General features: G+C 42.1%; 1 protein-coding gene across 1 annotated transcript; it reads right to left on the reverse strand.

Annotated features, from left to right (window-relative positions):
- Positions 1-3,000: 3,000 nt before the first annotated feature.
- On the reverse strand, positions 3,001-17,789 carry LOC147464392 (zinc finger protein BRUTUS-like). The gene is made up of 13 exons (XM_086514602.1): positions 16,802-17,789; positions 16,336-16,560; positions 8,408-8,602; positions 7,972-8,315; positions 7,317-7,548; positions 7,068-7,236; positions 5,519-6,962; positions 5,218-5,427; positions 5,003-5,143; positions 4,682-4,916; positions 4,524-4,583; positions 4,369-4,440; positions 3,001-3,701 (listed from the first exon to the last, which is right to left on the reverse strand). The coding sequence occupies exons 1-13, from the start codon at positions 17,039-17,041 to the stop codon at positions 3,600-3,602; spliced, it is 3,669 nt and encodes a 1,222-aa protein (XP_086370728.1). The 5' UTR covers positions 17,042-17,789; the 3' UTR covers positions 3,001-3,599.
- Between the last annotated feature and the right edge of the window lie 54,300 nt (positions 17,790-72,089).

Below are 72,089 nucleotides of genomic sequence, written 5' to 3' on the forward strand. Positions count from 1 at the left end.
TTTGATATGCGTGTCTCTATGAGTTACAATTCCATGGATGATTGTGTAAAAAATTTATTTCATGTTTCTTACTATGCAAAAAGTTATCTTGCTTCCACAAAATTTGTTCCTACCATTAATGAAATTATGTGCAATGTGCAAGACATTAATGAAACTATGCAATAATGAAAAAGTGTGTGCCTTATTTGTGCATTAAATAGCAACAAGTCTTGAGATTAAGTCGTAAATTATTCAAATTGTTATAAGAGGGGTTTGTTTTGCCTCTCTTAAAGACGAGGGCTATCCATGCAAGTCATTGGTTGAGTCGACATAAGGCTTTACTTCAGTAATTCAAGCTCGAATTTTTATCTGATCTTGCCAAAGTTTTATCATGTTATATTATTTTTTTCTTCGACTAGTATGTCCCTACGATTTTTAGAAAGTCATTAAAGCTTAGAATCTGAACAGATGCCGCTTTGGCATGCCGAGGCAAAAAGAAGATGAAGGAGGCAGTAGGTAGCAACGCAAGGTTGACAAGGGAGGACAGGGCAAAGAACAAGCAGCACAACAGGTCGACGGGTAGGGGCGTTCTTTCTTTTTTCAGCTTGAGGAATTGTGGAAGTTGCAGCTCGACGCGATGGCTTAGCTGGTTAGGCTCCACGTTTGAAGACCAACAATCCTCATGGGCTAGAGTTCGATCCCTATAGCTGTCCTTTTACAAGGTGTGGTCTTCACAAGGGTGACCCATGAGATCCGCATGGAAATAGCGAAGCTACCAGTATGTGGTATGTAATAGCAAGTCATTCCAAAATAATTATGATGTTACAACAATCCCAAAAATATTTGATGTCAAGATTAGTAGCCATGGAACGAGTTCATGGAGACCTAGTTTAGCTCACAATGCCCTTAATGGAGATGGTGTCGGATATCCCGATATCCGGATATCCCATTGTTCCCGAAGATGGCTCATCCAAAGGACCTTTACGAATTGAGACTATACTAGAGATCCACCATTTAGAAGCATTGAGCTTACATATGATAGAAGTGAAGCTGAACTTGAAGACGTGATATTAACTTTTCAGAGTCAATTCATTATCCATGAAATAGAAAATTGAAAGGTTTAATGCTGACTCTACCGTCAAGGTCCAAGGTCACCGGGCAAGCCATCTACGCCGTCAACCTAGTAGCAATTCCCAACAATAATTTTTGTTGATGCCCGTCAAATGTCAGACACATCAGCCCGCGTAATCTGCATGGCAATGATTGCCAATCATTGTAAGACTCGTCAGCATGCAAAATAGCGGGGTGTAGCTGCGCTGCACGAGTGTACGACACCTCAGCATGCAGAATAACGCACAAGCTGTATCTTACTGCACGATTGTACATGCCTTGAGTCAGAGACCAGTACTTGGCCCGGCTCCCCTGGACCTTGACAACCGGGAATGATCATTTACTGACCATTCCCATAATATTGACTCCCAAAAAAATTGGAGGCGTGGAGTTGGAAAAGCTATATAGCAAACCTAAAAAGATGAAGTGGGAAAGAGTGTCAAACGTATGGTTGATCCAAGCTTCTTAAGAAAGGAGTTTCAAAATCTTTATATTTCCCATTTAGTGAGTGTAAGGGGTGGAACTTAAAGGGCACGCAAAACGACATTCATAGATGCGATACCTTAAGGAAAAGTGCTCATCATTGTCCCCAAAGGGTTGGTCTAACAATAAGGCTTTGGCTTCTCAACTTACAAGTTGTAGGTTTAAATCCCTAGTTGGATCTCCTGTAGAGGGACACCTTGTACTCACTTGGCATTCACGTTGCTAAGGCTCTTGCCCTTGGACACTCGAGTGCATCCTCTTCCCAGGGTGGGTCATCCGAGGAGGTTCGTAGCTTGTTGCTACGAGTTCTCTCCGATGTTCCTAGTACATGTGGTGCATCAATTAGGTGGCCATGGGGATGTCCCCACGTGGCTCTTGCCCAATGTTGCACGGCTCTTGCCCAACCATGTTTCATGGCTAATAGTTGGAAGGGATAAGCACCTTTCCTTTCAGGCAAAAAAAGTGTCGGGAAAAAAAAAGTGTGCATCATTGTTTATGCTTTAAGTCGAAACTTCAATGGGAATTTCTCTTAAAGTCCATTTGAATTCGTGTACGCCCCATAATTATTGACATGGACCTGAAGCCCAGTGCTCGAAAAAAAACTTTTTTCCAAAAACTTGGCAAACCTACATTTGTGAAACAACAGAGGTAAATCGAAAAAATTTGAAGGTTTTTACATCGAATTACACTAATTTTTTCAAAATTTTGTAGGTTTTCTCACCTTCAAATATGAAATTTAGAGGTATATTTCAAAATTTGTAGGTGGGATTACACTTAACCTGGGAGCACTGCTGAAGCCACGTATGTAGCTCCAAGGATGATTGGATTGTAAGTCTTTTAGAAAGTGACTCGCTCACTTGATGTCACGTACGCAAAGTCATAGCTCTGTGTATGTGTGGATGGAAGCTCTGGCAGCCAATACAAAGAAATGTAGGTGGCTTAGGGCCAAAGCTTCTAACCTCCAGCTCTGTGAGTATTTAAGACTAGGCGCTCTACGCCTATAAGTCATCTGAAGGTTATGCGTTGATCAACCCTGAACCTGGTACACATGCCTCTGATGCTATGCCAGTCGTCTGAACTTCATGAGTGGATCAACCTCTGGGCCTTCCAATAGCCAATGACAGCTTGGTCAGCTCATCAGCTGCTTCAATCCGGGGACCGGCACATTCTGTGCTGCAGCATGAACGGACCTCTTGTCCACGGGGGAAAGCCACCCACCACTGCTTTATGGACATTGGCATGAATGCCAGACATATGGCAACAGATTATATTCCATTTCTAGCATACAACAAGTCAGCAAAGTGCTGCTGAGTGGCCTTCACTAGTCCACATGAGCACATAATCAAGTAGACAAGCATGGAGCCAACTTCTCCTCGCGTTATACCTTACACAATTTGGTGAGTAGACTGAGAGAATAAAATATTCAGCTGTACATGAGAAACACTTCACTGAAAAAGGATACATTCGATTCCCCAGGTGATACCCTTCGACCGCATACTTATACCGAAAAGTTCACTACACAAAATCAGAAAGAGCTGCTGCCACCACAACATATGACAACAGGCAAGGATAGTACTTGAAATAGATGGCTTGGAAAACATGGCCTTAACCATTGGAGTATATGACCGTGTTCCATTTATAGTCGTTACAGTATAGTCTCTTGAAATACAATTGGAGAATCCTTTGGAAAATCCTGAAAAGACAATCGCATTGGTTTTAGCTAGTGCACAAACACCACCTCCTACCTGGGATTTTGAAGCTAAGCAGACTACAAAGAATTGCTCTTACATTGCACACAAAATGAGTAAAGTGGCAGCCACCCTTGTACTATACACTGCCGCACTCCTTTGAGAAGTACAGCAACAGTCAAAAAAATGGGCAGAGCCTCGTGGATGACATTTGTTACTACTCTCTAGTATACATATTATTTCACAGCCAAGACCTTGTACAGAAAAAGGCTTTCTGTAGCTTGCACTCATCTACAAGCAGGAACTTAATGTATAAGTACATCACAGATACTGGCTCTGCTATAGCACCCGAGTGTTGTAAGAGCCGCACTTGGCGCACTTGTGATAAAGCCAGTGGAAAGGTGCAATGCCCCTTTGTTCACAATCATTGCATAAGATTTCCTGTATAACCAACATTATGTAAGAGATCCCTCGTCATACCATAATATCAAGAAAAACTTTCTTCAACTATCCCAGGCAATTATATCACCTTACCATTCAAAGAGCACTTGCATTCAAACTACATCCATCAAATATATAATATTCTATCACATTATGACGAGTTCAAGTCACAGAAAAACCTAAAAGAACCACAGAATAACTTTCTTATTGTATGAAATACAATTAAACAAATATCTAAGTACTCTAGAATTTCTAGCCGCGTCCAAAACAAAAAACTACAGTTATCTTTCAGTTACCAAGATCATGATTGGGTATTTCAACACTTTCATAATTCTTCCTTTTTTTCTCATTACACCACCAAAAACTAAAAATTAATCACAGATCTTAACCAGTGAGAAGAAGTCGAAGTAGACATGATCAACTTTCTGCATCTAATCCTCTGAAAGGCAAAGAGATTATTGACCAGAAAACCACTGTTTTTATCTTTAAGACATAATTAGAAGCCAGCAAGTGTTTCAAGGCAAGCAGGTTACATTCATCCTATTTTGAGTTTTGAATGCTTCCTTTTGGCTAAGACTTAATAGCACAGAACACAGGCAAAAGCTGTGCAAGGAGCACAACACAAATGCTGCCATGAAGAAAATGACTTGAGCACCAGGAAAATTACCTGTTTTCTGTCTTTATACTCCTCTGGAAGCTCTTCCCCAGCTAACAGACCATCAAGCATGCCAAAATAAACCTGCTCAAGAAGTTGTATCAACTTTTCTGGCAAAGGTTAATGTGCCCATTCGATGTACAGGCATTGTAACATGTTTTACTTACAGACATATCTCCAACCGACTTGCAGCATATTGGGCATGTATAATGATGATTAGTGAAAGCCTGCATTCATTCAATACACTAAGAATGTAACCTGGATTTTATCACTAGCAAAGATGAAAGCCATCAAGTGCACTGAGTGTCATGTAAATAGCAAAAACCTGGAAACACGCCGAATGCATAAAATGTCCACATGATAAAGCCTTCACTGGAGCTTTTGATGTGAACATGAAATCGTGGCAAATGGGGCAGTTGCTTTCCAGCCCCTTCTCCCGGCATTTATGCGTCTTGAGAGAGACATTCATGCAAGCATTGCAAATCATGCAATGGAAGTAGTCTATCCCCAGCCCTTTGCCAACTCGGCATATGTTACAATATGGGCAATGGTATATGTCCCTGCAATGTACATCACAACATTAGCCTCAACTTTCCTGAAGATAGAAGGCACGAGCAGACCTCTTCCTTAAATCAAAACCTCGTACTTATTGTCATCATCAAAAAATTTGCAAACGCTGCAATAATATCTCGCCATCTGGAAGTTGTTGCAGGACGGAGTGCTACAATGCTGGGCCACTGGTTGGATTTTCAGGCACTTCATACACATTATCTCCTTCGTCGCTTGCCTGACCAAACAAGTAATCCATTAGAACACCGAAGGGTCATTGCAAGGCAAGAGTATAACCTTCAAGAGACTCACCTGTCCATGGTATGATCACTCACGTTGTCGTGGCAAAAACGGCAAGTGAACAGAAGCCCGCAGCAAGCAGCGAGAAGCTTGCAGTTCCTCTTATAATGCTCACAACCAAAAATTTCCGCATCTCGATCGTGGAAGGATGGGTCACACCCAGGAATTTCCTTACCATCCTCATCTACAGTAGGCTGCCTTTGTTGGGCAACAATCCAACGACTGCCACAAAATAGGCCAATAAATTATAAGATCCATTTAACATTTAACATGAAAGTAAAACAGAAATGACCCTCTTGACAGTATAGGTCACCTCGTCATCAAATGTTGCATGAGATACGCCTTTTTTCGAGGATCAAGGGAATCATCGTTTGAAACCTTCCTTACAGCTGCCTCCAGTTCCTTCTGATTCATTCTAAATATGTCTTGCCAGCCAGCTTTGAAAACGGCTGATCCTTTTTCATCTTGGCTTTGAGAAGCTCTTTTATCTGGTGAACAACTGTAGTGCTGATCCATGTAATCAGTTTGCTGGCAAGCCGACGATTCAGATAAATAATCTGTTTCAGTTGTCTGTAGCTTTTTCCCCTCTTGGAAATGGGCGTCGCAAGAGGCACCCTCTGTTCCTACCATGCACTCGACACTTTCATCAACCTTTTCAACAGGTACACCACTGCAACTGTCCTTGGCAAGATACTCTGCAAGCATGCGGAGACATTCCGTATTTCCACTCTGGGGCATCTCGTCCTTCTGTGAAGGGGAGGACTGACTTTCCTCCATAACAGGGGTCAGAATGCGCGGTGACCGTATTGGAGAACTTGGAAAGCGAGAATGCAACCACCGGTCAAACATGGTATTTCTTGTAGCAAACAGCCAAGTTTCAAACATGCTACTTTGCTCCTCCAAGGAAAGAGCCGCCGTCACCCTACGGATCATAGATTGTAGGACTTCAGCACCTGTTGTGCCGATTATCCGCCCAATAATTTTCTCCTGCTCCTGTACAGAAAAATGTTCATTGAAGAGTGGCCACAGCTCACGCTCTTCCCTAGAAATGTGCTGGTTCAGGCTGACCTGTATGGACTTGCACATACCCTGCAGCTTCAATGAAAGATCCAGCTTCTGCTTGCACCAAGAGCTGTATGAATGGCAAATTTCTGAATTTTGTGATGAACCCTGTGCAGCAATCTTTGTGTGTAGAGCTGAGAGCTGTGTGAGAACATTGGAGATGTCTTTGAAAAGTTGCTCCTCTTTCTCATGGTCAATGACATATGAGTGGCTAACATTATGAAGAGCCTCTCTTGTTTCCAATGCAGGAAAGACTATCTCATCCTCTGCTTTGCTATGAGCACGATACAAACCCCACAACAGTGTAAAACGTTCTGTAAATTGTTCCAAAAACTGATCGGTACAGTCAGGGATCCTTTCTGACTCTTGATCCAAGAACTCAAGGTCTTTCTGGATCGCCTTGTGAAATTGAAAAATGCAGTCAATTGGTTTGGAGATGTTGGAGCTTGCCATGCAATCCACGCCAAACAGGCAGGAGCCAGGGCATGATGAGGAGCATGACAATAAAGAGCAGCAAGACTGCAAGGACAAATTTTCAGCAGCTGTGTCGATGCTGAACCTCCTCCTAACAGACCTCTCACCCAAATTGCCAGAACTTGGATGGTCAGGCATTTCATTCTGCCTTGAACACTCATGTTTTCCTCCGGTTGCCCATCCTATCAGTAAGCTGACAAATGCTTCATCATCAGCTAGCCCTGTAAAATTTCTATGTAGCCTTAGGCACAGATTATTTCAGCCCTTTGAGCAAATGTTTCACTTCAAACAGGCAATTCTAACTACAGAAATGAGCCACTTCTGACCTCCATGTTTTATGTTTTGAAGCATATCCTTAAGGTCCTTATCACTAAGAATAGAGGCAAACCATGGCAACACTTTCTCCAGCACTTTCAGAGGCAGCATGCGAAGGGACTCGAAAAATAATGTCTGTTGCTCCTGAATACTGAAGAATTTTTGAACAAGGGGAAAGACCTGTTTACAAAATGTGTATCTTGACTCAGAAAACTAAAAGCATAAACAGCCAAACCTTCACGCAATACAAATATACATACTGCTGCTTCAATTTTAAGATGATTTTGGACATTATAGGCAATACGTGCTGCTTGGTCGCACACTGCATCAACAACCCCTTCTACCACGCCAATACCAGCATCACGCATACTCTCCAAGACAGACTGAAACTTCCTGACTTGCAGCTCCTCTTGTGTGTGCTCAGTAACAAAAGAGGGAGAGTGATTTGCCCTTTCCAATAGGGCCGGAAATAAGATATTGTCTTCTGCAGCACTGTCATGATTTAACAACTGTTACCCAGTTGAGCCTTATTTGTATGTAAAAAACACATAATTAATATAGAACTTGCAAAATAGGATCCTCAATCATGCCAGTTCTTTCCTTTAGATACCTAGAAGTTACAAAAGGCACGTGCCTGGTTGCCAAAAATATCTTAATTTTTGTCAGGCTTATCGCTTTAGCAGATGTAAGGTCCCCCACCTTTGTGCATTAACTGGGCCAACTTTGACTGCAGGCAGGCTTACACAGGTGATCTAAAAGTTTACACAGCTTTCTGAATACTACCCTTTGCTCGTGGCAAGTACATAACCTCAATCCTATGTGAAGAATTTAATTCTATGAACAAGAATCTTCAAAAACTATTAAATGAAGGAAAGAGAGTGGCATTACGAATATTGTAGACGTGCAAGGAAATACCTGTAAAATGCACGGATTTCCATCAGTGACTTTAATTTATTGCAGAGGAAAGACAATTTCTCAGTATGGTCCATCTTTGAACCTTGAATCCTTTTTGTGTCCTCAGCAAAATCCATAAACTCCTTTCCAAGAGAGGTATGCCAGAACATTAAATCACTGACAGGAAGTTTGCTGCATCCTTCAAAACTAGCGCCTTCAAAGTCAATGTTATGTGCAGACCTTTTGCTTCCTTTTCTGGATGTGCTAGCATCTCTCTTGCTCAACTGAGAATTGTAAGCAATTTCCACAATATCTACATTGTCCGTTTGTGATGTGGATGCCATTTCTAACCATGTGAGCACCACCTTCAAAATATTTTACATTGAAAACATTTTAGGTGGAGTTCAAACAAGACAAAGCGATCATAAAGTTCAGAAAAAATCAGAATACAGCTTACATTTTGTAGCAAGTCATCTTTGGGAATAATCGCCTTCATGCATGTTACCATGGATTCATGCTCCACCTCTGAAAGGGAGGCTGCAATCCAGGGAAGAAGCTTCTGCAGAAGACTTACTGGAATGCGGCACAGAAACTGCCATACTAATGTTGCTTGCTCCTCAACATTGAAATGCTTCAACAGAAGAGGGAAGACCTGTGTGACATGCTCTCTCTCTCTCTCTCTCTCTCTCTCTCTCTCTCTCTCTCTCTCTCTCTCTCTCTCTCTCTCTCTCTCTCTCTCAAAACAGGTCTTGAGTTCAACTCTTCGTCGGCTAGATCTTTAAGGTCTCTTGGGATAGTTTCCTACGACGTTAAAACTTCTTCTTCTCTCTCTCTCTCTCTCTGCCTTTGTACTGTTGTTAGGTTATTTTGTTACTCTGACTTTGTATCAGATCCACCACTTTGTAACTTTCAGGTCTCATAGGTCATTGTGGCCTTTTGAAGACGTTAATATAACATTTCATTTCATTTCATTTCTCTCTCTCTCTCTCTCTCTCTCTCTCTCTCTCTCTCTCTCTCTCTCTCTCTCTCTCTCTCTCTCTCTCTCTCTCTCTCTCTCTCTCTCTCTCTCTCTGCCTTTGAGGATAGCTTTACTGGAAGAGACATCATCTTTTACTCTGAGACACACCAGGCCCCAGGGCAATCCATGCCTCACATCAGTGGATACAGGTGGGAGACAGCCTACAAACACGAGACACGCTCAGAGCACAGAGGGCGGGGCTCGGGGGGAGTGGCAGTGTTATTTAAAGAGGATCTGCAGCCACTGATACATATAGCCCGCAGGGACGAGCAGGCTAGGTACATGTGGGTGAGACTGAAAGCAGAGACAGGCAGATACCTCTATCTAGCTATTTGCTACTTTCCCCCAAGTACATCAGTTTATGCATCACCCAGAGGACAATCCCCTTTCTCTATTTTGGATGATGACATATGGGAGTTCTCTAGGGACGGTGACATTATCATCCTAGGGGACTTCAATGCCAGGACTGCCCATCACCAGGCAGTGTTTTATGATACTTCAGAGGAGATGCTAAGAGAGCTAGATGTTGTAGAGACGGGCCTTTCCAGACTATCACACGATGTGGAATGTACTGAGTATGGGCGACACCTGATAGACATGGGCACTGCACATGGATTGGCCATCTTGAACGGCCTACAGAGATTTCCTGCTTCGGGAGGTTTTACATGCTTCCCACACAGACATGGAGCCAGCACAGTAGACTATGTCATGGCACAGCCGAACCTCATCTCTAAAGGGAACAAGCGAAGTAAAAAGCAAAGCTTCGGAAAGGGCAAGAAAAAGGCAAAGAAGCCTAAGTTTCGCCTAGTTTCTAACAGTTCTACAGAGGACTCGTCTTCAGATAGTTCGGACTCCGATGATCACAAATTTTATGCAAAGAAGAAGAATTTCTATAAAGCCAACCAGTATGACTTTCTGGAGGATAAAAGCAAGAAAGTTCGAGAATTTAAAGAAGGTAGGTAGTCAATTAAATTTGAGTCTTGACACTTTTTCTGGATTCTGAGACACTTCGAGGGCTTTGGCCTTCATACAACAGTTTGATATAGCTTTCTCTGGAGGACATTACTCAGAGCACTCCAAGATTCAAAGGGCTACCTCTTACTTCAAGGGAAATGCTCGAACATGGTGGTCCACTCTTCTATTGAACAAGAAAGCGCCAGTTAAATGGCTGAAATTTAAAAGGCTTTTTATTTCTTCTTGGTTGACTCGGGAGTACGAACGCAACATACGAACTGCTTGGAACCATCTCCGGATGACCAAGAAAGATACCTTGGACGCATATTGCGAGAGATTTTGGATCTCTTTTCTACCCGCTTCTTCATTTAAGAAGATCTCGTTCAAAGAACAGATTGAGCGGTTTACCTTGGGACTTCCTACGAAGATTCGAGATCATTGCTTGCAAAAGTCAGATTCTATTCAAGAACTGATGAGTCATGCGAAACGGGGCTTTGCCATACACTCAGGCAGTTTTGACCTACCCCACAGATGAGATCATGACGCAGAAAACAGAACAGACTTCTAAAAATGAAAGTAGAAAGAAGAAGAGCCCCCAAGATAAGAAAGATAAGGATGCACGACCCCGGCTCACTCCGTGGACGGAAAGGCAAGATGAAAGCACGACTGGTTTTAGATTGCATGGGTACTGACCCAAGCACGATTGATGAGAGTACAAAACTTTGCTGAGCTTGGGGCAAAGTGAGAGATCAAGAAGCCTGACTTTCTTTGATGGAGGAGCCAAGGCCAACTTCATTTCACCTTGAATTGGCAGCGCGGCTCGAGATTACACCCGATCGAATGGGACCAATAGCAGAGGCAGTTCTAGCGGCACCCGGCAGGGACGTAGCCTTTACACCTATCATTGGCAAACTTCTACATAATGCCCTTGGAAGATTGTCATGTCCTCTTGGGAATTCCCTGGTACCATAAGAACAACGCCGCGGTCGACTATCGGGCAAAGAAAGCGACTTTGACTACAGAAAAGGGCCAAACCATTGTACTTGATGTGAAACTTAAGGGCGAGTCTATCCCTATCGTATCGGCTTCGACCGTTTCAAAATTAATGAAATCCAGTCTATTTGTTTACTTGATCTTTGTGAAAGAGATGAATGATGATCATAGGACAAATATGTCTGATCTAGAAAAAGAACGCCAAGATTTTCTCGACACTCATGCCGATTGCTTTTCTAAGGGCCTGCCAGGCGAGTTGCCACCAGCTCGTCCGAAAGATCCCTACCATTGATTGGTTACCTGGAAGCACACCACCGAACCGGCCACCTCACCGTGTGAGCCGAGCCCAGCATGAAGAGATTATGAACAAGTGAAAGACCTCTTGAAAAAGGGTCTTATCCAGCTGAGTACCTCACCTTACTGCTCTCTGGTGTTGTTGGTTTAGAAAAAAGACGAATCTTGGAGAATGTGCATTGACTACAGAGCTCTCAACAAAATCACCATCAAGAACAGATTTCCGATTCCTAAGATCGATGATATTCTCGACCGACTACAGGGATCCTCTTGTTTCAGCAGGATCGATTTGAAAAGCGGATATCATCAGATCCGAATCGCGCCGGGAGATGTCTACAAGACAGCTTTTCGGACGACCTTCGGTTTATTCGTGTTTTTGGTGATGCCTTTTGGGCTTACCAATGCTCCAGCGACCTTTAACCGAATGATGGACAAGATTTTCAGAGAGTACAGATCTTTTGTGGGCACTTTCTTTGATGACATTATTGTCTTCTCCAAGGATGAGGCAAAACATAGAGAACATCTGCTACAGGTCTTTCAGGCATTACGAGATCACAAGTTGGTGATTAATGCAAAGAAAAGTGAATTTTTCATACCCGAGATACACTTTTTGGGACACATTGGCTCAGCAGCAGGAGTGCAAATGGACCCGGCCAAGATAGAGACTATCCATGATTGGCCCGATTTGAAGAATGTCCATGAAGTTAGAGGCTTCTTGGGCTTATGTTCTTACTACCGGCGGTTCATTAGAAAGTTTGCAGAGGTTGCTTCCCCTTTGCATATTTTGACGCAGAAAGGAGTCCCTTTCTCGGAGTCCCTTTCTCGTGGGGACCCACAGAGGTGACTGCCTTTCAGACATTGAAAGAGAAATTGACTACAGGACCAGTTTTGACTTTGCCGGATTCGCAGAAGTCATTTGAAGTATATTGTGATGCTTGAGGTCGTAGTCAGGGTGCGGTCTTAATGCAAGAAGGCCATGTCATTGCCTACGAGAGCCGATTGTTCTCAAGGCCGGAATTGACAGCACAGATATATGAGAAGAGCTTTTGGCAGTTATCCATGCTCTTACTCAGTGGCGACATTACCTACTCGGAGCCGATTTTACGGTCTTCACAGATCAACAGAGTTTACGCTACTTCTTGTCACAGAAGCAGCTATCAGAAAAGCAAATGCGGTGGGGACATCTTGTCACAGTTTCACTTCCAGATTGTCCATGTGCAGGGACAGAAGAATTTGGTGGCAGATGCTTTGTCTCGGAAGCCGTTGGTTCTGGCTATTTCCACGATACATCATAGGAGCTTCGAATGCCACAGATACATATTTTGCAGATATTTTCACACGGATACGGAACGGGGAGGTAGTATTGGGATATTTCATTCGGGATGGCTACTTGATGAAGAAAACGATGGTGTGCGTTACACAGCCATTGAGGGAAAAGGTTTTAACTCTTAACTAATGTCAACTGTCCACCATTTACGGGTCACCGCGGCATTGCTACCACCTTGAAAGGTGTGGGGAAATACTTCTTTTGGCCGAGACTCAAGAAGGACGTGGACGATTTTGAACACAGTTGCTTGGTATGCCAGAAGGTCAAGTTTGACAGGCATAAAGCACAGCGATTGTTACAACCTTTACCCATACCACCCGCCCTTGGGAAAGTATTGCAATGGATTTCATTTTTTATCTCCCAAGAGACAGTCAAGCCAGATCACTTAGCGAGACTGTTTGTGGCCCAGATCTTCAGATTACATGGCATGCCTGAAACAATTGTCTCCGACAGAGACCCCAAATTCACGAGTTTGTTTTGGAAGGCTATTTGGGAGGACATTGGCACGCGGTTGCAGTTCTCGTCATCTTTCCACCCGCAGACAGATGGGCAATTGGAAATTGCAAATTCAATCGTACTGGATTTATTGAAGTCTTACATCTCGGATCAAAAGACTCAATGGGAAAAGTATTTGCCCTTGGTGAAATTTGCCTACAATAACACGATACACTCTTTGACGGGGAAGGCGCCATTTGAGATTATTGAAGGTGCTACAAAGGTTCCACCCTTCCTAAGCACAAAAAATAAGATTTTTGAAGCCGACAAGTACACACGGGACTTGTGGACACGGCTTTTGCCAAGGTCCGGGAGGCTTTGCAGAAATCTCAAGAAAGACGCAAAAAGGCAGCAGATCGACATCGTCGCGACTTGAAATTAAAGAAGAATGATCGGGTGCTCTTACGTTAAGGTGCTACGAAGGTTCCACCCTTCCTAAGCACAAAAGATAAGATTTTTGAAGCCGACAAGTACACACGGGACTTGGACACGGCTTCTGCCAAGGTCCGGGAGGCTTTGCAGAAATCTCAAGAAAGACGCAAAAAGGCAGCAGATCATCGTCACGACTTGAAATTAAAGGAGAATGATTGGGTGCTCTTACGTTTTGAGAAGGCACGCCTAAGAAAGAAAAAGGGAAAGGAGAGGCTTTTTCCAAAGCTTAGCATGAGATACGATGGACCTTTCCAGATTTCCGAAAAGATAAATGATGTCTCCTTTCAACTGAAGCTGCCCAATACTTGGAGGATTCACAATGCTTTTCGTGTGAGTCTCCTGAAGCCTTTTAAAGGCGATGTGCCTGATAATGGGGAGCCTGATGAGTAACCAGAAGTGGAGGAAAACGAGGAGATACTCATTCCAGAACAGATTTTGGCACATAAAGAAAGAAAGGTAAAAGGTAAAACGATAAGGCGATTCTTGGTTAAATTCAAGAACTATCCCGCATTGGATGCGAAGTGGATGGAGCAGGAGGATCTGGCAGATACTCCTCAGATTGTGAACCTTTACCTTGAAGCATTGGTTTAGCATAGTCTATTCCAAATTGAACTCCGAACTCAGCTGGGCGGAATTTGGTGCAGTTGTCACAAGGCGGGCACCACGTGCCAATAGAAAAGAACAGACTGAACAGACTTTTAGCATTTCAATAACAACTGAACTGAGAGAGAGAGAAACGCCATGAGACACGGAGTGGCAGAATTCCACCCCAGTGAGTATTGGCCCCAAACCTTGGCGCCCCTTTCGGTATTTCTTTATATTACTACTGATTCGCAAAGTACAATAGCCGGGGAGCACCTTCTCTGCAATCTGCGCGCTAAAGAGTGCCAGAGAGGGCCCCCAAGGCTCATATTTAAAGGCCCAAAGCCTAAAAGCATCAAATATGAAAAGCTGACCCCAAAAAATCACTTTCCTAAAATTTCGGGATTTCCTTAAACATCCGTCGCGAATTCCGGAACATCCGTACAAGTGCCACATCAGCATATTTTAATGTGCAAAGTCTTTTGAGCGTGTTCTGCTTTATTTTTAATGCCTTTATGTCACTTGGGCCACATCGGACGGGGTCCCATAAGTTGGTGGGAACTCTTCTTTAAAAATAGGCCCCTCGTCAAGACTTTGTAAGTCTGTAAACCTTCTTCTTCTTCTTCTGCTGCTTCTTCGTAGGGTTTCTCATTTTAGGGGTTAGGGTTTCGGGCAGAATTAGTGTTACTGATTTTAGGGTTAGGGTTTCAACAGAATTAGGGTTTCGGGCAAAAATTAGGGTTAGGGTTTCTGCTCTCGGGCAACCACGTCATCACTTTGTGACACTTCTTCTTTTACTTGTTCTTCTTAGGGTTTCTGCTCTCGGGCAACCACGTCATCACTTTGTGACACTTCTTCTGTTACTTGTTCTTCTTAGGGTTTAGACCCCTCGGCCGGTAGCTCCGTTCTTCAGTAGGTCGACACGTCAGCAGTTTGTTACAGCAGTGGGTATGCACAAGAGGGGAGTCACTCCACTCCTTTGTCAATAAATTGCCCCAATTTTTGAAACTAAAGTCACTGATGTCTCTTTTGAGTTTCAAGGATATTGTGGGCTGACAGTATTCTACTGTATGACTTTATGAACTGGAATTCCCGATAATATGATACTGATTTGTTCTTGACTTGTGTAAGTGCAGGATTGATAGACGAAATGACTGCAGCATTTCGGTCTGAAAGATCTCGATAGACGTGATTACAATATGGATTAGTTAATCGAGCATCTATGAGGTCCTGAGCAGATCTAGATGCGATTGCTAAATACGTTGCTGATTAATCATGGTCTAAGATCCGAATGAATTTTAAATGTGATTTATCATGTGATGTCCTGTGGTTCAACAAAGTCTTCTCCAAAGCAAGGATCCAACCAAGGGTAACCGCTTCATACAGGTTGCGAAGGTAATCCCAAACCTTATGTGCTGATCGAAAAGATGTAAGAAGTAAAATCACAGTTGATGCAAAGGTAGGAAAACACCTTGAGGTTGGCCTATGCGGCAAGCTAATCTCGAAGCTGCTACATGCAGGAAATTAGAGCTTTAAGGGAAGAGAGCTGTAAGAATTTACGGTTCAGCAGAGTCTTCTCGAAAGGGAGGATCCGACCGTGTGTAACCACCTTGTACAGGTTGTGAAAATAATCCCACACTTTTTACGTGCTGATTGAAAATGATATATGAAGTAAAATCACAAAATCCGCACAATTGATGCAAAGGTTTGCCATTGGTCTCTTTCCAAGTATCAACCATGGCTTGTGTAACAATCCACAACCCAAGGGCCTGAGTGTATGTGAGAAGAAAGTATTAAAGTTCTAGCAGGCCAGTGGAGCACAGAGGTATGACCATAGAAGAATTGGGAGCGAGGAAGGAGGGGAGAAGAGAGGGACTTGCTGATGGTCAGAACTTCGGAACTTCAAACACGGAACCTATCATTTAGTTATCTAAGGAGGTTACTTGGCAAGTAGATGCATCCAAAAACCACTGAAAATGCTATTGACGGCAATCATGTTTCCACTCATCCCAACCCCTCCAAGTTCGAACTGATGACTTGCCGACTATCTCCAAATGGGCAGTCTTGTTACGCTGAGTGCCATGAAAAAACACTTCTTTATCCCCAACCTAATTCCTTTTTTCAGCAGCCAAGAAAAAGGAAAAACGTGCCATAATCTTGGACATCTAAATTGTAGCATTCACAAGCATAATTACAAAAACAGCGCAGAATGAGCCGCCCTTTACAGGTAGTAAACATTCTTGTTAAAAACTTCTCTCTGAATTTGTTGTGCGAGTGTGTGAAAGCTAACCTGCTTCTCTTCCTTGGACATATGTTTAGAAAGAGATGTCTTTATGGCTTCCGTGCACCAAAGGAGTTCACGTTTCAGCTTTTTGGAAAGGCTTGCATTGCTTTCCCTCTGTGCAGAGCTCAATAACTCTGACATGAGGTCAAACAAATGATCTTCATCCTTATGCTCCAGCAAGTATGTCGGAGCAATATTCTTAACTCGGCTATCCAAAGCAGGAAAAATGACCTGCCAATCAGATGCGGTATAAGCATTACAAAAAAACTTACCATTCTTTTGGATGTGTTTATATAATGTGTGCCCAACAATGTGTTGATGTCTTCCTCAAGATGCATAGTGACACTAAAGTAAATTTGCAGCAAGTGTGTGCGGCATCTTAGCACATGTACTTTGCAAATTGACTATGTCATCTGCACCACTGACACAAAAAAATGTGTTGCTCTATGTCCAGCTTAAGAAAACAACTAACCTCATCTTCGGCATTGCTGTGCTGCGCATAAATAAGCCGAAGGAGCTCGAACCGGTTTCGGAGTAGCTGTAACTCATGTCTTCCCCCTTCCCCTGCAACACGGGCATCTAAGCATAGGCGCTCAAGATCAGCTCTTATGGCCTTGTGGAAGAAGAAGAATTGCTGAATTGGGAACGCTAATGATGCAGACAAATCCTGTTCAAGGAAAGAGCCTTCATGGACAAGAGCATTGCTTCCCATTATAAAAATGCCCTCGATGAAGGATCAACATGATTCCATTACCGTGTCAGATAATTTCCCTATTTCTAGCCAGTAAGAAGATGATTCTCAACAATGTCGATCCTCAGAAGTGAACGTTACAAACTTGCTTCCCGATGAAGGATCAACATGAATCCATTACCGTGTCAGGTATCTCCTCCTGTCTCTATTCCTAGCGAGTGAGAAGACAATTCTCAACAATGTCGTGCCTCAGAATTGAACGTTACAAACGATGTGATCTTGGGGTTTCTACTTCTAGACACCAGTATTGACCAGCTTATGCGACCTGGATGTTTATCTCTGCCATAAAAAATGGCGTGCTTATCTGACAAACCCGGCTATATGCGCCAATTTGCCATTTTCAAACACAGAAAAGCGCCCACATGCTTCTGGCAACCAAAAGACCTATCGACGGCCAGTGCTGCTCTGCGAGGTTATAGACGTGACGATGCACAGTAACGTTCGGTTAACCCCTGTCAAACTGGGCTTCTGAGAGTGAAGTAAGAACGCGAGAGAGACCGCGTCCCTGAGTCGCTGCAGGATGTGCAATGCTTGGAAAGGGAGGAAGAATGCGCAGCAGGTAGCGATGGCGAGGAAAGCCAAAGAGAAGGAGACGCCGAAGCTGAGGGGAAATGGAGAAGAGGCTATAGAGAGAGGGGAGGCGCCATGTCCCATTTGGAGCGACCACGGCTGCAGCCCAATTTGAGGGACGATGGGGCGATGCCAGAAAGAGACACTCACATAGGCTACACACAAACAACGAGGATACGCCTCCGCCTACGTATTCGTACAAACTGCGTGTGCTGGCCGCGTGGACTGCCTCGGCCAACAGTTGAGAGGTTTCGAACTCGAAACTTGTCTTAACGTCCTCCCAACGGACCTCTCTAGAGCTCTCTAAATATTAGGCAAAAAGCTCCCTCCCCCATTTGTTGGCTGATGATGCAGATCAGCTCTCCATAAGTGTGCGAAAAACACAACTTAGCTGTCACGTTGCCCAACTAGAGAGACAAGAGTTTATTGAGAAGACATTCACATTTACTTAATCACCAAAACAGACAAGTCCAACATCATTCAAAACTTGACTGACAATATCCCCATTGTTTCCATAAGTGTCAAAGAATCCTATGTCCTGATTAAACAAAACTCAGACGTAGTTGGAACGTATTTGTGCTCGTAGAGAGAGAGAGAGAGAGAGAGAGAGAGTAGATAATCATGGCCTCTTGGGGAAGCGAAACCTCACATAGTCGAGAGGTTTTGAACTCAAAACTTGTCTTATCGTCCTCCCAAGAGACCTCTCTCTCTACATAGAGAGAGAGAGAGAGAGAGAGAGAGAGAGAGAGTAGATAATCCTAGCCTCTTGACGAAGCGAAGCCTCACGTAGTTCAGTGACAGAAGCGTTTGCCCTAGGAGCTTGGGTGCAATTGAAGTCTATGTCATCTCTTTCCTTTTCGTTTAATTTGTAAGCACATACTTCTTCTGCTTTGTTTGGGGGGGACGAGAAAGGGTACCCATCCTCGACTCCTAAAAAAAATAAAAAAAGAAAGAGAGAGAGAGAGGGAGAAACTTTGGCTGCTTAATCACATTGGGCCAATCGAATAGCTCACACAAATGAAAATGGAAGTCATTATTCAAAACATTTGCACATATATATATATATATATATATATATATATATATATATATATATATATATATATATATATATGAGAGAGAGAGAGAGAGAGAGAGAGAGAGAGAAACACTCCTTAATCACATTGGACCAATTGAATGACTATGAAGCCGTTGTTCTCTGAATTCAAAATATTGTATGAGAGAGAGAGAGAGAGAGAGAGAGAGAGAGAGAGAGAGACAACCTTCAACAAAGAGAGGCACTGGGCAAGAGGGTCTCGAGTTATGATAGACTATGTGACCAAAGCACTTAAACCATCAAGAGATGACATAGAAAAACCAAGAGTAGATTTTGAGCAAGTGCTTCTTAAGATTTGAATGACATCCAACTTTCCCTACCAATTTTTGCGATCGTTTGAATTGATCTTATATCCCCTTCTTTATTCCTCTTTTTCATGTTGGGGACACATGAAATTGAGGAAGAGAGAGAGAATACAAAGTGGAAAACTCTCTCTCTCTCTCTCTCTCTCTCTCTCTCTCTCTCTCTCTCTCTCTCTCTCTCTCTCTCTCTCTCTCTATAGAATCTTCTATTTTCTGTGACAAAGCCAGCCCTTCTTCATATACTCCATGTGCCCATCCTCCTATCTCCCGTAGTTGATTGTCAGAGAGGCCTAGTGATCTAGTTTTGATTGCTTGAAAGAGCACACTCGAGCTCAAATCCAAGAGGGTACCAAGTCTTGATTTGCTACAAACGAAAGCGTGGAGAGCCCTGCAAAACACTAAAAACAATATACTGCAAACCATAAACCCGACAAATCTGAATACCTGGTGAATTTCGTAGCACATAACTGAATCATACGCGAACAGAGAGAGATAGAGAGCGAGATACAGCATAAGAGCACGTGCGGATGCACCTCCGAGAGAGGAGTGCTACACCGGCACCACGAGAGAGAAGAGAGGATAAGAGAGAAGAAATACACAGGCACTGGGTACAATCTCCCCCCGTGCAAGAGTGACCATTTCCCTCTTGCACGTATTTGATTTATAGATTTCTTGAATGGTCAAATTGAGTACAAACTGGCCGGCCGGTCATAAATGGCCAAAACTCATAAAAGAGCACTTGAATAATAAAATATACATAAAATATAATATCCTTTTGCAATAGCCTAGCTCGATCAAGCCTTTTCCACCTGTCAGCTGCAATAAATAATAAATATCAATTCTATAACATACCTCTCCGTTGGAAAGCAACTGTCCTCAATTGCAAAGATAAGAAATCTGCAAACGATACTTGTCAAAAACAATGATTAGAAATCTGTGTCAAAAAATAGCATATAGTAAAAATAATTAAACTAAACAACATTGCTTATGCCTACCGTCATCCACATACTACCTATTCTAGTGTCCCATACCACTAGAATAAGCAATATATGTCATACCCTGATGAATCAGGAAATCATTTGTCACACTCATCATCCAATAATCCATTCTCATCATTCTCAAGTTCAATACTATCGCAATAGAAAATCAACATATATCCATTCCAAATCCAAATCCAAACATCTGGCAATATGAACATCTGTCAACATGTACCCATGTCAAATTCAAATCCAAATATCCTTCATTTTGTATACCCGGGTAACAAAATCATACCAGTTACAGTGGTGGCCAGCCACTGTAGCATGATTTTGTGATCGGGGTTGCCTAAATCGGCAAATCTGCACTAATGCTGTCTAAATCAGTGAATCTGCATTGGATATTGTTTAGAAATCATGAATCTGCAATTAATCAATGTGTTGCCTAAATCGGCGGATCTGCACCAAGATGAGGATCGACACACTGCCTAAATCGACGAATTTGTGCGCATGTGACCAATGGACTAGACAAGACATAAAAAGGTAACATTGAGCACATATGTGAGACCAATTTGGAGCATGTTTGAGTAAGAGGGTACTTACAAACTGTTGTCCACTCTTCCAGAGCACCTTAACTCACATGAGTAGCTGCATAGCTTAATGAAAAATCCTTTAAATCAATGAGAAACCAGGGCCATAGCAGTGTGTGAGTAGTCAGCTTAGAAGACAATTAGACAAACCAAATATGAAAAGAACAGTAATGTATTTGTTGTACATACCAACAGGATATTGAATGGGTATCTATGTATGCGTGTCGAGAGAGCTGAGTTGTCTCTTTGAATGGTATAAGCAAACACATCCAGGATTTTGGCACAAGCTTGTTTGACAGTGTTAGTATAGTCAACCAGGAAGTAGTAAGATATGCATTAAGTAATATATTTAATTAGCTAGGAAGGTAGGGATTGAAAAATCTAAGAGAACATGGTTAGTATATTATCACTGAAGTTTTGAAAATAAGCTTGAGAAATAAAGTAAGGAGATGACTTATCTGACCGCGTTACATGATGGTCTGCATCGATTTTTGGGAATATTAGACAATAAACAAGTTAGAAAAATAAAATAAAATTGAAGAGCATTATCAAGATCATTTTGTGAAGTGCAATCAAGATGGAGACTGGAATTGCCTTAAACTTGTGGTAAACCTAAGAAAGGTGATGGTATTGACTAGTGCTACTGGAATTAACAGCAAAAATATAACAAGGAGCTGTTTGAAGAGGAAAAAATCAAGAAAATCTTCACAATGTTATAAGTGCAACAAATTTTAAGCCCTACAGATGAGGCCATGACTTTTTATACATCAAGTGATGAAATAAATCACAGAAAGAGCATGTATTGTCATCAGCATACAAGTTGCAAAAAGTGGTCACATCACAAGTTTACAGTAGGGGTGTTGTAGAGCAGGAATGCTTGGGTATTTGGTCAAAATAGAATGTGAAAACTTAGCATGATGTAAAGGAGTTACCAACTTTTATTGATATGAATGATGAGGTTGCTAAATTAAGGAACATATTCTCTCATCAATCATGTTTTGATAGAGGTACTAACAATATTCAAGCCAGTAAGATTGAAGGACTTATTGACGAAGTATGGAGCTGTTCCCAAACGATCGCTATGCATATCTAAAAGTGTGTTTAAATTGTGACTAATATTTCTTTAACTACCACCATATCTATGAGCTTCTTGGAAACGAGAACATGAGGAATTTCTATAGCTGACGTCAAACGGAGGTACACTGCATATTTCAGACAAACTGCCAAGGATATCACAAGCGCCTAAGAAGAAACGATTCCTAGCTCACAAAAATACAGCAAAGAAACAACAACAAGAATCCACTAGATATTGTCTCTTGCGTCTGACTCGGAGTCTGACTCAGTGGAAGAAGTGTTGCAGTGAGAAATAGTCACACAAGATTGTGGTAGCCTAGACTTCACCGTAGCCCACTGATAGCCGCATGGTGAGTGGGAGGGTGTTCTATTGCAAAGTTGAGGGGGGGAAAGAGAGAGAGAAATGAAATGAAATGTTATATTAACCGTCTTCAAAAGGCCATGAGACCAAACTAATACAATCGTTGCGGATCTAAACCAATGCTTGGGTACAAAAATAAAATTAAGTAAAGCGAAAGATTGAAACTAAAAGTCTAAAATTGTCGGAGTAAACCATTATCATCATCCTCACTGCCTGCCACTGTAAGCAGTCGTACTGGGGAAGACAAAAAGAGACAGAAAGTGGGATGCGATATTGTTGATGGTAGTGAGATGACTGGCTCTCTTTGACCACAATGCAGAAACCCTTTCTAAAGCGGTTCATATTCTTTCCACTGAGGACGATCCACCTAAGCGCATGGCAGTTCATCCAACAGGGCATGGTATTGTGTGCTCTTTCACACGAAGCTGCCGGCTTTTTGAAATGGTGAAGACCAGTGGGTCTGAGCCTGAGAATATGAAGCTTGAACCAATCCACATAATTGCAAACCAATGTTGCAAGAACCAAAGATGCCAGATTTTCAGCCAAATTGTGACAAAGAGGTTGGTTTGGTAAAAAAAAATTAAAAAAAATAATCATATGAGGGACATTAATCACCAAAAGGTAGGCCCATCACGGCATCCTTCCATTGGCAAATCAGTGCCAGTAACGCATACATGGCACTCAGACATGTCTACTGATATAAACTTCCACCTAGAAGTCAATAAAAGTAGACAATCGATATCAGACGCAATACAACTCTCAATATTGGACTATCCAATTCTTTGTATAACTGATAGAGACGTCAGTTGTGGCACAACGCTCATCAGATTTTCCAGTTCTACTACACACATATATATCATGGCGTCGACAATGTACATATTGGCCATGGTAAGCAATAGTGCAGCTTCTCTGTGTCTGAGGAAAAGTAGGGAAAATTACTTCAGTAACTCAAGCTTTCACTAGGCCAATCAAACATGGTTCCTGACCGTGCACCTGGAGGAATGATTTCACGAACAGAGTTTCTCTTTGAAGATCGTGTCCATGTATGCTTGGACTTCAATACATAAATAGATTGACTAGTATCAGCAGACTTGGGGCCCGATGTGCCTGCAACCTTTGTCAAACTGTTGTGAAAATCTATATGCAGCTTCGAAGCTCTCAGCAGACTGCCAGAAATAACTACTCATCGTGCTTCATAAATTTTTGGGTCCTCCTTAGAAATGGATTCCAAGCTCTGAATGTTGGCGGTGGTGAGAGAAATGAGAGAGAGAGAGAGAGAGAGAGAGAGAGAGAGAAGAGGGAGATATGGAGCGTGCCAGAATGGGGCAATCAGGCAGTGCGTAAGTGTGTCTGTCGGGTGTGTGTGTGTGGTGCCATGTAGGAGTGTGCATGCAACTGAACGTGAGAAGAGCGATAGTTGATGGCGGCGTGTTTGTGGGCGTCAATGGACCAGTGAGAGAGGGTAATGTGATGACGGCCGTGGAGAGAGGGGGAAAAAAGTATCACTGCTTGTGTGGGCGCCAGCGAAGAGAGAAGTTGGCGAGGCTGTGGAACACTGAAAAATGGCGGCTGCAGGTGATGGGGTGGTTGGTAAAGGGGTGTCGCAGACAGCACCCGCCCACAATATGGTTGGCAAGCGAGGGGGAGATAGAGAGTTCAGAGGTGGTTGTCCCAATAGAGAACTGTGGTTGTAAGTCACTTGTTTCTGGCCGGTAGAAAATTGGCACCCCATGCATGGCATGACAGGGAAGTCCTTATCGAGGTTTACATGTGTGCATGGTGGCTACTGGTGCTAGTGCACCTCAACATCCTGTCGTTGTGTGATTAGCATTTGTCACCCACTGTCAGTAGCCAGACATAGCAATTGAGATTGTCAAAATAAAACATGTTGCGTGTGCCCTCGATCTACAGAAGGGTTATCGGGTAGTCTAGCAGTAGAAGGTGCAGTTACTGTGCATGTGTGTGGGGACTGTAGAGAGAGAGAGAGGATCTACGGTCGTTGTGGGGGGGGGGGAGAGAGATAAACAAAGAAGAAGATCTCTTGCCATCGATCATCGCCGTTGCCGTCGATGTTACTGCTGGCCGTGATGGCGAGGATGGGAGCAACGGAGTCCCCAGGCCTGTCACATGGGAGGGTTGGTAGTGAGCCGGGCCTCTACTATCTCGGGGGGTTCACTATGTGTAAAACTACCATATCACGTGCGTTCAAGACATGTTTGTAAAACCCCTTATCTGTGAATTTTGTTAAGAATATAATGTACCCTTTTCTTTTAAAATCTGTAAGTTTTTTTCAAATTTGAAAAAATAATGCTCTTCTGTATATATTTATGTACATTTCAAGAACTTTAAATACCCTTCTGTTGAACTCACGTGATAGGTTACATTTTTATTAGGTGACCCCGGGTCTACTATACTGCACGGGACAGCTAGCGCCATAGTTTTTTGTTCTTTCTCTTTTAATAAATAGGGTGGTTGATTTGGGGTGAGTTCCCACCGTCTGAAAGTTCCCTCTTAGGTATTCGACCCTGGGCGAGTTGGTTAGTGCAAAATAAGTTTTATATATCTTGCGGTTTGTGTTAGATATTCAATTCCTGCTCAAAGTCAAGCTAGCCTTGTCGAGCAACTACTTGAGGGCTCTTGATGTTGTTTTCTAGCTCAAAATAAAAGAAAAGCTTCGTTTACACTTCTAGATCTCCTTCTTCCAAAGACTCAAGCTTCACGGAGTTAAAACTTATCATCCTTCTTCCTAAAGCCTTTCGAGCAGCATTCGCCTTGCCTACTTCTTCTACTGCAATTCATCTAGTGTTTCTTCCGACACACACTTGCATATATCTACATATGAGATCCAATCAAGTAATTTCCATAATCGGATGTACATTGTGATCCCAAATTTTTGCAAAGTTATACATCATTAAGAAGAGATTAAACAAGATATAAAACAAAATAGAAGTATAAAATTGTATGTATCTGTGTTACATAAGCATGAAGAGCTTTGTTACTGAAAAATGAATCTTGCACCATGTGTTTTTGCTTGTTACCAAGAGTGCAACCTTAGCTATGATACCACTGCTACAAACGGAAGTGCGGAGAGCCCTGCAAAACACTAAAAACAATATATTGCAAGCCATAAACCCAATAAATCTGAATACCTGGTGAATTCTGTAGCACATAACCAAATCATACGCGAACAGAGAGAGACAAAGAGCGAGATACAACATAAGAGCGTGTGCGGATGCACCTCCGAGAGAGGAGTGCTACACCGACACTGCGAGAGAGAAGAGAGGAGAAGATAGAAGAAATACGGAGGCACTGGGTACAATCTCCCCCCGTGCAAGAGTGACCATTTTCCTCTTGCACGTATTTGATTTATAGATTTCTTGAATGGTCAAATTGAGTACAAATTGGCCGGCCGGTCATAAATGGCCAAAGCTCATAAAAGAGCACTTGAATAATGAAATATAATATCCTTTTGCAATAGCCTAGCTCGGTCAAGCCTTTTCCACCTGTCAACTGCAATAAATAATAAAATATCAATTCCATAACATGATTGCATATTCAAGAGCTTGTTGAAGTTTTCATCTCTAACTTGTAGGTAAAAATCAACCAAACGCATTTTGAGGTTAGCAACCCGGTGAGCTCCCTCATAGTACCAATAATTTATGTGTCTCCACATAACCTAGGGACATTCTACTTTCGCAAACTCAGTGGGCAGTCCTATTTGGTCACCTAGCAGCATTTGCAAACTTAGTGGGCAGTCCTATTTGGTCACCTAGCAGCATTTGCAAACTTAGTGAGCAGTCCTATTTGGTCACCTAGCAGCATTTGCAAACTTAGTGGGGCAGTCCTATTTGGTCACCTAGCAGCATTTGCAAACTTAGTGAGCAGTCCTATTTGGTCACCTAGTAGCATTTGCTTTGAGTTTAAAGGTTTTCTCAAAAGTTATTCTAAGCCTTAGTGGGTAGTCCTATTTAGTCACCTAGCAGCATTTGCTTTGAGTTTAAAGGTTTCCTCAAAACCTGTTGTAGGGGGCAAGGATGGTCATGGTAAGCACGCGGTTCATGAATAAATGGGGGAGGGTCTCTACTTCTCTATTGCATCTGTAGAAGGTCCCTGAGGAAAGATGGCCTTTGGCTGATCTATCCCTTGTCCACATTGCCTTATTCATGATTATCCACAATAAAATAGACTTCTTAGGTGGGATCATGGGACTCCAAAGTTTCTCAAACGCTTTCTTGAGTAGTTCACTTGCCATTTTGTTTTTGGCTTTACTTGTAAACGGGGGGGGTTGAAGCTTAAAGCCTCCTTCACAAATGAAGGCAGTGTACCATAAGACCCCTTCACAAATGAAGACAGAGTACCCTATATATCCAGTGAAATGGATTGCCCATTGCAAGTCCATTCGGAAGGCACTAAGCCTTTCTATATAGGGTCAAATGCCCATGGAGCTAGCTCATATTTGATACCGAGTTCTCCAAGCGATAAGAATCTCTCTTCATACATGTTCTAGTCGCCAGCCAAGCAATGTAAGCCTTTCTAACTAATTTTCTAGATTGTAGGGTATTGTCCTTCTAGGGGGGGAGTAGTAGCCTAGGGGCCACCACACACAAACTCCTCTATTCTACAGTAATAACAGTCTTTGCCAATAGTGTTGAGGCGAATCTTTTGCTTACCATCATGAAAGGCTTGAACAAATTTGAGCCCATAATTTTCATGTCCATTTTACTAAACCAAAATATGGACAAGGGGACAGGTGCCTTCACCCCTCTACCTTGACATTCATGGGTATTCTTGGGGAGCAGGGAGGTCCATTCTTCTCTAGGCCATGAAATAGCTATGACCACCAATTTTCTAGCCATTATGCATGCTTTTTGCATGATTTTCATTACTCCTAGGCTAGCCATCTAAATATAGCAACCCTTGATGGCCCTTGGCCTGATATTACTCCCCCCTTGGAGAAGCGTTTTTATCCTCAAAAACAGAAGTGGTGATATCTTCGTAAGAACACTAATGTTTTCCACAGGGGCATCCTTGATGGATCCAAATGTCCATTTGATTGAAACAAGGTTCAATAGGAGGTTCAATGAAATAAAAAAGAGCATCTCGATTTTACACATTAGTGTCCCTTTGCAACCGCCTTGTGTAACCGGTCTATATTATCATAAAATATAATATCTAACCAACCCAAATGATTTTCTCATATTAAAATGATCATTTTAATGTGGGAGAATAGATGGGAACAAGGGTTAGAATTTAGACATGTGCTTACGGGTATATCTCAACACGGGGCCAATGGTAAAGGGGTCCAAATGAGGGATGGTTTGTCAAAGAGCAAGGCTAGCCAATGGAGCTTAAAGACCTTAGGGTTAGCTTCATTAAAGACCTCAAATGGTTAGTGTTAAAAGTCCTTTGACCTTAGGTAAGCTAGGGATGTGCTTGATGTGGGAACCCGGCCCAAGCTTGAGGTGCTTGTTGTGCCTAATGACTGAGATGCTTGAGATGCTTAAGGTGCTTGATGACTAAGATGCTTGAGCTGCTTGTCGTGGGTGCTGACTAAGATGCTTGTCATGCTTGCCGACTAGGGAGCTTGAGGTGCTTGTGGGAACACTACCCAAGCTTGAGGTGCTTTGTTGTGCTTACTGGCTAAGGTGCTTGTGTTCCAAAAGTCAACAACATCCCTACCAAGGAGGGGGCGAGCCTAAAGCTAGTGGGATGAGAGAGAACACACACACACACACAAGGTAAGCCAAGCCTCAAGAGGCAGCAAGGACACATGTCAAGCCCCTACCCATGTTGCCCTCAACATGTGCATGAATCCTATTGGATAACCTCCCAAGGGGTCCAATGATTATTTAGTTGATTTAATTAATCGATTTTGCATTTATCAAGTCCTCTCGGGAAAGGGGGACACTTGTCCCATGACTACCCTTTTTGCTTGCTATGCCCCTTGCATGTGATTGGCTAGGCCTGAAGGGGTCCAATGAGCTTCAAGCATGAGCTACAAGGGGGGTCGACCAAAGCAAGAAGGGGGGCTGCTTGGGGGCTATACTCTCCCACACACACTCTCATTGTGTGAAGTGCAAAGTGCAAGAGCGCCATCTCCTTCTCCAAGGTAGTAGAGAAGTTGAGAGCCTACACCAACACTCTTGGCTATGGAATGCAAATCCAACCAAGAGCCATGCTTCAATGCTTAAGCTTGCCATCTTCTCCATCTTCATTACTATGATATTATGTATGCTAGCAAGAAGAGTAATGATGAGTAAGGAACTACTTCTTTCTCCTATGGAATGTTTCTTCTCTCTTCCCTACCCTCATTCCCCGCTAGCTCTCTCCACCTTCGAAGGTGTTTGAGGCCTTGGGATAGTTAATGCTTTTTGCAAAGTTTATGTTATGCTCGTGATGCATGAAGCTTTCCATCTTCATTGCATCACTTAGGTCACAAGGAACACAAAGATTTTATTGTACCAAGTCTCTCTTGATGGGAGAATCTATAATACAAATGCCTATTGGAGGGGGGACTGGCTCCACATAAATCCGGTCCTCAACTGTTGTCAAGTTCTCTAAACTCTCTCTCTTACAAAAGTATTGTTCATGTCAAGTTAACTAAGTAATATGATTATGTTGCTACCATCAATTAAGTTCACCCTCTATGCTCTCAAAGTAGTCTCACAAAAATGTCTTCTCTAATTCTATTAATTCCGCTACTCTCAAAGTCCATAGGCCATTTCCATTACATTGGTATCAAAGCATTTGGTTTCTCTTTTCTTACTTAAGAAGAGAGGTCCTTAAGTAGCCTATTAATGGTTGATTTTGTTAATTATATCAGGGTAAGTGGGATATATTGTACACCTTGAGAGCCCACTGTGTGGGATATGGTGCACACCTCAAGAGCTTTGGTCTTAATAATGGGGTCTTTTTGGACTTTCCTATGGCTTTACCATTATTGAGCCATAAGAAGTCCAAAAGGAGCTATCCCTCGACAATTCTGCAATATTAGACCCACTCCACTACTCTCTATAATTAACCAATTCGAGCCGTGGGTGTAGATACTTAAGTGCTTATTTTCAAAGGCTAAGATGAGTAGCAATTAAGGTTTTGAATTGCCAAAGAATACACTAAGTAAACACAAAAATTCTATTAACATGGCGGCTGACAATAACCAAGAGAGTAGAATGAACATTGATAACTTTGATTTTGCACATGAAGATGCTAATAATGATGCCTCCATGTTTCTCAATTATCTTGTTACTAGGTTGTAGCAAGCTATGGGCAACCCTGCTTTGCAAACTGAATTTACTCAAAAACTTTGTGCTTACGGGATTTCCCTTCCTCTCCAAGAGGAGAAAGAGCTTAGGAGGCCTCTTGATGAGACCCCCAAAAGAAGACTCTCTCCCATACGAAAGGAGGAGTCCAGAGAATGGGAAAGTAATGAATCCCTAAGTTCCTCTGAAGATGTGGCTCCATGAAGACGGCGGTCTGGATGATCGCCAACTCGTCCCAAGAGGAAACGGTCAACCTACAATAATTCTCCTTGTCACTCCGAAAGGGAAGAGATGAAACAAAGGAAGAAAAGGGCAAGAAAGAGGTCACCCTTTTTTCCTTCTTCTTCACCTTCCTCCTCTTCCAACGAAAGCTATGGCTATTCTCCTAGAGAATACAAGAGGGTAGGACATCACAAATCATACCCTACATGGCGAAGGTCACAAAAGCTCGAGAAGTTCAAAGAGGGAGGAAAGAGTATCTCTTTTCTCACCTATGATGGCACCTTTGGTGCTATCGACAAAGTATTGGCCTTCATCCAACAATTTGATGCGGCCTTTTTCACGGAGTCCTCCAAGCTACTCCATGTATTTATGCACTTCTAGAAATCGGCTCGTCAATGGTGGGCTAGCCTTCATGGCAACGGCAAAGCCCCAAAGACATGGAAAAGTCTATGAGTTTCCATCATGAAGCAATTCCTTGCAAGTGATACAAAGGACAAAGTGCTTATTGAATGGCGCAGTTTTGAGCTTCTCTCCCATGAGTCTATTCACAAATATGTGGGCAATTTTTGGGATTTACATCTCAAGGCTACTGTCTTCCAAAAGATAGACTTCTTCGAGAAAAAGAAACAATTTTGTGTGAGATTACCTGAAGAGATGGCCGAGTACGTCAACTCTCAACGGCCTGGTTCTATCACCGAAGTAATCCACCACACCATGGTTGCTTTGCACATCAATTTTCAACAAGGGGCTAGACGAAATGTCAAGCCCATGGAAAACAAAGACAAAAGTGATGCAATGGGGAGAACCAATGGCCAAAATTCTCCCAAGGCAATTCCAACAACGACAACAACAATCAGTCCAAGGAGAAGGAAGTTTACAAAGGTAAAAACAAACTCTCTCATGAAGAGCTTGAAGCTTTTTGCAAGGACCATAAATGTTTTAAGTGTGGGGAGCAAGGACATGGCTATCGTTCTTGCCCCAAGAGAAATGCCCGCAATGAGACTCCTAGAGCTTCCACCATTGAAGCTCCAAAAGAGGATGCTCATTGCTAAGGATCACCTCGCTTCTATGCTTAGGGAAAGGTAAGGGAGCATGATGCCTTCATCTTGGTTGACTCTGGCTCTACTCAAACCTTCACATCAACGAAGTTGGCCACTAAGTTGGGCATTCAAGCTTTTGACATGGGAGATAATGTAATGGCCGACACCGCTTTCAAGGGACAACAAGCCTTCGTTACTCCCTTGATTGGGAAGTTGAGGCTTCATGTCCAAAGCTATGTCGAGAAAGAAGACTTCTTCATCTCTTCTCTCCAACATGAGGATGCTATCCTAGGGGCACCATGGTTTAACCGCATGGCTGTCAACATGAAGTTCCCTGAAAGGAGAATCTACTTCACCTACAGGGAAAAGAACATGTATATAGATGCTAATGAGTCTGGTCTACTATACCACTTGTAAATCCTTCTGCTTTTGATAAATCAATGAAGAGCTCAGTTTCTGTGTACATGGTTTTTGTCAAAGAGTCCCTAAAAGGTCCTAATGTTTCATCAGATGTAAATGGTAGGAATCAAGAAGAGTTAGACTTGTCTAATTTTCTAAAAGGATTCCAAGATGTGTTCATCGATGATATCCCCCAACCAAGAGCCATGCTTCAATCGTCTAATGGAGAAATATTTAGACCATACCACAAATTCATTGGAGTGTTCTTTGATGATATCATCATCTACTCCAAGTCCTTGGAGGAACACAAGCAACGTCTCCAAGTGATTTTTCAATCATTGAGGGAGAACAAACTTTTTCTCAATTAAAAGAAAAGCAAAATTTTCTTTCAAGAGATTCAATACTTAGGTCATATTATCTCTCAAGATGGTATCCGTATGGATCCATTGAAGTTAGAGGTAATAAAAGCATGGCCTAATCCAAGGAATCTACATTAGCTAAGAAGCTTTATTGGTATGTGTGCATATTATAGACGCTTCATAGCAAAATTTTCTCAAATAGTAGGACCATTACATAACAAAGAAGAACGTTAAGTATTCATGGACTACTCAGGAGCAAAATGCTTTTGACAAGCTCAAAGATAAGATCACTTCCCAACCAGTCCTCATGCTTTCGGATCTCTCAAAGCCATCTGAGGTCCAATGTGATGCTTGTGGTGATTGCCTTGGAGCAGTCTTGCTTCAAGAAGGGCATGCCATAGCATATGAGATTCGAAGGCTCAATACGAATGAATGGGTCTTAGGCATTTAACAAAAAGAACTCTTAGTTGTTCTACATACCCTCGACACATGGAAGCACTATTTATTGGGGACTCCATTTATTCAACGAACCGATCACCAAAGTCTCAAGTACTTCATGACGCAAACCAAGCTTTTCGAGACAAACAAATGAGGTGGAAAATTTTTCTTTCGCAATTTATCATCCATCGTGTTAAATAGAGATCCTAGAATGACCAGTAATTTGTGGAAAGGTCTCTTTGAAAATCTAGGCACAAGATTGAATTTCTCTTTGGCCTATCACCCACAAACAGATGACCAAAGTGAGATAGCCAATCTTACAGGACTCAATCTACTAAAGACTTATGTTATCAAAGTAGATCAACGCTCACAATGGGAAAAGTATTAACCTCTCGTGGAGTATGCGTACAATAATATTGTACATACTTCTACGAGAAAAGCACCTTTTTAAATCATTGAGGGAAGACCTAAAAGTACCTTGCTACTTAAAATACATGGGAAGATCTTCGATGTCGATGAGTTTAGCCGTGACCTACAAGAATCTTTTCAAAAGATTAAGGAGGCTATATCCATCTCTAAACAAAGGCAAAAAGCTGATGCTGACAAGCACATAAGGGCCTTAACGTTCAAAGAAAATGATTGGGTCTTACTTAAGTTTCCCAAGGCTCGATTAAGGCAAACGACGAGCAAAAATCCTATGAGCCATCAAAAGTATTATGCTAAACTAGCAAAAAGATACTATGGTCCTTTTCAAATTTTAAAGACAATCAATGAAATGGCTTATCAATGCAAGTTGCCCAACCATTGGATCATACACAATGCTTTTCATGGGAGCCTACTTAAGCCCTACAAAGGAGAGCCGCCAAGTGAACCAATTATTGAAGACCCTCCTGAAATTGAAGACCAAGAAGAGGTGCTACAACCCGAAGCTATCCTTCGGCGCATGAAGACAAGGTACTAAGACATGGTAAGATTATTCGACGGTATCTTCTTAAGTTCAAAAATTATCCTTTTGAAGATGCTAGATGGGTGCAAGGAATATAGCTTAAGGATAGTATGAACGTTGTCAATGCTTACAATGCCACATTAGAGTAAGCAAATGTACAAATTTCTTCAAAATGACCAATGTTTTTGTCTTATAAGACTAATTCTCTTTTTACTGTGCACAAATTTAAGCAGTATGCATGCTTATACTTATGTTTGTGATGACGACGTCTCTCAAACACCAAGTAGAATTTGTCACTCTACTTGGGAATGAAATGGACTAAAGAGCAGACATGCTTGTGGCAGCTATGTCTCCCAAGCACCAAATGGATTAGTCATCCATTTTGGAGTGATGTCGTAGGGTAAAAAGGGATCCTCTACCCGCTAAGAAACATTGACTAATGACTAAGGCTTTATCTCTTCTACCTCATGTCGAGGACGACTATGATTTAAAGCGAGAGGTAATGTCCTAAAATCTAATATCTAGCCAACCAAAATGATTTTCTCATATTAAAATGATCATTTAATGTGGGAAAATAGATGGGAACAAGGGTTAGAATATAGACATGTGCTTACGGGTCTATCTCAACACGGGGCCAATGGTAAAGGGGTCCAAATGAGAGATGGTCGGTCAAAGAGCAAGGCTAGCCAATGGAGCTTAAAGACCTTAGGGTTAACTTTATTAAAGACCTCCAATGGTTAGTGTTAAAAGTCCTTTGACCTTAGGTAAGCTAGGGCTATGCTTGATGTGGGAACCCGGCCCAAGCTCGAGGTGCTTGTCATGCCTGATGCTTGAGATGCTTGAGGTGCTTGATGACTAAGATGCTTGAGCTGCTTGTCATGCTTGCTAACTAAGATGCTTGAGGTGCTTGTCGTGCTTGCCAACTAGGGAGCTTGAGGTGCTTGTGGGAACACTACCCAAGCTTGAGGTGCTTTGTCGTGCTTGTTGACTAAGGTGCTTGTGTTCCAAAAGTCAACAACATCCCTACCAAGGAGGAGGCGAGCCCTAAAGCTAGGGGGATGAGAGAGAACACACACACACACACACACACACAAGGTAAGCCAAGCCTCAAGAGGCAGCAAGGACACATGTCAAGCCCCTACCCATGTTGCCCTTAAGGTGTGCCTGAATCCTATTGGATAACCCCCGAAGGGGTCCAATGATTATTTATTTGATTTAATTGATCGATTGCATTTATCAAGTCCTCTCTCTCAAAGGGGAAAGGGGGACACTTGTCCCATGACTACCCTTGTTGCTTGATATGCCCCTTGCATGTGATTGGCTAGGCCTGGAGGAGTCCAATGAGCTTCAAGCATGAGCTACAAGGGGGGGTCGACCAAAGCAAGATGGGGGGCTGCTTGGGGGCTATACTCTCCCACACACACTCTCATTGTGTGAAGTTCAAAGTGCAAGAGCTCCATCTCCTTCTCCAAGGTAGTAGAGAAGTTGAGAGCCTGCACCAACACTCTTGGCTATGGAATGCAAATCCAACCAAGAGCCATGCTTCAATGCTTAAGCTTGCCATCTTCTGCATCTTCATTACTATGCTATTATGTATGCTAGCAAGAAGAGTGATGATGAGTGAGGAACTACTTCTTTCTCCTATGGAATGTTTCTTCTTCCTCTTCCCTACCCTCATTCCCCACTAGCTCTCTCCACCTTCGAAGGTGTTTGAGGCCTTGGGATTGACGCTTGGGATAGTTAATGCTTTTTGCAAAGTTTATGTTATGCTCATGATGCATGAAGCTTTCCATCTTCATTGCATCAGCTAGGTCACAAGGAACACAAAGATTGTATTCTACCAAGTCTCTCTTGATGGGAGAATCTATAATACAAATGCCTATTGGAGGGGGGACCGTCTCCACATAAATCCGGTCCTCAATTGTTGTCAAGTTCTCTAAACTCTCTCTCTTGCAAAGGTATTGTTCATGCCAAGTTAATTAAGTACTATGATTATGTTGCTACCGTCAATTAAGCTCACCCTCTATGCTCTCAAAGTAGTCTCACACAAACGTCTTCTCTAATTCTCTTAATTCGGCTACTCTCAAAGTCCATAGGCCATTTCCATTACAATATCAACATAGTGTATAAAATTTATTTATAACTCACTAGAGTATGCTAAATGAGTTACCACATCTAAGAGTAAACAACCCCACCATAACTGGTGACCGAGGTTGAGAACATGATCTAAACATGCATTGCATGATGGTAAGCAAAATACAAATAGAGAGATAACCTTCCCAATTTGATTGCTTGGTGCTAAAATGCGTGCTTAGCATATCCTTTAGCACAAGATTAACACTTGTAATCTGCATATTCTCGTTAGATAACTGGTAGTACTGAAATGTGTATCTTCACTGTCTACAGACAGTCCTCTAAAATGACTGATAAACAGGGATCACAATTCCTTGCAACATTGTTGAGTAATCAACAATGGTAGGAAAAAACCATCTTGGTTAACATTAGTCAACTAATCGACCAACACCTACCAAACTGAGCCATGATCTCTATTGGTGATTGGTAGATCCACAATTAGTCTCATAGAGATATTGCACATATAGTGTGAAATGCTTTAGAAGCTACTAATGTCAAGAATGCCTCGGCTAAACACTAGGGCCCATAACACCTATTGTGCATGCATTTAGCAAAAACAGATCTGAACCTGCATATCCATGACCATACTTGCCAATGCTTATGGCTAATGTTATGCTCATAACCCACTGGGAAAGAATTGAATACTTTTCCCGGCAATTACATGAAAGTCGTGTTAAGTTAGTGGAACTAGAATAAAATGTGAAAATTAATCATATGTAGGTGCCAACGATATAACATACGTAAAAAACCATCCGTTAAAGTTGTTTAGAAATACTTGTAACCTTAGCAAGTCTTACTAGGTATCTAACAAATTATGGCCACTGAAAGTGTTCCCGATATGATGTGCTCAAAATGGTCTAACAAACGGATGCGACCAGCACCTAGGGACTCAGTCATGACACACAATTGAAATAACGAGTGCCAGTGTCAATCCCAGAGACTCATATTCTCCACATGTGAAATATGTCTCATATAAGGATGTCCAAAAAAATGACATCCATCAAGTACGAGGTGGAGAGATAACTGTAAACACTCAGTTACATGAGTGAGAGGAACCCTCATAAACTTTACTCCACACTGGCAAGACCGAACTCCATGAGTTCCTAAACCATTTCGCTCCTCTTTTGACCTACCACATAGGTTTTTAACTGCATAATGCAAACATGTATTTGGGACTCTTCGACCCAAAATTCTTTGCTCCTACATGACCTTGTCATGTCTTTAGAGCAAAATGGATGAAAGCATACAAGCTAGACATCCCACTTAGAAAAATCAATTGAAGAATATTAAAAAATGAAATAAAACCAAACCATATGGGTACTTGGAGGTTGAACATAGTGCACTTCCTCGTAGTGAAATGTAGATGACCAAATTTCCTACTTGAAAAGGCCTAGTAACACTAATTGAAAGATTAGTGAAAATCAAGAAGTACTGCACCCTGGGTGTTGCCTTTGCAATCCAAACCCTTGAGTCAAAATCTTGTAAAGCCAAAGCCCTTGGTTAAACTCTGTATGCAAACTACTAAAACTAGCAGCCAACGGTGACGAACATAGTCTACCGTGTCTAATAGTGATCGAAATCAACTTGGAAAGTTGAACTTGTCCACTACCCCTTGGAAAATTGCGGGCTTCTTTCCTTGAAAATACAATTGTGATGAGATCAAACTGTGATCATCAAGACCTATGGAGTGATTGTATATTAGCTAGGTCATGCCCCTGAAAATACCACTCCTAGAGACATAATCATTGCTACAACAAGCAACAAATCTTCTCAAGTTGGAATCTTATTCACAACTAGATCGTGAAAGAATCTTATCTCTCCATGAATAGAAGAGAAAGATGTTTAGCACACCAAATAAGGTAGTCATACTAGCATTTCTTGGGTGTTCAAATAAGAGATCCTCTGCTTTGTGGCTCACTTGATCTATTCATGTCGTCCCATCAATTAGGTGCTAAATATTAGGCCATGCCTACTTGCGACCCACAAAAAGTTTCATCTACATGGGCTGCACCTTGTGCATAGAGACAATGATCTAAAGTGCCCACCGCTGCAAACATATACAATGGTCATAAGGCAATCTACCAACCTCAATTCTTCCTAAATAGAGTAGTTGATGGTATAGTGGAAGCATAAACGATGATTTAGTGGAAAGGACCCCACCGTACTGGCATGCATGTCAAAGAAACAAAGTGATGAGCCCTTTGCTTTAACGATGGTCTCAACAATTTGAGTCGTGCAATACGTGCCTTGCACGATTTTTAATGGCATGGATACATCACGGTTCGTTGTTGCCAAATGTAAATGTAGGCTTATATGCTATTATTTCCAATTTACCAAATTTGTGTGCCATTATCCTTGATTCTAAGTCAATGGATATGACTTTTGCATGGAATAGAATCCTTGCTTTTCATTAAAATTGTCAAAGCACTTGATTTGCACAATAGAAAAATCATATCCAATTCAAAGTTTAAACACCAAAAGAAAAGAGGAACTTGAAATTGGCTAATCGTATTGCCGCTCCATGGCCAATGGTCCTGCATTTCAGAAGTAGATGCCCATTTGAAGCTGGCTCATAGCCATCTATGTTTATGAATTTGACTCATAGCCATGTATACTTTATGCCCTCAATGGCTTGGTTTGTACTGACCTCCAAGAAAACATCAGGTAGACATGTTACCAAGTTTCCCCAAGTTCGTATGCTAATAGCATATTCCAAACTTTAGAAACTTCTATGCAACATGCCCGAAAGTGAAACCTTTCGCAGAAGTCCATAGTAAATATGATACATAAGAGAGCATAAGTGCTCATAGCTAACATTCGCTCCTATTGACACACAAATGCCAAAGCAAAAGAGAATCGACCTTGTCAATCTTTCATAAAGAACCGGCCTTGCCGAATCATGTAGGTGATTGAGATTACCCAATATTGCAAGAGATAGCTCATGAAGCTTAGCTATCAAATGTCAGCTAACTGCCAAACATTGCTTGACCGAAGCAATATTTGCTTGTCAAGTTGGCATGGTAAAAACTTCTGCAAGATTAGTTCAAAATTGTAAACTATAACTTGCTTACCAACTTGCTTGAATTGACACCTTTGGTGCTAGAATTAGTAGCATTTCTTGGTGTGGTTTACTTGTCAATTGTCACCACTTGTCGACCTTGTTGAGTAGGATACCATATTGAAAGCATAAAAATATCGACAATAATTTCACAAACAAAACATACCTGAGCTGCCCAATGTTGCTTTGTAAGTATTCGTTGCTAATTTTGGCTTGGCGACAATGGGTCGATCACAATCAGTTATGCCTGCATCAAGTGCAGAAAACTTGCCTAGGATTCAGGACCTGGCAAATCTAAAGCTGCGAACTAGAGAAGTAGATGCATGTGGACTTCTTGGAATTAATGATCGGCCTTGCCTATTGCCTTTGCCTTCCAAGTCATTAGCCATGCTTGAATCGCTTTTACTGCTAGGCAATGTTGCCTTGTTCAAGGTTGAGGAGCGTCATTGAGACCCTTGTATGCGTTATCCTTGTCGAAGCCTCACATGCCTTGCATGTATTTGAACCGAGTTAAATAGACATGACCAAGTTTTGGAAATGTCAAAATTGATTGTGGAGACAACGGTGCTATCTTCATCAAGTTTGTATAGTGTTTCTGCAAAATAAACTCAAAATAGAATTAGAATATAAATAAACCAACAAAATTGTGACCTTGTCGTGTCTCTTTGGTTTAGTAATGAGAAAGGAACCCCGTACCTTGCATGGATTCTTAGGACCATTTGTTGCCATCATAGTTCTTTTTCTGATGCCATGCATAGTAGAAACCGCCCTTCTTGGAGTCTCGTAGCCTTCCGAAACTCGTGAATTATGCTTGCAGCTTACCATAACTTTGCCATCAGATAGTGTTTGCTGACAATTTTGGCAAATCCATTACCATTGCCATACTCTGAGCTACACTATTTGTCGGTTTTCTAGATGCAACCTTGCAGCTTTGAGGGCGTCATGTTAAGCAATTTATGTATGCTATTGCATAATTGCTGCATGCAAGTGTTTATGGTGTTCGCCACCACGTATCGTACATGTTGTCCATTCCTGCACCTTGCTTGCTTTCCATGCTCGATGACTACGGATGTGGGATGGGCTCACTCAACATCAGAGCGATGCTTTACCAATCATTTGCTTGACTTTAAGGACGTCATCTCCTCCTCTGTATCCTCTTCCTCTGCATCCCATGATGCTGAAAACGCAACTCCCATCAAGAATCTTCTACTCTTGGTGCGGGATGGGCGCCCTAAGGGTGACCTTACTTCATCGGTCGTTATTGCTATGGGACGAGCCTCATAAAAAAATGAGGGGTCCCCAAAATAGGGCATCCCTTTGTTGAACATATGAAAAATCCGTTTCACCTTGCAGTGATGGAGGTGAGAAAAAACACTCATACCGGGCGCCATAGGCCATGGATGATCTCCCACTTTGGATCCATGCTCGTCCCTTTTGATGTAGTCAGCCCGAGCTGCTTCATCCATGCAAGAGGTTGCTCTCGCGTTGATTGCTGCTGCCTCGAACCTTGCCATAGAAACTGAGAGAGAGAGAGAGAGAGAGAGAGAGAGAGAGAGAGAGAGAGAGAGAGAGAGAGAGAGAGAGAGAGAGAGAGAGAGAGAGAGAGCATGCATCGCCATGCACAAGCACCATGACCCTTCTCCTTCCCTACCATGGTTGCCCTGAGCCCCTAAGCTTTGATACAGATGTGAGACCGTGGGGAACTAGCACATGCAACTCTCCACCCAACCTCGCTATATATAGTCTCGTAGACGTATAAATATAGCACCCCTTGACCACATGTGAGTTCTAGCCCTTGGCCCTGGCCCTTGGCCTGACACAAAGGAACTTTCGACATACTTTAATAATCTCCTAAAGGTGAGAGTAAGGAGGGCACCATCATGACTGAAAAAATAGAACATACGCTGTGAGAAGATGAGTAATAACAACTATCCTTCTTGCCAAAGACGGATGAAGTTCTACACATCTTTAGATCCTTTTGTTGGAATGTTGGATGGTCTGTTTAAAGAAGCATCCAAAATATTGTTGCACACTTCTCCACAAGATCTCTTTTCTGTTTTAGTCATTGCACTTTCTTTTGGATTCTAAACAATGGTTTTCTCAAGAAAAGTTTGATAAAGAAAAGCATCTCACGGTGGATGCTCCAATGTTGACTCACACATCTAGCATGACTCATAAACCAAACTATGGTTTTGTAGAGCATAAGCACTAGAAAACCAGTAGACATGTGCATGGAGACCTTAGAAACTACCCCTTGAAATTTTAGAACAAGGAAGTTGCACATAAATGATATTATATAATGCACACAAAATGCTCATTACTAAAACCCATGCAAAATTGTACCACACCTACTAGGAAGTAGAAATGTGGCTCTATTCCTTTTGAAAATTTAAAAAGAACCAGATATTAGATTTGGTCTTGTCTTTGTGGATTTATGATTTGCTCTTGGATTAGCAGCCATTAGTCATTCATTGATTAGAATTACTTGTTGCATCCAAGAAAGGTTTTGCTTTCTTTGTAAGAGCCTGTTTAGTGAAAGGAAGGAGAATAAAATGAGAAGCCTGGTTGATCTTGGAATGTGGTCGATGATTCAAGTCTGCAATATAGAACATTGCTTCTTCAGAAGAGAACAAAAAGTCATGTAGCTTACTACTAGTCTACCATATGTGTGATTGCAGAGTCTAAACCCTATAGTCCCTCTAGTTTCTTGAGTAGTAGTACTCAAGTGAGGTGTTGTGATCCTCTACAACCCTTTTTTTTTTCCAACATCAAGCAAAAAGTTGTAGAAAAAGAGAAAATGATAGAATTTAAGTTACATAGATGATGACAACTTTGTACCTCGGGTAGGATTGAAAAAGTTTTATCCTAATAGATTGGGAGAAAAGTAATGAAGGGATTAGTAATTAGAGAGAGAGAGAGAGAGAGAGAGAGAGAGAGGTATAGGCTACGGAGTGGGGGAGTGATATGTGTACGAGGGCGCGTACGTAGCTACGGGGGTGGGGGGCTGGAGCCTGGCGGTGATCGGAGGGGGGGCGGGTGCAGCGCGTGGAGAGAGAGAGAGGGGCTTGCGACCAGCACGCGACCCCCCGCGCTGCCTCGTTGCCCACCCGCCTTCCTTTTCCTGTTTGGCTCTCTCAAGACTCTCTAATCCCTTTTGTGTCAAACCCTCCGTCGACCCTGGCCCGCCACCCCGAAAATTGGATCGCTCGATTCTCCACCCGACTCAGTTGGACTGCTCAACTCTGGTCCCATTTAGAGCGCCTTCCCATACTCGATTCTCCACCCGACTCAGTTGGACTGCTCAACTCTGGTCCCATTTAGAGCGCCTTCCCAACTGCTCAACTCTGGTCCCATTTAAAGCGTCGCCCCTCTCCTAGACGGTCCTTCAAAATAGAAGGCCCTCCAAAAGGTATGTGCGTGCGTTGTTATGGAGCCCTTCTGGTTGCATCTTCCATGCTCTCAGCGGCTTTGGCATTGGAGTGGCTCTATTGAATTAAACTAGAGTGCATCGTTAGCTGCATTGTGAGTAGGAGATGACAATATAAGATAGACTAATAGTTCTAGTTTTGTTTGACATATTTATGAGAGAGAGAGAGAGAGAGAGAGAGAGCTTGTGCTTATCGTCAGTGTGCTATCCCTGCTGGTACATTGAAATCTTTCACAATAGGCCTGACTGCATACATGAATTTGAAGAAAGGCCTTCCATCGCATCTAATGAAATCATGTCAGTGCTTCCTTGCCACGGCCATGTATAGAGAGGTCTTTGCTTTGCATGTTACAGCTTCCTTGTCGTAGCCATGTTGGGTATATCCAACGATCAAGGTGCTCCAAGAGATATCCCTAAAAGGATGCCCATCAAGAACTTACGTGCTTTTTGGCACCCCCCGACTAGCAATCTCATCATGAAGATTGAACAAGAGTATACAACCGCAAGAAGAAAATGGAAAGAGTGCAAGAAAGAGAAAGAGAGAGAAAGTTTGTTACCGTTTATCAAAGCATGTTTTCCTGGTTTTCAATTGGTACCGCTTCTAGTATGTTATGATTGCGACACCCCATTTTTTATCCATGTACCTCGGAAAAGAACCATAAGAAGGGTTAGCATTTATAGAAATTGATGATCCGGATTATTTGAATATGTTTACTTTTAGATATTGTTCCCTTTTTATGTTTGGAAGAAAAAAAGAAAACATGCAAGTCTCCTTGCATGAGGGAGTTTGCACAATCGTCCCCAATTTTTATAATACGAGGGAACATGCCATTCCCACGGCAGCGTGCAATTTGTAGTGTGTTCGTTTCACAGCGTTCTCAGTGATCAAGAGTAGAATGTGGTAGTTCTTACTCACCGCACATTCAGATATCTCGTGTTTGTAAATGTACAGGAGTTGTGTCCAAGCTTCTTTACACGTTGACTGCTATGAAACATAATAACATCAAGAAGGTCTCAAATTTAAGTAGAAAGCATGATATATTTTTTTAGCAGTTTTTGTGCTTTTTGAAGAACACCATATTTGGCATACATGTCGTCCCAAGAAATGCCAAGCACAACTTATTTTTTTAGTAGCCCGTGACTAACAATATCATCGTAAATTTTGTTGCCCATATCACTGTCTTACATAGTGCCACATGAATTCAAAAGGAAAGTATAGGCAATTGCATATGGAGCAATGTCCTCACTTTGTATCTGCTGAAAGTAGCCCAGGGCTTCCTGGCCCTACCACATTTGGCATACATGTCAACAAAGGCAATGCCAAGCATAAAGATTTTTTTGATAGTCCCTAACGAACAGTATGATCGTAAGTTCTTTTGCCTATCTTAGCATCTTCAAAATTGCCACATGCCTTTTATATGCAAGCATAGGTGATTACATCAAGAGAAATGTCTTCGCTTTGCATGCTGGAAATAGCCAGCCAGAGCTTCTTGGCCCTGTCCTTGTTGGACATATCCCACAATCAATGCACTTGAAGAGACAACATTTTGACAACCAACCAAAGCATATCCTGCAATCAATGCACTTGAAGAGACGACATTCCAAAAATCAAGGTAGTGCCACATGCCTTCAAGACAAAAGCATAGGTAATTGCATCTATGGAGATGCCCTCACTTTTCATTTGTTGAAAATAGCATAGGGCTTTTTCCCATCTCACCATCAATGCAATCTAAGAGAGAGACGCATGTAAAGGGCAATCAATACACTTGAAGAGACGACATTCCAAAAATCAAGGTAGTGCCACATGCCTTCAAGACAAAAGCATAGGTGATTGCATCTAGGGAGATGCCCTCACTTTTCATTTGTTGAAAATAGAATAGGGCTTTTTCCCATCTCACCATCAATGCAATCTAAGAGAGAGACGCATGTAAAGGGTGCTCATTACAAATAAGGATGCATAACTTTTCGAAGAACCCTAACTCCCTTGATCATTGGTACCAACTTCTCCATGCGAAATACGTAAGTCGGAGTTTGAGCTTGGATTTGTGTAAACTTGTAACGATGTTGCGAGGAAAATTGGACGCCAAAAATCGCAGAGCAAGCAAGGATTTGGCTCTCATTTATATGCTTTCAAAATGAAATCATAGATGATTACATTAGGAGAAACGTCCTTGCTTTACATATTGGAAACAACCCATGCCTTCAAGAAAAAATCATAGGTGATTACATATGGAGAGGTGCCCTCGCTTTGCATCTCTTGAAAAGACTAGGGCTTTTGCCCATCTCAGCATCTTCGATATTGCCACATGCCTTCAAGATCCAAGCATAGATGATTGCATCTAGAGAGACGCGCTTGCTTCATATAAAGAGATGTGATCGCTTTGCATCAGCTAAAGTAGTCTAGAGCTTGCTGGCTCTGCCCTTGTTTGGCACCGTATCCCGCAATCAGTGCGTTCCAAGAGGCAAAATTCTGTACAAGAAGCTCCTCAAGAACTTTTTGTGCTTTCTCAAGTGCACCATATTTGGCATACATGTCGTCCTAGGCAATGCCAAGCACAACTTCTTTTTTCAGCAGTCCCTGATTAACAATATTATCGTGAATTTTGTTGCCCATATCATCGTCTTACATAGAGCCACATGACTTCAAGAGGCAAGTATAGATGATTGCATCTAGAGCGATGTCCTCGCTTTGCATATGGTGAAATCAGCGCAGCGCTTCTTGGCCCTGCCACATTTGGCATACATGTCGACCAAGGCAATGCCAAGCATAAAGATTTTTTCGACAGTCCCTAACTAACAGTATGATCGTAAGTTCTTTTGCCTATCGTAGCATCTTCCGAATTGCCACATGCATTCAAGATGCAAGCATAGGTTTTACATCAGGAGAAATGTCCTTGCTTTGCATGTTGAAAACAGCCAGCCAGAGATTCTTGGCTTCGTCCTTCTGGGACATATCCCGCAATCAATGCACTTGAAGAGACGACATTTTGACAGCCATCCAAAGCTTGTTGGCACTATCCTTGTTGGGTATATCCCTCAATAAATGCACTTAAGAGATGACATTTCGGACATCAAGGTAGTGCCACATGCCTCCAAGACGAAAGCAATGGTGATTCCATCTGGAGAGATGCCCTCACCTTGCATATGTTGAAAATAGCCCAAGACTTTTGCCCATCCTCATGCCTTCAAGATGCAAGCATAGGTGATTGCAACTAGAGACAGACCTTCCCTTCCCTTGCACTTGAAGAGACGACATTTTGACAGCCATCCAAAGCTTGTTGGCACTGTCCTTATTGGGCATATCCTACAATAAATGCACTTGAGGAGATGACATTCCGGACATCAAGGTAGTGCCACATGCCTCCAAGATGAAAGCATTGGTGATTGCATCTGGAGAGATTCCCTCGCTTTGCATCTGTTGAAATCAACCCAGGGCTTTTGCCCATCTGCATGCCTTCAAGATGCAACCATAGGTGATTGCAGTTAGAGATAGACCTTCCCTTCGCATCTGGTAAAAACACCCCAGAGCTTTCTTGCCACAACCTAGAGCTTTTTGGAGCTGCTCTTGTTGCGCACATTTCAAAATCATTGCATTCCAAGAGGCGACATTCTAAACAAGAAGCTCCTCAAGGACTTTTTGTGCTATCTCAAGTGCACCACATTTAGCATACATATCAGTGCCACGCACGACATCTTTTTTCTTTCGTAGAGACACATGCCTTCAAGATGCATGTGTAGGTGATTGCATATGGAGAGAGGCCTTCACTTCACATCTTCTGAAAACAACCCAGGGCTTCCTAGCCTTGCCAGATTTGGCATACATGTCGACCAAGGCAATGCCAAACATAAAGATTTTTTTGACGGTCCTTGACTACCAGTATGATCGTAAGCTCTTTTGCCTATCCTAGCGTCTTTTGAATTGCTAGATGCCTTCAAGATGCAAGCATAGGTGATGACATCAGGAGAAATGTCCTCGCTTTGCATGTTGGAAACAACCAGCCAAAGCTTCTTGGCAATGTCCATGTGGGCATATCCCACAATCAATGCACTTGAAGAGACGAAATTCCAAAGACCAGCCAAAGATTGTTGGCCTTGTCCCTGTTGAGAATATCCCACAATCAATGCACTTGAAGAGACGATAGTCCGGATATCAAGGCAGTGCCACATGCCTCCAATACAAAAGCATAGGTGATTGCATTTGGAGTGATGTCCTCGCTTTGCATCTATTGAAAACAGCCTAGGGCTTTTGTCCATTTCAACATCTTCCAACTTGACGCATGCCTTCAAGATGCAAGCATATGTGATTGCAATTAGAGACAGACCTTACATTCACATATGGTAAAAACACCCCAAATCTTTCTTGCAACAACCTAGAGCATTTTGGCGCTGCTCTTGTTGCACACATTTCAAAATCAATGCGTGCCAAGAGGCGACATTTTGGATAGGAAGCTTCTCAAGCGCTTTTTGTGCTTCTCAAGTGCACCACATTTAGCATACATATTGACAAAGACAGTGCCAATCACGACCTCTTTCTTGTTGCGTAGAGCCACATGCCTTCAAGATGCATGTGGAGATGATTGCATCTTGAGAGAGGCCTTTGCTTCGCATCTTCAAAAAAAGCCCAGGGCTTCGTGGTTCTGCGACATTTGACATACATCTTGACCAAGGCAATTCCAAGCATGAAGAAATTTTTTGACAGTCCTTGACTAGCAGTATGATCGTAAGTTCTTTTGCCTATCCTAGCATCTTTCAAATTGCTAGATTCCTTAAAGCTGCAAGCATAGGTGATTACATCAGGAGAAATGCCCTCAATTTTCATGTTGGAAATAGCCAAAGCTTCTTGGCCTTGTCCATGTTGGGAATATCTAGCAATCAATGCACTTGAAGAGATGACATTTTGACAGCCAGTCAAAGCTTGTTGGCGATGTCCTTGTTGGGCATATCCCACAATCAATGCACTTGAAGAGACAACATTCCGAAAATCAAGGTAGTACCATATGCCTCCAAGATGAAAGCATAGGTGATTGCATCTAGAGTGATGCCCTCGCTTTGTATCTGTTGAAAACAGCCTAGGGCTTTTGCCCATCTCAGCATTCTCCAAATCGCCGCATGCCTTCAAGATGCAAGCATAGGTGATTGCATCTACAGAGATGAGCTCACTTCATATAGAAAGATGTGCTCGCTTCACATCAGCTAAAAAGAGTCTAGAGCTTCCTTGCCCCGCCCTTGTTTGGCACATCCCGCAATCACTACTTTTCAAGAGGTGACATTCCGTACAAGAAGCTTCTCAAGAATTTTTTGTGCTTTATGAAGAACACCATATTTGGCATACATCTCGTCCAAGGCAATGCCAAGCACAACTTCTTTCCTATAATGCACATGCTCAATTGAAAGCAAGCCTACTTGCTTCGAGCATGGGTTTGCATCTATAGAGATGCGCTTGCTTCATATAGAGAGATGTGCTCGCTTCGCATCAATCGGAAATAGCCTTAGAGCTTCCTTGCCCCACCGATGTTCGGCACAGCCAGGTAGAACTTCTTGGACCTGTCTCTGCTGGGCATATCCCGTAATTAGTGCGTTTAAAGAGGGGACATAAACATATGCACATGCTCAATTGAGAGCAGTACATGTAGCTAGAGCTTCTTGGCCCTGTCCATGTTGGGCATATCCCCGCAATCAATGCACTTGAAGAGACGTCATTCCCCAATCAGTGCGTTTCAAGAGGCGACATAAACATGCATACATGTTCAATTGAGAGCAAGCCTACTTCAACCTGATTTAACAAGCTTGTCTCAGAACACAAGCCTACTTTGAACATCAAAAAGAGAATAGGTGGAATTAGAAACGTTTCAACAACTCAAAAATACATACGAGAGAGAGAGAGAGAGAGAGAGAGAGAGAGAGAGAGAGAGAGAGAGAGAGAGAGAGAGAGAGAGAGAGAGAGAGAGAGAGAGAGAGAGAGAGAGAGAGAGAGAGAGAGCCGAACAACTCAGAAATACATACAAGAGAGAGAGACAGAGAGAGAGAGTCGACCCTGACGATGACATTGAGGAGCTGTTGATTGCGATGACCTACTGGACCTGCGACGACCTACTGGATGTGTTGCACCGAGGTGAGGAGTTGAAGAATTGCGATGACCTGCTGGAATAAAAAAGAAAGGCTTGCGACGACCTGTTGTTGCCAGATAAAAAAAGCCGATGACTTGCTGTTGTATTTAACGAATCCCGGCGTTTCAAAAGTTGTGCCACGTGGGTTAATGAGAGGCCACGGATTTGAAAATGGCTCCTACGCTAACGAAGTAACCATTGCAATGCAGCTGATGAGAGAAACACTACACGTAGATAGCATTGCACCAGTAGTGTGCATGTCATGCCCATATGTGACGTCAGCATGTGAGAGCATGTTGTGCAGGTCATGGCCATATACACGTTTATTGAAAGCACAACTGTGAGCTTTGTTGTTGAGTCCTCATCGAAGCAAGTTGGGGCATGAGTGTGTGAGTGGTTGAAGAGCGCGTAACGTTGGGTTCACAGTGGAAAGGCGAAAGATAACCCCTAAAAGGCCATCTTCCGGGTGCAAAACGTGCATTATCCACTCTTCCACCATCTAAATGTTAACAGTGGGAGGGTGGAAGAGAGAATGGGTGTTGTCTTTTGCCACACAATGTGAACTTAGGTGATGGGTGGAAGAAACAGCAGAAGACAAAAAGATGGATTTTTATTAATTAGACAAGAAGGCATACAAAATAAAAAGGTATTGCCAACATGGCATTTTTAGCATACGTGGAGGGTGGAAGAGAAGATGGGCGGGCGGGGCGGATGAGTAGAGATCCTAGTTGGCATATGGGAATGCAATAAAGTTTGGGAGCCGATTTCAGTAGGGCTCTTGGGGAAGGCACTATGAATGGAAAATTCCTTCTACATGTGTGTGCCCAACTTATGGCTAAGCCACTTTGGGCAATCCCAATGCCTCTCCATATAAACTCACCTTAATGTTTTCTTAATGTTATCCTATTTAATAATAAGAAAATAAGTGATAGAAAGGTAGTTAGTATAGAGAGTACCATGATAGCTATAGAGCGGGGGATGGATAAGGAATGTTCATGGAAGAGATGTGCAAGAGTGTCGGGAGTGGCATAATTACAAAAGGTCGATTAATTAGTTTGTGAAAATGTTTAAAATAAGATATTTAATGTGGGTACTTAGTTTGACAAAAAGCACAATTATGTATCTCAAATTCATGCCAGGGGAAAAAATGGTTTCCTCTCTTTAAATGCGGTGACATTTTCTTTTGCCTTGAAAGCTTGCGTTGCTATACGAGCCGTTGACCAGGGAAAGACAATTCACGATGAAATCGTTAGGCAAGGATTATTGTAAGATGATCTCGTACTCGAAAATGCACTTGTGGACATGTATACCAAGTACGGTGATCTTAAAAATGTTACCATATATGTGGCAGTGATGTGTGTGAACACACTTAGGACCGTCAGGGGCACTTTTTCTCTCCTAGGAGGTTTTGCCCCGTTGTGCATTGTATATTCGCCCGTCACTCTAGAGCTAACTTATCTTTCTATTTGTGCACTACACATTACACGCTCTGTTGTGTTCCTTGAGCTTCATCATCTTCTCCACATTGTGTGTGCATCCTTGCAACCCTAACAATTGGTATCAGAGCAGGTTGCGTCCTCCCGTGCATAGTTGCCAGTGTCTCCAACACCCCCCACTCTCCAAATTGGGTGAGCTCTGGGTGAACATCATTTTGGGCATAATCGCCATCATTCCCTTGCTTACTTTCTTTGAATTGGGTGAGCTTTGGTGAGCCTCCATTTCCACTACATGCAATACATCAAAATCAATTTCGTGCTTTTGTGTAGAAATTCTGTCAGTGGAATTTTTTGCAAAACAGGCCCCTTTTAGTCCCCTTTGGGTTGTGCTACATAGCACATGTTAGTCCTACTCTGTTTTTCCACATTAAGTGTAGTCACTCACCATAGCTGACAACAACACAAATTTTTGTTGCTACAGAGGATGAATTGGATGTGGGCTTACATGATGATGCATGTTCTTCTGTTAAGGGAATTTGGAATGTTTTACAAAGCATAGATGTGCAATATAGGCTTTCTTGAGTGTAATGGAATTGGCCTATTAACTTGAGAGTAGCGGAAATTAAAGAGAGTACTGTTGAGAAATTACTCTTGGGGTGGTAAAGCCCAATGTGCTACGCCTAAGTGTTGGGCGGTCGGAGACTAACCGAGAACTAACACTGACCATTCATTCTACATAAAAGAATAAGGACTCATAATCCTAACACTATTGTGTTTGGAGTGCACCCAAACCTGTGTCTCATCTCTTCTCCTCTCTTCTCCATTACTGCACACACACACACACGCTCTCGCATGCGCACTTCAACTGGTATCAGAGCTCAGGGATTGGGAGCACCATTGGAGCTCAGCAGGGAGGCAGACGGAGAAGCAGCAAAAACTGCAGCACATTTTTGCAGGTCTGTTTTGGCCTACCAAAACGTCTTCATTCAAGCCAATTCCCACTTCCATGGACCGGTTTTTTGTCCTCTTCAACTTTGCAGAAGAAAGTTTTCTCAAAATCTTCACCAATTTTGAGATACGTCACTCAGACTGCCTATAGAGGTAGTGAAGTACAAGCTGCAGATTTTTACAGGTCTGTTTTGACCTGTAAAAACAACTTATTTCATGTCCATTCCCACTATTCCCACCCATTTTCGCATGGTCTACAACTTTGCAAAAGGAAGTTTCTGCAAATTTTGCACGGTTTGAGAGACATTCAGTTCAGACAGCAGGGTGGTCTACCTTCGTCGGTTCTTCTGCATACAGGTTTTTGTTGCAGACTCTTTTTGCAATCTCTGCACATGCATATTTGATGTAAGATCTTGAGGATCTGTTAAATCAGACAAACCGCCGCAGCGGTTACAGAAAAGGATTTCTGTGGTTGATGTAAGATCTTATGCGGTTTATGTATTGTGATGGAAATATGCAAAGCCTATTGTTGAGGGTCGTGGTAAGGTTTTCTTGAGCTGGGGGATTCTCAAATGTGGAGATCCTTTCGGTGATAGAGGTTTTGGAGCGAGCCCCCGACATCCCGATAGTTTCGACATCGACATAGGATGTATGTTTATGCGGTTATTGTAGTATTGGTGTGCATCTACTGACCCGCCATTGTTGGCATTGCTGTCCTCTTTATGCGCATGCGTTTGAAAGTGTTCAGTTGGTCAAAGACACTCTTCTAGAGTTGGAGACATTGTCAGTGACAATTCTTTGAGATTCTTTTTTGCCGATTTCGCCACTTTTATTAGCGTTGATAGACCGCTTTTGGCGTGTACAAAGTAGCGTTTATATGCATGGTCATATGTACAAAAAGATGTAAATACATGCATTTGGGAGCTTTGCAAAGTGGTTTCAAGTTCAAAAAAAGATGAAACGTGTACACATTGTGAATAGTCAGGTTCGCGCGCTAGCAGTCGGACACATGTACATGCCCGTATAGGGTATCGGGGCCTCGGATATGGTTCTAGGTGGATTATTTTTGCTCTAGAGAATGTGTTTGAGCTTTCTAGAATTTAAATAATGCAAGCGACAAGTATGGGTACTCTCATCCCACTCAAGAAGTTTGGGGCATGCAGTAACTGTCTATTTATGGTGCCTAATCTGCGGTGATGCGTGCACCGCCCTAGAAGTGGTCAAAAATAGAATGTGAGGATGTGGAAAAGTGTTTTGAGTATCGAGGACCAAATGTACAAAATTTGGTTAATTTTGGAGTCTGTTTGGTGTTTTTCCCGCGAAAAATGCCCGCTGAGGGTCAAAACTGGGCCAAAAAGGGTCAAAAAATGGTCAAAAAAGGTGTGAAATGACTTAAAATTGCCACATCACTCACGGTGCCGTGATGGTCCAGGATGAGGGAGGACTTTGGAAGAGCAATATGAGCACTTTCACCTCTCTGTGTGTGGAAGGGAGCAGGGTTCCTACAGGTGGTCTAGTGTAGTCCCGTTGCGTTCGCATCTTGTTTTCGAGTGTGTGGAGGAGTGGTTTGAAGGTTTAGAGGAAGACAAAAAGCAAACATGGGAGCAGGTGAAGCTGGTAATTTTTGACAGGTTTGGAAAGAAACTAACCGCAACAGAAGCGACAACAAAATTGAGAGGTTTGCAACAAGATGTTCATGCTAACTTTAAAGAGTTTTTGCAACACTTCAAAGGAATTTGGGTTCAATTAGAGGCGGCATCCCAAGTACCTCCAGGGGATTTCTTTAAAGTGCGTCAGTTTATGGATTGTCTCCATCCAAGTGGGAGGGAGAAGGTCGATCAAGAGGAGCCTGCTACATTTGAAAGAGCTGTGGAAATTGCCGAAGCCAAGAGTAAGAAGATCAAGAGAAGGTGGGAGCAAGGCCTGACACATACTGAGCCAGTTGTGGTGCAACCAATGGTCCCTGTGACAACGGATGATAGAGTGCAGCGAGTGGTTCAAGGAAAAAATCCCATTATGGCCGGGGTTTTGCATGATCTTGCCGGTCAGTTGCAAGAATTAAGAATTAACATAATGAATAGGAACCAAACAGAGGAGCGGCCAGCTGGGAGAGGTAGGGGACGAAGGCTACAAGGCAGGTGCTACAATTGTGATGAAGAGGGTCACTATGCCCCTGATTGTCCTGAACCACCAAGAGAGAGAGGAGGGATATACCCCTTATATGGACGTGGTCGAGGGAGAATATAAGAAAATCATCAAGAGTGGGCACTAGAAGCACCACCGCCGCAACAACAACCGCAACCGTTGCCTGCAAATGGAGAAGGTAGGGCTATTAACATCATTACCCTTGAGCATCAAGATGTGGATGTTTTGGCCAATAAGAGAGCTAGGCATGATAGGGAGAAAGAGACAGAAGAAGAGAGGGGAACAAGAGCGAGGAAAGGAAAGGCTAAGGTAGAAGACAAGCCAGAGAGTAGCAAGAGGTGACGAAGAAGGAAAATTGGTCCAAAGGACTACCTCCTTGGCCAAGGTGTTGAAGACTATGATATTGTAGACGAGATACGAAATCAAAAGGCAAATATATCTTTTGGTCAGTTAGTGGCTTTGAATGCTAAATTGAGGAGGCAGTGGACCAAGTGTGTGAGTACGTGGCTCCCTTCCAAGAAGGAAAAGCGTCAAAGCATGGTGTCATCTTTGAGGGTTGGTCACCCAGTGGATATGGTGCCAATATTTGAAGCTATGATGGTGTCATCTTTGAGGGTTGGTCACCCAGTGGATATGGTGCCAATATTTGAAGCTATGATGGGAAAGAAGACGGAAGTGCAAGCATATGTGGATGGTGGTGCCCAGGTGTGTGTCATGACCGAGGCTATCATGAAGGAAGCAGGCGTCAAGATGTCAGTGAATGCTTCGATCCGTATGAGGATGGCCAACCACAAAAAGGCAAGGTGTCTTGGAATAGCTGAAGATGTGAAGATAAAAGTCTTGGGGATTGAGTGTTTGGTTGATTGCTACGTGATGCAAGCAGGTGAGAATGCGTATCCAATCATTTTAGGGAGGCCATGGCTTATAACCGTTGGTGCTAAGCAGGATTGGGGCACATGCTTGATCACCATCCCCGACAAAGAGAAAGGAAGGACCATTGTCTACAACATGAAGACACACGAGAGCCGTACACAGGCCCTAGTGGAGATGCAAGATACGGATTCGACAGAAACCACGTCATACGATAGTGATGCTTCGTCTACATCATGAGAAGAAAGTGTAGAGGAAGGCTTGATGCAATTATGTCCTGATGTTTTTGGGATAAGTGTTGAAAAGGAAGCATCGATGCATGATGTGAAGGTCAAGGAGGAGAAGGATAGTCCAAAAGCAATTGTAGAGCTTGCCAAAGTGAATGTAAGGAGCATGCTAGGAGAGGATTTGACAGAAAAAGAAAAAAAGGAGTATGAAGACATGTTCAAGGAATTTCCAAAGCTATTCGCAACTGAATATACAAAGTTGCAAGGAGCTAAAGGAGTCGAGCATAGAATCAATCTAAAAGAAGGTGCTAAGCCAAAGGTTCAAAAGCTTAGGAGGTTGAGGGTCATTCATGAGAAGGCACTTCATGAAGAGGTGACAAAGCTTTTGGAAGCAGATTTCATCTTTCGAGTGGAGGAGTCTGAATGGGTCTCTCCAGTTGTTATTGTGCCCAAGAAGAACGAAAGATTTAGGATATGTGTTGATTTCAAACCTTTGAATGCTGCCACAAAAAGAAATCATTATCCACTACCCTTCCTAGATGAAATCCCCAATCAAGTTGCAGGTCATGAATATTATTCAATCATGAATGGATTTTCTGGCTACTTTTAGATCTTGATAGCGGTTGAAGATCGGTTGAAGACGACCTTCATAACTCCTTGGGGTTGTTTTGCCTACAAAAGAATGCCTTTTGGGCTAGTTAATGCATATGCTACGTTCCAAGGATGGATGAATAGAGTGTTTGGTCCCTACTTGGGTAAGTTCATTTGCGTTTTCATGGATGAGATTGGGTGTTATAGCTCAAGGGTCACACATTTGGAGAAGTTGAGGTTGAGTTTTGAAAGGCTTCAACAAGAGGGTGGACAACTCAACCCAATGAACTACTTGGGTAAGTTCATTTGCGTTTTCATGGATGAGATTGGGTGTTATAGCTCAAGGGTCACACATGTCCATTTGCTAGGACATGTGGTTTCCCAAAATGGAATAGAAGTTGACCCAGAGAAAGTTAAGGCTTTATTGCTTATGGATCCGCCCAACAACACAAAGGATTTGGCATCATTTGTGCATAAGCTCACGTACTTGTCACATTTTTTTTGGATGCTATGTCAGTATGTGTATCCTCTCTAGAAATTGAGTCAAAGAGTTCAAGGGTTTGAATGGAATGAAGACATGCAACAGGCTTTTGATGGCATCAAGGAGGTATTGTGTGCTTTACCAACAGTGAGTCCTCTTGACTTGAGGTCGATTTTCTATGTATCTATTAGTGGGGGGTTAGTAGCTTTTGGGTCGGTTCTCTTACAAAAGCAATGAAGGAACTTCAAGCCAGTCTATTTTGAGAGCAAGATGAAGAATGTAAGCGAGTTCTCCTACACGGAAATGGAACAGTGGGTATTCGCTTTGGTTCTTGCTTGTCGTAGGTTTAAAACCTATTTGTTGCCCCAAAAGTTCTATGTGCTCACCACATCGAATCTTTTGCCGGATGTAGTACAACATTTGAAGCCTAGCAAGCGCATCTTAAAGTGGACTTTGGAGCTTCTAGAGTATGAGTTTGAGTTTAAAGTGGATCATTCTGTTAAAGCTCACTTGGCAGACATAGTGGTACATAAGGGGGGGGAGCTTCCATCTTACCCAAGGGTTGACAAGGATGATCATGAAGAGGAAGTAGATATTACAAATGGGTATACAATGATGTTTGATGGTTCATACAGGAAAGTTCTTCAAAAGGCAAGTGGTGGGGTAGTCATTAAGAACCCAAAAGGCGATGTAATCTTTTCTAGAGCTTACGATCTTGATGAAGCTGAAAGTAACAATGAGGTCGAGTATCTCACGCTTTTCCTTGGGTTGAAGCAGTGTGTTGAGTTTGGTTTGAAGAGGGTCATTGCAAAAGGGAATGCATTGCTAGTCATGAATCAGTTGCTTGGCTTGTGGAATGTTAAGAAAGACAATTTGAAGAAGTGGTTCAATGGCATCAAGAAGCTTTTGCATGAGTTTGAGAAGATACAGTTTAAGCATGTTCCTCGTGAGCAGAATAAAGAAGCTGATGAGTTGGCTAGGGAGTCTAGGGACAAGTTGGATGCCTTGGTAGCTCCTTTAAAGGTCAAGGAAGCCTTGTATGCAGGAAGGGAATCATTGCAAGATGTAGAAGTATTTCTTAGTAAAGGGCAATGTCCAGAGGGCATGTCAAAGGTTCGGCATAAGAGAACAGTTGCAAAAGCAAGAAACTACACATTGGTAGGTGAGGATCTCATGCTTTATGGCAAGGATAGCATTTTGAGAAAAGTGCCGTACAAAGAAGAGATAGGCTTGATTTTGGAGCACTGTCATGAAGAAACAGGCCATCAAGGCAAGGATCAGGTTGTCTTTCGTGTTTTGAGAGCAGGTTACTGTTGGCCCTCTATAATGTGAGATGCTTATATTTGGTGCAAGTCATGCCATGAATGCCAAGTGTTTGCAAATCGGAAGCTTTTGGATGAGCCTCAAAAATCTATAAAGTCTTTTGATGCATTTGCAAAATGGGGAGTGGATGCTGTGGGTACAATGCCGAGGACCAACAATGGCAAAAGGTATATCCTTGTGGCTGAGGACTATTTGACAAAATGGGTGGAGGCAAGAGTAGTAAAAGATGTAACAGCACGAAGAGTGGCCTCTTTTTTATATGAACAAGTGTGTTGCAGATTTGGAGCTCCTATGGTTATCATTTTTGATCGTGGACCAGGGTTTAGGGAAAACTTGTTGATGCTCTCATGGAGAAATTGAAAATTCAGCATAGGCATTCTTCTCCTTACTACCCACAATGCAATGGGTCGGTTGAGAACTGCAATGGTCAAATTGTGAAGATGCTATCAAAGTATGCTAGAGAGCATCCTAAAGAGTGGGACTTGGACTTGGAAAAGTGTTTGTGGGCTTATAGAACTGCGTATAGAGTGTCAACACAATTTACACCATATGAGCTTGTTTATGGAAAAGAAGCTCTTATGCCCATACAAGTGCAGTTGTATGCTTTGAAGTTGTTGTGCAGAATGCAAGGTGAGCATAATGACAAGTTACAAGAAAGAATTCGTTCTCTAGAGTTGTTGCGAATGAATAGAGAGAAAGGCAGTGATTACTATCTTCAACAAGAAGAGACAAGGATGGAGAAAATGAATAAGAGGCTACCAGAGAAAGAGATCAAAGAGGGAGATCTGGTGATGAAGTATGATTCTAGCTTGGATTTTACTTTTCAAAAGAAGTTGAGGGACAAATGGTTGGGTCCATACAGAGTGAAGCATGTATTTCCTAATGGCACCTATGAGTTGGAAAAATTGTCTGGTGAACATTTGCGCTACAGAATAAATGGGTATCGATTGAAGAAATATTTTGCGAGGGATGTGGTTCCAGATGCAAATAGTCTCTTGGTTGAGCATAAATGCTCTACTAGAGGGCGGGCAACGATGATGACCGCTTTTGGCGTGTACAAAGTAGCGTTTATATGCATGGTCATATGTACAAAAATATGTAAATACATGTATTTGGGAGCTTTGCAAAGTGGTTTCAAGTTCAAAAAAAGATGCAACGTGTACACATTGTGAATAGTCAGGTTCGCGCGCTAGCAGTCGGACACATGTACATGCCCGTATAGGGTATCAGGGCCTTGGATATGGTTCTAGGTGGCTTATTTTTGCTCTAGAGAACGTGTTTGAGCTTTCTAGAATGTAAATAATGCAAGCGACAAGTATGGGTACTCTCATCCCACTCAAGAAGTTTGGGATATGCAGTAACTGTCTATTTACGGTGCCTGATCTGCGGTGATGCGTGCACCGTCCTAGAAGTGGTCAAAAATAGAATGTGGGCATGTCAAAAAGTGCTTTGGGTATCGAGGATCAAGGGTACAAAATTTGGTGAATTTTGGAGTCTGTTTGGGGTTTTTTCCGCGAAAAATGCCCGCCCGCTGAGGGTCAAAACTGGGCCAAAAAATGGTCAAAAAAGGTGTGAAATGACTTAAAATTTGCCACATCACTCATGGTGCCATGATGGTCCAGGCTAAGGGAGGACTTTGGAAGAGCAATATGAGCACTTTCACCTCTGTGTGTGTGGAAGGGAGCAGGGTTCCTACAGGTGGTCTAGTGTAGTCCCGTTGCGTTCGCATCCTGTTTTCGAGTGTGTGGAGGAGTGAATGAGAGCTTTCTCTCTTCAATTTTGCACTTGGGAGAGTCTATGGAATTTTTGAGGTTTCCATGGATGTGTGTGTGCAAGGAATTGAGGGAAGAAGGTGCGGCTATCTGCAAGACTATGTGACCCTGTATCGGTGCCATTAGGGTTGGCGCTACTCCAAAGAGTCCAACAAAGTGGAATTTGGTGAAGCTTTTGCAATGGTTTGAGAGTGGCCTTTTGAGGCTGAAGTTTTTGGGTTTTTGATGATTTTTCTTGTATATTTTGGTCACCATCAAGCGTGATTTCAAGTGTTGATCACCTTGACTCACCTTGTAGTGTCTGCGGGCAGGCAAGGGCTTGTAGGTCGAGACGTTTGGAGTTTGAATTGAGCTTGTGGGTAGAATTTTTAGAGAGATCTTGATTTGTGGTGAGTGAGGTGAGGAATTCAAGTAAATTCCTTGTGTGGTGTTGAGTTGTCTGGGTGTGTGAGTGTGCACACGGTGTCTTTTGCTCCATCAGCGTTTCAGTCATTGTACACATCTGTTTTGGGTTCACAAGTGAGTTTTGCAGGGGTGACTCTGCCAAAATTTTTCAAGTTTTCTATAATCTTCTTTAGTGAGCGGACTTATCACTTTTGTTCCTTGTCGAGTGATGGCTTCATCATCGGAGAACTCTTTGTTCAACATTGAGAAGTTAACTAACTTCCCATTTTGGAAGGAACAAATTTACAATCTTAGTACAGAAGAAGCAGATCCGACTGATAAAGATGAAGGGGATAAAGCCTGAGGATATAGACGAGTATGATTAGGAGGAATTGGATGAGCTTGCCAGGTCCACCATCATGCCGACTTTGTCAAAGAATGTGTACTCCAATGTGAACATGGAAAAGACTAGCTATGAGTTCTGGAAGAAGTTATGTGACCTATATGAGAAGCAAAGTACAACATCACAGGTTTATTGGCTAAAAGAGTTGTTTGATTTGAAGATGGATGAGGGCACACCCATGTGCAACCTTGTCAATGAGTTCAACACAATTTTAAGTCAGCTTTCTGTGCAGGGAGTCAATTTTGACAATTCGGTCAAAGCAATGTTCTTGCTAGTTACATTGCCAGAAAGTTGGGATACTTTTCGCACAGCCATAAGTAACTCAGCACCTCCTCATGGTTTAAAATGTGCTGATGTTGAGGGTAGTTTGCTTACTGAAGAGGTTAGCAAGAAGAATCTTGATACTTCTCATGGTACTAGCAATGCTCTCGTTGTTCATGGTCGATCACAAGAAAAGGGCAAGCAGAATCAGAGAGGAAAATCTCGTAGCAAAGCACGTGGCCGAAAATACATTGAGTGCTATCATTGTCACAAAAAGGGCCATATAAAGAAAGACTGTCGAAAGTGGAAACAAGAGAAAGATAAAGACAATAAGCAGGAAGAAGGCAAGACTAAGGAAGGCAATATAAAGATTGAAGAGATCATCAATGTTTTTGTTGAAGATTCTGATGGAGACATTTATCTCACATCTGTCATGGATTCAACATTTTTGGTTGCCACTGATGACTATGCATCGTTTCATGTGACTCCTCATAGAGAGTGGTTCAGTACATATGATGTAGCCCGTAAAGGTTGTGTTCATAGAGGCAATGATTTTGCTTGCGACATAGTTGGTGTCGGTGATGTGCAGCTAAAATTTCAGAATGGTTCTTCATTCATGATCAAGAATGTGAGACATGTGTTGAAGCTTACCAAATGCTTGATTTGTACAAGACAATTGGATGACGCAAGATATTACTGCACATATTTGGTGATAGTTCGTGGAAGATCACCAAAGGTTCTTTAGTGGTAGCACATGGTTCAAAGTCTGGAAATTTGTACATGCTCCATGTATGCAATGTTAAAAACCATGTAATTTGTGTAACCGAGCAGCCAAGTGTTTCTTTGTGGCATTGCCGGTTAGGAAATATGTCTCAAAAGGGAATGAAAATCTTGTCTTGTTTTGGTTATGTTCCTGGCTTCAATTTCTCAGACTTTTCAGTTTGTGAGCATTGTCTTTATGGTAAACATACACAGTCACCACACAAAAGGGGAAGCACTCGAAAAGTGAGCCATTAGAGTTAGTGCATACTGATGTGTGTGGACCTATGCCTAACGTATCCATGTGAGGTTCATTGTACTTTGTTACATTCATTGATGACTTCTCAAGGAAAGTGTGGGTATATCCTCTCAGGAAGAAGGATGAAGTTCTTTCAAAATTTCAGAATTTTGTGGCATTAGTGGAGAATCAGTATGGCAAGAATATCAAGTGCTTAAGGTCAGACAATGGTGGAGAGTATGTCACTAAAGCCTTTTAGAATTTTTGTGATTCCAAAGGCATAAAAAGATTTGACTGCTCCATATAACCCTCCACAAAATGGTGTTGCTGAGAGGATGAATCGTACCGTACAAGAGAAGTTACATAGCATGTTGTCTAATACAGAGTTGCCTAATGGATTTTGGGCAGAAGCGTTAGCAACTGCTGTCCATCTTATTAATAGACCTCCTAACAAGGCTTTAGATGAGAAGGTACCTGAAGAGATTTGGTATGGGAAGACACCTTCTTATAAGCCTCTTAGAGTCTTTGGCTATGAAGCGTATTGCCATGTTCCAAAGGAGTTCCGAAGCAAGTTGGCTCCTAAGTCAAAGAAATGCATATTTCTTGGCTATGGCAATCCTGGCGAGATGGGATTTCGGTTATGGGATCCTGAAGATAAAAAGATAGTTCGCAGCAATGATGTATACTTCAATGAAGAAAAGATGCATAAGAAGCATGTGCATACAGTGGAGGTCAGTATATGGTAATTGCTGGAAAATACAGGGATGAGATTTCAGCCTTTAAGTCAGAGTTACATGCAAACTTTGAAATGAAAGACATGGGTGAAGCAAGCCATATCCTTGGCATGCGCACATTAAGCGAGACAGATGCAAGAAATTGATCTATTTGTCTCAATCTGAGTACATTGCTAAAGTGCTCAAGCGTTTCAATATGGAGAAGGGCAAGGCATTGAGTACTCCGTTGCCTCCATATGTGAAACTTTCTAAAAATGATTGCCCCAAGTCTGAAGAGGAAAAGGCTGAAATGGCACAAGTGCCTTATTCATCTGCAGTTGGGAGTTTGATGTATGCTATGATTGCTACATGTCCTGATATTGCTTTTGTAGTGGGAGTTGCTAGCAGATATATGTCAAATCTAGAAAAAAAACATTGGGAGGCGGTGAAAGGGGTTATGCGATATTTGAATGGTACAAAAGACACGTGCATTTTCTTTGGAAGAAAGGAAGCATGTGTAATAGGTTACACGGATGCAGATTTTGTAGGAGACTTGGACAAGAGAAGGTCCACTTCAGGCTATGTTTTTGAATTCACTGGAGGTGCAGTTTCATGGCAATCTCGTTTGCAAGATTGTGTTACCTTGTCTACTACAAAGGCTGAATATGTTGCAGCTTCAGAAGATGGCAAGGAAGCTATATGGCTTGGCCGGCTGGTGGGAGACTTGGGAATCAATGTTGAGATGCCTGTGTTACATTGTGATAGCCAAAGTGCTATACAACTGGCAAAGAATCCAGCGTTTCATGCAAAGACAAAGCATGTAGATGTGAAGTATCACTTCATTTGTGAGGTGCTTGAGGACAAGCGATTGCAGCTTGCCAAGATTCACACCACCGAGAATCCTATTGATCTTCTATCAAAGGGATTACCTTTAGAGTGGTTTGCACATTGTTGGGCACTCATGGGCATTGGGTAGATGATCATGGTCATTGTGTACATGTATTGTATGTATATATACATTGTTACCCCAGCTTAAATGCACATTGTCCTTTAAGTGGGAGGTTGTTGGGGTGGTAAAGCCCAATTTGCTGCGCCTAAGTGTTGGGCGGCCGGAAACTTAAACTGGGAACTAACATTGATTATTCATTCTACATAAAAGAATAAGGACTCATAACCCTAAACACTATTGTGTTTGGAGTCCACCCAAACCTGTGTCTCATCTCTTCTCCATTGCTGCAGACACACACACGCTCTCGCACGCGCACTTCAATTACTTTGTGAGCAAGCGGGCGATCATACTTGAAGATAGCAACATAAACATAGCAATTAGTTAACTTGACATGAAGAATACTTTTGCAAGAGAGAGAATTTAGAAAACATGACAACAGTTGAGGACCGGATTTATGTGGAGCCGACGATCCCCCCTCCAATAGGCATTTGTATTATGATTTTTTCCATCAAGAGAGACTTGTTACAATACAATCTTTGTGTTCCTTGTGACCTAGGTGATGCAATGAAGATGGAAAGCTTCATGCATCACAAGCATAACATAAACTTTGTAGAAAGAATCAACTATCCCAAGCCTCAGTCCCAAGACCTCAAACACCTTCAAAGGTGGAGAGAGCTAGCAGGGAATGAGGGTAGGGAAGAGGAAGAAGAAACATTTCATAGGAGAAAGAACTAGTTCCTCACTTCTCATCACTCTTCTTGCTAGCATACATAATAGCATAGTAATGAAGATGGAGAAGATGGCAAGCTTAAGCATTGAAGTATGGCTCTTGGTTGGATTTGCATTCCGTAGCCAAGAGTGTTGGTGTAGGCTTAGGCTCTCAACCTCTCTACTTGCTTGGAAAAGGAGAGGGAGCTCTTGCACTTTGCACTTCACACAATGAGAATGTGTGTGTGTGGGGGGGGGGGGGAGGGGGGAGAGTATACCCCCTAAGCAGCCCCCTACTTGCTTTGGTTGACCCCTCCTTGTAGCTCATGCTTGAAGCTCATTGGACCCCTCGAGGCCTAGCCAATCATAAGCAGGAGTCATACCAAGTAACAAGGGCATCCTTGGGACAAGTGTCCCCCTTTCCCCTTTGAGAGAGAGGACTTGAATAATGCAAAGACAATTAATTAGATCTTCTAAATTATCATTGGACCCCTTGGGTGGCCAACCAATAGGCTTCAGGCACACCATGAGGGCAACATGAGGAGAAACTTGACAAGTGTCCCTTTTGCTTTCTTTGTAACAAGCATGCCTTGTGTGAGTGTGTGTGTGCTCTCTCTCATCCCCCCTCCTGTAGGGCTCGCCCCCTCCTTGTAGAAATTGAATATTGACTTTTTGGCACACCTTATCTCAAGCGCCTTAGTCAGCAAGCATTCAAAGCACCTCAAGCTTGGGTGGTGTTCCCACAAGCACCTTAGTTGGCAAGCACGTCAAGCACCTCAAGCACCTCAAGCACCTTAGTCATCAAGCACGACAAGCACCTTAAGCTTGGGCCGGGTTCCCACCTCAAGCACAACCCTAGCTTACCTAAGGTCAAAGGACTTTTAACACTAACTATTGGAGGTCTTCAATGAAGCTAACCGTAAGGTTGTTATGCTCCATTGGTTAGCCTTGCTCTTTGACATACCATCTCTCATTTGGGCCCCTTTACCATTGGCCCCGTGTTTGAGATAAATCTATAAGCACAGATGTTGGAGGTTCTCTTAGATCTGTTGTTGCCAGAGTTGTTTTCCTTACAATTGAGCAATCTTGTTGGGATGTTAGAGATGCGTAGGCTCATGTATTGATTACATTATCTGTGAAGCGCATTATTACTCCTCACGTTTGCTCATCAAAATCAACAAAACATGCTTGAGATACTCTGGCTAGTCTTTATGTAAGTCGCACAATGAGGAAACAATTGCATTGGTGCGTAAAGAGTTGGAGTCAAAGATTATGCAAAAGGAAGATGACATTGACACTTTTCTTGCTGGTATCAATGATATCAATGAGCAACTCAATTTTTTACGTTGGTGCAACTAAACCTTGTCGACCCAAGGACATAGGCAGGAAGGAGATGCATCGAAGCTAGCAGGTTCATGGCACAATGCTTGGGTAGTTGCTTGATTCAAGTTACAACATGCACTTTGAAATGTGTATGCCAGATGAGGCATTTAGCAGGCCGGACCTTTACATTTGGAATCATGTAGAGCAAAGTGGCTTGGTGCAGATTGATGACCAGGGTGGAAAATGAATTTTGCCTTGAGTTATCAACAAAGCTTCCTCCTCAATGAGAAAAGAGCTTAGATCATCAGATTCTAGCTTTTTCTTCGTGATTTGTAGCCAAAGTCCTAGACACCATTTCATATGCCTCAAGCAACTTCGTGAGAAACAAAGCCACTAACTGAGTACTGGTCAGTGCACTTTTCATAGTCAATAGTTGATCATGAATAACTTTAACCTTCATAAGAAATGATTGCATAAAACTTGTTTGTGGAAATTGGATGGCAAATGATTGTCCAAGAAGGGTGACTACTCGCATTATAGAATTGTGATCAAACATTCCAACAAGCTTGAACCACATTTCATTGATAGTCTTCAAAGTCTGAGTGACTAGAGAATGTCCTTTGTAAGAGATTCCACCATGGCCGACATTGCCTTCGCATTAGCAGCATCGCAATCGACACACGATTTTAGATACTCGTCATCTTGAAGGCGGGTGTACCTGTTCTTAGGATCCCTTGTAGGACGGGGCTCCGAGTTGTTGAAAATGTCCCATAAGCCTTTCCATGAGAACCACACCTGCATAGTCAAGTTCCAATGGGCGTAGTTATTGTCGTTCAATTTGTCGTTGGCACTCAAGCAAGCACGAGCCATGTTGAAGGTACAAAATCTAGAAATAATTCCTTCTTGCACTTTAGGAGCCGCATAATTTCCAAGCCTCCCAAGCGGCTCTGCAAAATCTGCATTTTTATGCCCTCTCTTGAGCTCCAATCTCCTTGCCTCTTCCAAGCCACTCCAAAAGCATGCTTATCAAATTCTAAGCCTCAATGGCTAGCCATTGGAAGCATCTTAACACACTATCAGTAGGCTTTTATCGTGTAAAGCAAGGTCCATGGACGAGGATAATAGATAACGTGTTGAAACGCTGTGGCAAGGGGAATAGAATCGATAGACAATGTTTTATTGCAAGGGGGGCAACACCGCCATTGACACTAGCATAGTATGCTCTCTTCCCGGCTTCCAAACAACACATTGCAGATTTATGCCACTTGTGATTGGACGGAACCTCAAGGCCAATGTGCTTAAAGCTCTCAACAACTTCAAGTGTCTCATTGTTGTACACCATTAGGAGGAGAGTGGGGTGAGAGAGGGCCATTTAATTTGCCATGGCCTTAGGAAGGAGTTTAGGGGAAGGGCAAATGGTTGGTTGCCAAGTGGATTGAAACCCACCATTTCACATGTGCTTATAAGATTCTCCTAGAATTCCATTCATTTTTTAAAGAATGATGATTTTTTATCAGTTGGGGAAGAAACCGCCATGGTTTTGGACCACCTTCAATGCATAGCTATCAAGTGCAAATACTTTTAGTGAGTGGGGGAATTAAAAAATGCCTCTTAAATTGTGTGCTTGCAAGTACACACACTATCGCTCAGGAAGAGAATGGGCAATTGTTGGATTGCGAATGACTGGTTCTCACATAGCCCTTGACCAAAGGCCTTCATGTCCACTCACTGTGCCGCTTGTCTCCCATTAAATGCTCAAGCGTTCCTTGTGGCAGCTTTTGGCAGTCTGCATCTGTGTGCTCCTATCCACGTCAAGCACACCATCTTTTTTATTAAGTGCTCATCGATCTCTAGTGTGCCTTGTGACAGCTTTTGGCAGTCCATAGCTGCCCGTCGCTATCCACTCCTATCCATGTCAACCTTTGAAGCTATTTTTGATAGCACACGTAGCCATGCAATTTAATTCAAGACCACAATTTCAAAAAGTAACCTATTTTATGTAGGCTTTTGAAGGGGCCAAACCAACCATTTCAAATGGAGACACTAGGAAAATCCACCGATTCTAAATGGAAACCAGTCAAATCTTGTGGGAAACCATGCACCGACCTATTTTTGAGTATTTTTTATCACTTTCTAAAAGAAAAGGGAATCTCACATTAGCATAATACAAAAACTAATGAGATTGCTAAACTGCCAAAATAAGTGGCCCTCCTAGATCCCATACTTCTCCCTGATGAATGCATGGCTTCTCCTTATGTTTGGTTTTCACAAGCATAACCTTTCTTTTGGATTCATTCACAATCAGCCCACTATGCAAGCAAAAGCTCTCAAGGACAAACATAAGCTTTTGTGCATCCTCTAAAGTGAAGCACTACATCATCCACATACAACAAAGCATGATTACCGCATTGCAAATAGTGCCCTCTTCAATGCCTTCTTCTTGCATAAAGACAAGTACCATTTGTTCCAATTGATTGATGCATAGACCAAAGAGAGTCGGTCACCCCAATAGTGCTTGCAATTTTTTTTGAAATTCCTCTTTCATGTGCAATTTGACACATCCATGTCTCATAGATTCGAGAAACCGCTTGCATAAACTCACTTGGCACTTGGAGTTCTTCCATCCTTCTCCACAAATCGTTACATGTGGTCATATAAAAGGATTTCTTAAAGTCCACAAAGCAACAATACAATCGTTTGCCTTCCAACCTACTTTCCTCCATGAGAACACGAAGAGTTACAAGATGATCAATGGTGCTATTTCATCGACAAAAATTGCTTGTTTTTTTGCATGCTTGCCATTCTCTTCAGCTCAATCACTCAATTTTATCTCCATTATGCACCAAAACAACTCTTCCATAAGAGACCAAATCAATATAGTCCGATAAATATTTACATTTTTCACATCCCCGTCTTTATAAAATTAGTGCTCCAATCACAAGGCATACCCTGTTGAAGTGCAAGGTTGAAGATAGGCACACATCCACTCATGTGTAAAATCTCTTATCCATTTAATCATTTCCGGCTTGAAACCTTGAGGCCAACTTTTTGAGCCCGTTGCATACATCCTTTATAGTAAAGAAAGAGGGCATACATGAGAATAAACAATAGAATGACATCTTTCCATCATTTGGTTGCTCATATAGCTACCTACAATATGTGTACATATCCAAAGGACTCAAGTTAAAAAAAATCTCAATGCGTTTGCCTCTCAAATTCCTCCAATGCCTTGTATGTATGCAATGACTTTGATAGTTTTCTTTGTCCATAGTTGCATCTAACTTTATCAAGGACTTTCATGTATCTTGACATTCTTTATCAAACCACTGTAAGGTCTTTGCCACCCTTGGAGAGGGGATTCCCATGTAAAGGAATACATATCAGGCCATCCTAGTCATAAACAAAAGTTACTATTTTTGGCAATTTTTCCACCTCTGATGAGCTAATGATAAATATATTGTTGTAAGATTTTCAAAAATGAAAATTTTACTATTTTGTCATTTTTGTCCAAATAGAAAGTTTTCACCTAGACGCGATCATCTCGTCAAAATCTACTCCGTCCTGGATTTCCATAAAAATAGCTAATTGCTCCAAAAACTGCTAAATATAACAGGTGTGTGCATCTGAAACCTTAGCTTATCATCCTCAAGCTTGTCTTTTAATAGCAACTTTCAGAATTAAATTCTGATAAGCCAAGCTCACTCTAGACAATTAATTTTCATCCTAGTGTTAATAAATTAATTCCTAAGTCTAAGGTATGCATATGTATGCATGTGCATGTGTATGTATGCCCGTAAATGATCCATATCCATGGACCCATCTCTTATAGAATAATTGATTTTAGCATGGAGGCACTACATGAGGTGTATCACCCAAAAGGGTAAAGAGGGACACCTCTAATGGTTAAGTAGGAGCTTGTGACACCTCTACTCATTCTTTTAGCAAGAGGGGGCGAGCTAGGGAGGTTTGGGGCTGATTTGGGCAACAAGGAACCTCCAAACCCTATATAAATGGCATTCACACTCAATTTTAGACACACTTGAACACACATTAGAGATAGGGAGACTCTGGTGCTATGGCTACTCATTGGTGAAGATTCAACAAGGCTTTGAGAGATCAATAACTCCACACCACATTTGGGTAATGTAAATCTCTTAATTAATCAAGTTATTGTCAATCTCTTCTCTCAATTGGAATCCTTTTCAATTGAGAGCTGCCATATTATTATTCAATTGGAATCCTTTCCAATTACTACCATATTATTATCCAATTGGAATCCTTTCCAATTGCTACTCTATTATCAAATTCTATACTCTTTTTTACCTATCCTCAATTGAAAATAAAAAATCATTATACCTATTTTATGATAATGTCTCTACATTGCAACGTAAGGAAGGTCTCACTGCTCGATTGCATAATCAATTGTGGTGATTGCATGCACAATTCTTCATCAATGTAACATAGATGCTTCTATAATCAATTATGGTGATTGCATGCACAATTCTTCATCAATGTAACATAGATGTTTGTATAATCAATTGTGGTGATTGCATGCAAAATTCTTCATCAATGTAACATAGATGCTTGCATGAATTAGCTAATCATATTCAAGAATTTTGTCCTACTAAAATGATGGATTGTTCTTACGAGTAGATATAAGTGATTAATCATGTGATTAGTGTATGGGTTATAATGCATGTTATCATAAGATTATGGCTATACTACGTAAGCATATGTTTTTGATTTGATGTGTGGAATAACCCTATATGGTTTGGAATGAAAGCACTTATAATCATTTATCCTACTTCCATTGGATTCTTATACTTTAGCTTACAACTTCTCTAAGTTAAGTTAAGTATCTAGTAGTGGGGATGGCACCTAAGAGAACTCGCTATGGTGGATCACATGATCACGAAGCCGGAACCAGTGATGATAAAGGCAAATGAAAGGCCCCAATGAATGAGGATGTGCCACTCATCCCACAAAGTGATGTTATTGCTCAAGAACAGGTAGGAAATTTCTTTTTGTTCCTTGCATCACAAATAAATAGGAAGGGGAAAACTACCTAAACATTGGGTCATTCCCAATTCAAAACCGCATCAATTGAATTTGTTAATTTTCTTGAGTTGTAGTAATAGGGAAAGATTGCTTGGAAAGTAGTTTGTTTGCTCATAGGACAGAAATGTTTGCCTAGTAGAAGAACTCTCAAATCTTCTTCATTCAAAATTCCTATACTGATATAGTCAAAACTCCCTTTGATATCTAGGGAGGAGAGCTTAGCAGAGTGAACACTAAAGAAGTGCATATCATTGCACACATCTTGTGGGTTGGTCCCCAGAATGCAAGATAATACTTGCGGGTTGGTGCCTAGGTTGCAAGTTAGTTACTGCAGATTTGTACACAGGTTGTAGGACAATTTAGTTGTATGGGAAACTAAAGACACCGGGAGCTATAAACTCTTGCCAAGAGGAGTGAAATCTTGGGGTTTAGATATTTTAATGAAGAGGAGTCGTATATTGTTATTCTTCTAAGAAAGATTGTCTTGGTGCCGATTTGATAATGGTTGAAGGGCTGTCTTAACAAACTTGTGCCGATGTGATAATGGTTGAAGGGTTGTCTTAACGAACTTGTGATGGGAACCTTAAAAAGGAACTTTGTGTATGAACAATCATGTTGTAGTAATTAGAAAACAAGAAAAACAAAGTGTGAGTGTGGGGGTGGAAAGTTGGTACTGGCTCAGGTTGCCAGTTAAGGATGGGTAGTCTCGATTAGTCGAGAAACTCTCCGCTCCTCATTGATAGCAAAAGCAAAACTAGAGACTCATTGCCAGCCAAGAGTTGAGAAGTCCCAATTGTACGTGCCTCTGAAAATTATGGAGAAAAAGGCATTTGGGGTTTCTCTCTTTTGGAAGGTGAGAATTAGGAACATCAAATTATTATGTTAGTTCGTGCTTTCCCTATGAGACAGGGCTAGGGCCCCTTTTCAATGGCTTGGACTCAAGTTACTTGGTGACGAGAGTCTATCCATTATAAATCTTGTCTATCTGACTATGCTTTTCTCAATTGATTAGGGCCTAGCGACCTGTCAGGTACCCTCCTTTTGCCAAATGGATATGGGAACGGGGTGTGGACCTCACATGTGATATCAGAGCCTAGGTTAGGAAACTGGAAAAATCGTTATTGTTTGTAAATTTGGAAAAAATGAGTTTGAGACTTAAGTTCGAAAACTTACCAGCATTGATGTTTCAGGAAGATGCCAACGTTGAGTATTGCAAGTTCAAGACCTTTGAGATAATGTATTATGAGGCTTGTCGTTCTTTAAATTTTGCGTTTCGATGCAACATGATGAAGATTGTGATGAAGGCTTCTCTCCTCCATCAACAAGAATCCAAAGGGGATGGGAACTTGCGTGGGATTGCAAAGTTGGCATCTTCTACAACAATGTGAGGAAGCTCGGATGCCTCTCTCTGATCTAAAGAAGCTTCGGTGGGGGAAGTGCTGCGAGTTATCCAGCTTTACTACTTTGTTGGTACTACTAGGGATGACTACACTGTTATCTTTGAAGATGGCCTTGACATGACCTTAAATGAATGGATTTTCAATCAAGTGGTGAAAGTGATCCCTACTTATAGGATCAAGCCCATTTCTATCCCTGATATCTTTCCTCAAAATAAGAGTCTTGTATTCTATGAACCCCGCAAAGATGTGTATAAGAGCTACTACACAAACGAAATAGTGGATTGTAAAAACTTATCCACAAATACCTATCGATTGTACCACTATGTCCCTAGAAATCTAGCTCTAAGAATCATATAGCTTTTCAGCAGAGCTAGCTTTTGTGTAATAGAATAAAAAGATGTCCATCTAGCTTCTTGATGAGATCTCAACTTTGTACATATCTTGATTTATGGAATCTTGAATTTAATAAAGATAGTTGCTTTCCAATTTTTGTCTTGAGTTGTGGAAGTTTAAAGCACTTGGTATTGCGTAGGTACCATCAAATGCTTTATACATGGCCGTGCAGGAGAAAAAAATTCTCATGAAACAAGCCCAACCACCCACATTCAAAGGCGAGGGAACCCATATTGAGTGCGATGTTGAAGCTTGGATTGAGGCAATGGAAGACTAATTCAAAGCTGCAGGGACCCAACCTGGAAACCAAACTCTGCTTGCAATGTTTCTCTTGCTGGCGATGCAAAAATATGGTGGAAACAACATTGCAAGGACTTGGGTGTTTGAGGATCTTCTTAGTCTTGGGAGGATATAAAAGAAGCGATTACAACATGATATCTTCCACCCGCTCATTGAGACGCCAAGATGAATGAGTTCTTTGCTCTAAAATAGCTATCCTTATCGGTGGGAGAGTACTACTCCAAATTTGTAACCTTGCGAAGATATGCCGCAAAAATGTCCATTGAGCAACAGGTAGCACGATTCTGTCAAGGATTGAATCATCCCTTGGATACACATCTCGAAGCAATGAGACCCACATCACTTTAGGATGCTCTATTAAGGGCAACACCTTTGGCTAAAGAGACGGCTAGGAATTAGGGAAGAGAAAACTTTAGAAACCAAAGGGCCAGGCCAAACAATTGGAGCCCTAGGCCTGCTAATTAAGCTTATCAACCTTGCCCTATAGTAGCAGCAACTACAATCACTTAACCACAACATCCAAATGTTCGTTGCTTTGAGTGTAATGACTTGGGCCATTATAGGAGTCACTATCCTAGAAGAAATGTAGCAACAACTGCAAATGCCATTCCTGTAGCAACAAATGGTAGAGGCCAACATGTTTGTTATGGAGGAAGGAACACAGGAAGAGGTCGTGGAAGAGGAGCAATGGCTCAAACTCATGCCATTATAATGGAAGAGCCAACAGTAGGAGACCAAGCTGAAGAGAGAGCAACTTTACATGCCGCTATTGACAACCCTAATGCTCGCCAACAATATGCAGTCATTCAAGCACGAGGATCTCGCCAAGGTGAACAAATCAAATTCTTAATTGATTGTGGAAGAACACACTCATTTCTCTCTCCTAAATGCATGAGGAAACTAAAACTAGACCATTATCCTGCTCAAAGGTTAATTGTAGAACTAGCAAACGGAGAGGAAGTCCTAACTCAACATACAGTAGGACAAGTAGAATTTGAACTAGGGGAATACTCTACTTCTGCTCACTTTCGTACTTTACCTCTAGGAATATACGATGGGATATTGGGAATGGAATGGTTGAAGCAAAACCAAGCTCATATTCACTGTGCACAAGGTAATTTTACTTTTACAAACAAATTAGGGAATGAAGTTCTAGTTCAAGGGAAGAATGGGAAACCTAAAGCTCACTTAGTTAAGGCTAGTAGACTTCTTAAGGATTTACAAAAGGGTCAGCAGTTCTATGCTGTTAAACTCAATAAGGTAGAAGACACAGATTCAAACTTTCAACCTGATTAGTTGAGAGAGTATTCAGATGTGTTCCCTGAGGATCTTACAAGTCTTCCACCTAGAGAAGTTGATCACAAAATTGAGACTATCCCTGGTTGTGAACCCATTTTAAAGAGACCATATAAAATGTCACTCTTTTAAGCAATTGAACTCAAAGAGCAACTTAGGCAACTTATTGAGCAAGGATTTATCCGACCAAGTACTTCTCCTTGGGGTGCTCCAACAGTCCTTTTCCAAAAGAAGAAGGATGGGTCTTTACGACTTTGCATAGACTACCGTGGGCTTAATCAAGTTACTGTTAAGAACAAGTACCCCATTCCTAGGATTGATGAGCTATTGGATAGGCTACACGGGGCTAAGATCTTCACAAAGATTGAACTTTGCTCTGGGTATTATCAGATAAGAATCAAAGATTCAGACAATCCAAAGACGATTTTCAATACTAGATATGGACATTATGAGTTCACAGTATTGTCTTTTGGTCTTACTAATGCTCTTGCAAGCTTCAATCAACTAATGCAAGATATTTTTAGACCTTACCTAGATGATTTTTTCTTGGTTTTCTTTGATGACATCTTGATCTATTTTAAAGATGAGGCAGATCATGAAGAGCACGTTCGTAAAGTATTACAACTCTTACGTCAGCATCAGCTTTATGCTAAGAAGAGTAAATGTAACTTTTGTT

Source organism: Adiantum capillus-veneris, chromosome 1, assembly GCF_014529385.1.
Source record: "Adiantum capillus-veneris isolate H3 chromosome 1, ASM1452938v2, whole genome shotgun sequence".
Classification (NCBI taxonomy): domain Eukaryota; kingdom Viridiplantae; phylum Streptophyta; class Polypodiopsida; order Polypodiales; family Pteridaceae; genus Adiantum; species Adiantum capillus-veneris.

Bases quoted from the DNA above. Each gene is read 5' to 3' on its own strand.
- LOC147464392 (XM_086514602.1), bottom strand. From the start codon at position 17,041: ATGGGAAGCAATGCTCTTGTCCATGAAGGCTCTTTCCTTGAACAGGAT. The intron at 8,603-16,335 runs GTTAGCTTTCAC...CATGTCACACAG, and splicing joins TGTCCAAGGAAGAGAAGCAG to GTCTTCCCTCTTCTGTTGAA. The intron at 5,144-5,217 runs GTGAGTCTCTTG...TTGTTTGGTCAG, and splicing joins AGTGATCATACCATGGACAG to GCAAGCGACGAAGGAGATAA.